The 71,555-nt window shown below is 33.9% G+C and overlaps 4 protein-coding genes and 2 pseudogenes across 9 annotated transcripts in view; 3 read left to right on the plus strand and 3 right to left on the minus strand.

Moving 5' to 3' along the window:
• Positions 1-15,864: 15,864 nt before the first annotated feature.
• Positions 15,865-19,140, minus strand: ABCI14 (trigalactosyldiacylglycerol 1). 2 transcript variants are annotated; one of them, XM_016335715.2, is made up of 3 exons: positions 18,670-19,140; positions 17,176-17,322; positions 15,865-17,063 (listed from the first exon to the last, which is right to left on the minus strand). In XM_016335715.2, the coding sequence occupies exons 2-3, from the start codon at positions 17,217-17,219 to the stop codon at positions 16,043-16,045; spliced, it is 1,065 nt and encodes a 354-aa protein (XP_016191201.1). In that variant the 5' UTR covers positions 17,220-17,322; positions 18,670-19,140; the 3' UTR covers positions 15,865-16,042. The 2 variants fall into 2 exon arrangements, with proteins under 2 accessions (XP_016191201.1, XP_088362950.1); XM_088506824.1 differs by having other exon boundaries at positions 17,176-17,253; positions 18,670-19,120.
• Positions 19,141-20,468: 1,328 nt separating this feature from the next.
• On the plus strand, positions 20,469-22,609 carry LOC148572721 (uncharacterized; annotated as a pseudogene).
• Positions 22,610-30,003: 7,394 nt separating this feature from the next.
• Positions 30,004-31,050, plus strand: LOC107634819 (putative transmembrane ascorbate ferrireductase 3). Its single transcript, XM_016338232.3, has 3 exons — positions 30,004-30,201; positions 30,279-30,327; positions 30,411-31,050. Exons 1-3 carry the CDS (start codon positions 30,070-30,072, stop codon positions 30,866-30,868), a joined length of 639 nt encoding a protein of 212 aa, XP_016193718.1. The 5' UTR covers positions 30,004-30,069; the 3' UTR covers positions 30,869-31,050.
• An 8,040-nt stretch (positions 31,051-39,090) lies between these two features.
• Positions 39,091-42,435, minus strand: TTA1 (class I heat shock protein, putative (DUF1423)). Its single transcript, XM_016335713.3, has 2 exons — positions 40,208-42,435; positions 39,091-39,818 (listed from the first exon to the last, which is right to left on the minus strand). Exons 1-2 carry the CDS (start codon positions 42,081-42,083, stop codon positions 39,232-39,234), a joined length of 2,463 nt encoding a protein of 820 aa, XP_016191199.1. The 5' UTR covers positions 42,084-42,435; the 3' UTR covers positions 39,091-39,231.
• Positions 42,436-60,975: 18,540 nt separating this feature from the next.
• On the plus strand, positions 60,976-61,703 carry LOC148572722 (uncharacterized; annotated as a pseudogene).
• Positions 61,704-70,092: 8,389 nt separating this feature from the next.
• Positions 70,093-71,555, minus strand: part of LOC107632077 (zinc finger protein 4) — a 3,467-nt gene continuing 2,004 nt past the window's right edge. For all 5 annotated transcript variants that reach the window (XM_016335712.3, XM_088508218.1, XM_088508221.1 and 2 more), the window contains one exon: positions 70,093-71,361. In XM_016335712.3, coding sequence (XP_016191198.1) covers positions 70,523-71,266 — 744 coding nt within the window. In that variant the 5' untranslated portion in view covers positions 71,267-71,361 and the 3' untranslated portion in view covers positions 70,093-70,522. The remainder of the gene's footprint in view (positions 71,362-71,555) is intronic.

Genomic DNA, 71,555 nt, shown 5'->3' on the forward strand with positions numbered 1-71,555 from the left:
CTAAGAGAGGAGATGGATCGACGAAAAGAGTTAGAGAAAAAACTCTTAAAGTTAGAATCCTCCCTCAGAGGTCGGAACTCCCGTGAAGATCGAGAAGAGTCGCCCCCGGGAGGAGAGGACCCTTTTAGTGAGGACATAATGAGGGCAAAAGTTCCAAAAAACTTTAAAAGCCCCGATATGGACCTCTATGACGGAACCACCGATCCAAAGCATCATCTAAGCAACTTTAAAAGTCGGATGTATCTGGCTGATGCTTCTGATGCAACGCGCTGCAAAGCTTTTCCGACCACCTTATCAAAAGCAGCGATGAAGTGGTTCGATAGTCTCCCTCCAAGGTCGGTCACCAGCTTCGAGGACATCTTGAGGAAGTTTCTGATGAGGTTCTCCATTCAGAAAGATAAAGTAAAGCATGCACCGAGCCTCTTGGGAATAAAGCAGGAGGTCGGAGAACCTCTACGAGATTATATGGAAAGGTTCAACAAAGCATGCTTAGAGATTCAAGACCTGCCCACCGAGGCAGTCATTATGGGGCTAGTAAATGGACTTAGAGAAGGCTCCTTCTCACAGTCCATATCAAAAAGGCACCCCACCTCCCTGAGTGATGTACAAGAAAGAGCTGAAAAGTACATCAACATGGAGGAAAATGCCAGGCTGAGAGAGTCGAGCTGGCGACCTGGGCACCTTCCCTCAATAAAAGAAAGAGAAAGGGAGCCCAAGAAGAAAGAAGACCTCGGTCCTGACAGACCCAGGAAATATCACTCTTATACTCCTCTAAAGGTTTCTATAGTGGACGTATACAGAGAAATTTGCAATACTGAAAGGCTGCCACCTCCCAGGCCCATTAAAAATAAAAAAGGGGGGAGTCGCAGCGACTACTGTGAGTACCATAAAATATATGGTCACTCAACAAATGACTGTTACAACCTTAAAAATGTGATAGAAAAGCTGGCCAGAGAAGGCCGACTTGACAGATATCTCATAGAAAGGTCGGACAATCATGGGAAGAGAAAGCGAGACGATGCGGATAGAAGAGACCCACCACCGTAGACTCCGGAGAGACATATACATATGATCTCAGGCGGATTCGCGGGAGGGGGACTCACCAAGTCCGCTCGTAAAAGACACCTCAAGCGAGTCTACCAGGTTGGAAATGAATCGTCCGACCTCCCCACCATCTCATTTACAAAGGAAGATGGGCAAGGAGTAATCCTTCGACACGACGATCCAGTTGTAATAACTATGATCCTAGCTAATGCCCATCTCCACAGAACCCTAGTGGATCAAGGAAGCTCGGAGGATATCCTTTTCAAGCCCGCGTTTGACAAATTGGGGCTGGATGAAAAGGAGTTGAGAGCCTACCCCGACACCTTGTATGGGCTAGGCGACACGCCAATAAAATCACTGAGATTTCTACCCCTCCACACTACCTTTGGAAAGGGGGAAAAGTCCAAAACTCTGAGCATAGACTTTATAGTCATCGACGTGGAGTCAGCATACAATGCCCTAATCGGCAGAACTACCCTGAATTGACTCAGAGCAGTGGTGTCTACCCCCCATCTTTGCATGAAATTTCCGACACCTGCGGGAATAGCAACAGTGGCGGGAGACCAGAAGTTGGCAAGAAAGTGCTACAATGAAAGCCTGAACCTGAGGGGAAAAGGCAAAGAGGTTCACACCATAGAGCTCGGTGGTGCAAGGGCCAAAGAAGAGCTACGACCACAGCCCGGAGGAAAAACTGAAGAAATACAGGTCGGCGAAGAGGAAGGGAAGAATACCAGCATATGAGCCAACCTAGGGGAAACCCTGAAGCAAGGGTTGACTAAGCTCCTAAGAAACAATTCCGACCTCTTTGCCTGGAAGGCTTCCGACATGCCCGGGATAGACCCCGAGCTCATGTCCCACAAGCTCTCGGTACATCTGGGATCCCGACCTGTACAACTGAGAAGGCGCAAGCTCGGCCCGGAACGAGCCCTGGTGGTGGAAGAGCAAGTTTAGGCACTCCTAGAAGCCGGCTTCATTAGAGAAGTTAAATATCCAACATGGCTAGCAAATGTAGTGCTAGTCAAGAAACAAAACGGCAAATGGAGGATGTGCGTTGACTACACCGACTTAAATAAGGCATGTCCCAAAGACCCTTATCCTTTCCCGAGTATTGATACCTTAGTAGACTCTAGCTCGGGATATCAATACTTGTCGTTCATGGATGCCTACTCGGGATATAACCAAATCCCAATGTATGAGCCAGACCAGGAGAAAACATCATTCATCACGCCCAGAGCAAATTTTTGCTACGTGGTCATGCCATTTGGATTAAAAAATGCAGGGGCCACATACCAAAGGCTGATGAACAAGGTGTTTGCTTCCCACCTTGGGGGCTTAATGGAAGTCTACGTAGACGACATGCTAGTAAAAATCAAGGAAGAAGCCGACCTCTTAGCCGACCTCGCGCAAGTATTCGACACCATAAGGTTACACGAGATGAGGCTAAATCCCGCAAAGTGTATCTTCGCGGTGGAGGCCGGAAAATTCCTAGGATTCATGCTAACACAGAGAGGGATTGAAGCAAATCCCGATAAGTGTAAAGCTATCCTGGAAATGAAGAGCCCGACTTGCTTAAGAGAGGTTCAGCAACTGAATGGCCGACTCGCAGCCCTCTCTAGATTTTCGGCAGGATCGGCACTAAAATCTCTTCCACTGTTTTTTTTATTAAGAAATGGATGCCAGTTCGAATGGACTCCAGAATGCGAAGGAGCGTTCCAGGAGTTCAAAAGATTCTTGAGCCAACCACCAATACTAACCCGACCTCTAGTCGGGGAGGACCTCGTCCTTTATTTGTCCGTAGCAGACAAAGCTGTCGCATCAGCCCTGATAAGGGAGGACGAGGTCGGACAGCATCCAGTTTACTTCATCAGCAAAGTTCTACAGGGCCCTGAGCTAAGGTACCATAAACTAGAGAAGTTTGCCTACTCCTTAGTAATAGCCTCACGAAGGCTACGGCCTTACTTTCAAGCACATACAATAAAAGTCCGGACAAACCAACCCATGAAGCAAATCCTCCAAAAGACGGATGTTGCGGGGAGAATGGTTCAATGGGCAATAGAGCTCTCCGAGTTCGACTTGAAATATGAAACTCGGACAGCAATCAAAGCCCAATGCCTCACCGACTTCATAGCAGAATACGCGGGAGATCAAGAGGAAAAGCCAACTACATGGGAACTTTATGTAGATGGATCCTCAAATAAGACAGGAAGCGGTGCAGGTATAATACTGGCCGACGAAAGGGGAACTCAAATAGAGGTATCCCTCAGATTTGAATTCCCAGCTTCAAATAATCAGGCAGAATATGAAGCTCTGATTGCAGGACTGAAGCTGGCCGAAGAAGTCGGTGCGACAAAAGTGATGATATACAGTGACTCTCAGGTGGTGACCTCCCAGATAAATGGAGAGTATCAGGCCAAAGACCCAAACATGAAGAGATACCTGGAAAAAACTCTGGAATACCTCAGGCGCTTTGCCGAAACCAAAGTTAAGCATATAACTTGGGATCTCAATAGCAGAGCAGACGCCCTCTCCAAGTTACCGAGTACTAAGCCAGGAGGGAATAATAGAAGCCTGATCCAGGAAACTCTCCAAGAGCCCTCTGTAGTAAAAGCAGAGGGCAAACAAGATGTCCTTGAGGTATCCGGGCTAAATCTCGGATGGATGAATCCTCTGGTCGAATACCTAAAATTCGACATCCTCCCCAAAGAGGAAAAAGAGGCCAAGAAAATTCGGAGGGAAGCACAATATTACACTCTGGTGAAAAATATCCTTTATAAAAGAGGAATATCAACGCCATTGTTGAAGTGCGTACCGACCTCAAGGACCATTGAAGTGCTAGAGGAGGTCCACAATGGGATCTGCGGAAACCATCTCGGAGCCAGGTCGCTAGCCAGAAAAGTAATCCGAGCTGGATTCTACTGGCCGACCTTGCAGAAAGATGCCACAGAATTTGTGAAAAAATGCCAACCTTGCCAAATGCATGCAAATTTCCACGTGGCTCCCCCCGAGGAGCTCATTAGTATAACTTCTCCATGGCCCTTCGCAAAATGGGGAATGGATTTGTTAGGTCCTTTTTCCCAGGCGCCAGGACAAGTCAAATACTTAATTGTGGGAATAGACTACTTCACAAAGTGGATAGAAGCAGAACCATTGGCCACCATCACCGCCCAGAGAAGTCGGAGGTTCCTCTACAAAAATATCATCACAAGGTATGGGATACCTCACTCTATTACCATAGATAATGGAACCCAGTTCACCGATTCCACCTTCAGAAGCCTAGTGGCCAGTATGAAAATCAAACACCAGTTCACCTCGGTGGAACACCCACAAGCAAATGGACAAGCCGAGGCAGCCAACAAAGTCATACTGGCAGGGCTAAAGAAAAGACTACAAGATGCAAAAGGAGCCTAGACAGAGGAGCTCCCCCAAGTGTTGTGGGCTTATCGGATGACACCCCAATCTGCAACTGGAGAAACACCCTTCCGACTTGTCTATGGGGTAGAAGCTATGATACCAGTGGAAATCAGTGAGCAAAGCCCAAGAGTGATTCTCCATGATAAAATCGAAAACATACAGGGGCACAAAGAGGAGCTCGAGTTGCTCCCCGAAGTTCGAGAACAAGCCTAGATAAGATAAGCAGCGCTGAAGCAAAGGATGGCTACCAGATACAACAAGAAAGTCATTCGAAGAAGTTTCGCACTAAGCGATCTGGTCTTAATCAGAAACGGCATAGGAGTCAACAAATCGGGGGAAGGAAAACTCGCTGCTAATTGGAAAGGACCCTACAAAGTTAGCGAGGTCTTAGGAAAAGGTTATTATAAGGTGACCGACCTAAGCGGCGCCGAGTTACCAAGATCGTGGCATGCTTGTAATATGAAAAGGTACTATAGTTAAAAGCGAACTCTACTCCCTGATGTACTCTTTTCCCAACTTCACGATTTTTTCCCAAACATTAAAGGGTTTTTTTTGAAGAAGGGTTTTTAATGAGGCATCATAGTAGAGGCTAAGGGGGAAAAGATTATTAAAAACCCTTAGTAGCAGTAAAGTACCTTCCCAAATTAATAAAGATCTTTTACAATATCTCTTATAAATTCCTTCTCGTTTATTTTTCTTCCTATGAAACGTGCCGACTTAAGCTCGACAAAACGTGAAAATCCCATGAACCGATCTAGATGGTCGTCAGGATAAAACGACGAGGTACAAGTCGGTGTAAAGAGGTTATAAAAGTTGATCGTGAGAAACTCGGAGACATTCCGACTCATAAGTCGAAATGAAAAACCGAGTAGAAAAGAAAACGCATCGCAAAAATAACCTAAGTCATCGAACTCAATAAAACAAAGTTGAGTATAAGGAATAACAAAAAAGAGATCGAAAAACCTAGGAAAAAGCTTAAAGGTTGTCCTAAAGTCCTTAAAGCGAAAAGGCTTAGAAAGATAGACAAGCAAAAGGTTTTCAGAAAAGATTAAAGGGACTTCGAAAAATCAAAATCAGAAAGCATGCGCACAAAAAGGTAGCTGAAACCCTTATACCAAAAAGGGTATTTTTGTTAAATAAAACCCTTATCCAAAAAAGGGCAATTATAAATATTTTTGTTTACGGCCATAAAAGGCCAAGGCAAATGTCAACATACCACCACCACAAATATAAAGAGTTTAAAAAAGAGGGGACCCACAGGCCGGGCCCCCATATAGCCAACAAATTCTTAAAGAGCATCACCACCAGGGCCAAAGGGAGTAGTCGGATCACCACCAGAGTCGGGAAGAGAAGTCGGAGCGCCATCAGGACCATGGAGAGAAGTGTCCATAGGAGTCGGAGAAGAGGTGCCGTGAGGTCTTGAGGAACTCGGAACATCCTTTTGACGAGGAGGGGACTCAATGATTCTCTGCCCCCGAGTCTTCAAATCTGACTCGGTGACGACCTCGGGAGCTGGGGGATAAACTATGGCACCATCAATAACGACCTTGTCAGGATCCAAAGGAGAGAGATCCAGGTCGGGAGCAAGAACTCCGACCTGCTCCTTAAAAATCCTCCATGCCTCCTCGTCCCCCTCAGTAATAGAGTCCTCCAACTCGGCATAGGCAGTCCAAGAGTTCAACAAGTCCCTCCTTACAACCACAAGGTCCTCAAATAAACTCTGATAACTCTCCTGCGCTTTCTTTCTCAAGCCCTCCTCCTTGTTACATAGGGCTTGTAACTTGCTCTCCTTCTCTCGAAGGCCATCTCTCTCCTCCTTCAATTTGGCAACCTCCTTCTTCAACTCCTTCTCATGTTCCTGATATATGAGAAGCCTTCCCTCCAACTCTTCAACCTTAGAGGTTGAACCCAGAGAGCTAAGAGGAGTCTTCTCAAAAATATCAAGGAACTTGGCACAAATCCCCGCCGCCCTGATGCTCTCCTCAGCCAGAATAGTGAGGTGGTTCCGAATAGAAACATCATCCATACCTATACGGGTATGGGGATAGATGAACTTTCGGATAAATGCAGGAGCATCCACCTTAGCCTCACCTTCAAAAGAAGAGCCAGACTCTAAAGCCTTGCGCTTCTTCTTCTCTGGCTTAGGAGAAGGTCGGGGAGGAGGGGACGGCTGAGAAGAAGCCGAAGCAGGGATAACAATGGGTTGAGAAGGAGTTCCCAAATTTCTGGAAGAAGGGGGAGGAAGAGGAAGAGGAGAGCTAGTTACCCTGGCACCACCAATTCTGGCGCGAGACCTCGCCTTGGCCTCCTGGACTCTCTGGTAAGACTCATTGGAATTCTTCCTCGCCATCTCTGTAAAAGAAAACAATTAGTAAAACAAGTCGGTAAAGTCGGTAGAAACAAGTCGGAAACAAAGTAGATAAAAGCTACCTAGTTGTGTCTGGACAAAAGACGACGACCCCTGGAGAAATTTTTTGGTATCCAGATATGGGGCCCTCCTCCATACTTCTCGAAGGAACCCTACAATGGCTGCCTCCACCTCATCCAGATCCTCCAAACCATATTTCTCACAGGGGGAAGCCTCTAACCAGTACAAGGGAAAGCGGGGGGAAGAATTCTCATCCAAGAAAAAGGGGTGGTGACCCTCTACGCCTTGAACTTTGAAAAAATAATTTTTGAAGTCATGAAAGGATTCATCAAAAAGAGTAAAAACTCTCCGACCTTGTATAGCTCGGAAAGACACCCATTGTTGCTTATTATTTTGCCCACTGAAGGGCTTGGTCATGTGGAAGAGATAAAAGAAAATTCTCAAAGAGGTCGGAAAGTCTAAAGTATGGCTGATGAACTGGTATATTTTCAGAAAACCCCAAGAGTTGGGGTGAAGCTGGGTAGGTGCAACACGGCAGTGACGTAAAACAGCAATTTCGAAATCAGAAAATGGAAGGAAAACACCCAAACGGGTAATCATGCTCTCATACATAAAGAAGAAATGAGGGGCTGTCTCAGTAGCCCTCCCGAAGCAAACCCGGTCTTCCGGACCCGGGGCAAGCAGTTCATACTTTGGCTCATCCTCATCAGAGGTGCAGAGCCGGTGACGAGTGCGAAGGTCAGTAATAAAATCAGTGTCAACCAGAGGTTCCTCTCCTAAGACTGTGACATCGACCCACTGAGCAAGAATTTCTACGGAAGACATTTCTTTTCCTAAAAAGGTGAGTGAAACCTACAAAGTAAAAAGAAAAGAAAATAAAAAACATGGTCTCTAAGGAGAATACGGAATCAGAGCCTACAAATCAACTTCTCTCTATCTAAAGAATAAAGACATGCAAACAGAAGCATTTCATAAAAGAGAAGAGGAGAAAAAGACTAACCTTTGCCTAGAAACAAGGTAGAGGAAGATGCAAGCCTTCAAACAAAGAATGCCCCACGTACAGAAGAGAAGAAAATTTGAAAAACGCAGAAACGAAACAACGAAAGAGAGGGAATGCATTTATAGGCACGTTAGGGGCATAATGGTAAAAATGAAAAGCGGTCATTAATGGGCGCACCGTTACCAAGGTAATTAAAACCTACGCAAACCTCTAACGGACGCGACGTTTGATTAGACGTAACTGTGAAAATCAAAAGTCACGAAAAGTCACGTCGGTTCCAAACCATCACGTCGGTCCTCCAACAAGTCGGCTACGACCCCGAGTAGAATACTCGAACCTAAGTCCTAAAAGAAATTGGGCTCGAGTAGGGGCACTATTCATACCCTGTCCCAATGATAAGGCCCAGGTCCAAACGAAAGGCCCAATCCAAAGGATTAAGCCTCGCTCTACACCGACCTTCACCCCACGAAGTCGGTTCCTACCACGATTTTCTCTAAAGAAGTCGGGACGAAGATTAGCTGGCATATAAGCACCCATTCAAATGAGTAACTGCCCCTAAAATCTCTCTACCCACTTCCTGGAGCCATATCTCAACCTCCCTAAGATAAAGGGACGGTTATTCCCCATGAATAACGGAACTACACCAACGGTGGTTATGGGTTCACTACTATAAATACACTGACACTTCTCAGGTATCTCAGAAGCCCAATACTCTCTAGACCTGTTTTGCTCCCTTTGCTGACTTTGGCATCGGAGTGTCTTTGCAGGTACCACCCCCCCATTCTCTCATACCGAAGTCGGACGGGGGCCTTGGAGCATCAATCCGCTTGGATACTCCCTCATTCCAACGATTGGACCAGCCAAACGAATCCAACCCAATAATCTCCGGTTACCCACCGTAACACAATTGTTGTTTTATTCTCGTATGAATACATTTGTCTATCTTTTATAGATATAAATAGTAATTTATTCCTCTAAATATATTTTGGGGTATACAACTGCATTGGAAGTTGGAACATTCATAACTTTATGGCTAAGCATCAAATTGTTATTATTCTTAGTATTTGATTATAGTAAGTAGCAAAATTACAGCTGAAGTAATGGGCAATCAACTTATATATAATAATTATTAACATTACGTAGATACCACATAAAGAAAAAAGAAACAGTATTGGTCGGTTTTATCTCGCTCTCTAATCATTTATGGGTAATATAAATATCTTTGGCTAAATCAAATATTAAGAAGAGAAATATTAAAAAATCAGTAAAATTTATTATTTTTAATTAAATAATATTTAAAAATATAGACTAAAAATATATTATTAAATTATTAAACTAAAAAAAATTAAATTAATAATTAAATTAAAAATATTTATAAAAAATAATAAATTTTACTAATTTTTTTTAAGTTTGATTACCTTCCACAATAAGCAACTAAACAAGAATAATAAGCCGAAGGATCCATGTGGTGCATCTTAGATAACGGCGAATAGTCTAAAACCTACACAAAATTGTGCCCTGTTTTCCCAACACCAAGATCCTAGACAACGTGGCACATACATTATTAAGCCTTATTACAATAAGTTATGTCTTTCCTATATAATTTGTATGTATAATTGCATTCGTCGATGATATTATTTGTTGCCATTCATTTAACCCCAAAATAGAATTATTGGTAGCATTCATCACCAAGAAGAACATGCTCCCTTCACCTACATGTATTTTCCAACAAGCTAATTAAGCGACTCAAACAAAAAGCATATATATAATAAAAATAGAGTATAATATATACACATACATGCATAAAGCTAATTAATTAAGCAGGATATAACATAATAAATTCAAATACTATTTGTCTTTGGTTAACGAGAATTCATTAAAAATTTTGATAATACTAAAAAAATAATATTTAAAATTATTTTATATAATATAATATCTATAATTTTATATACATAATATTTATCATTACATATTTATTATACTTAAATTTATATAATTAATTTAAAGGATAAGTATTGTTTTGGTCCCTAACGTTTAGGATCAAAATCGAAACCGTCTCCAATGTAATTTTTTATTTAGAATCTTCCTTAACGTTTTTTTTTGTATTAAAATTGTCTTTTTAACTTTTTTATGGACAAAAAAAAGTTAAAAACTATTCAAGAACACCAACAATAACACATTATTCAAATTCAACAATAAAATTAATAAAAAAATAATAGATCAAAATCAGAATCGGAAGCAGAATCAAAAACAAAAACAAATCAGAAACAAAACATAAGCAAAAACAGACACAGACGCAGAAGCAGAAGAAGAAGCAAATGCATCCGGCAGTCATCTCAAGCGGCAGCTCGGCCACCCATCACCAGCGGCGGCGACAGAGCGTGCGACGGCGGGATTGGCGGTGGTAGGAACCTAGCTCAGCCTGGGATCCCCTCTCTCTCCTTCGCGCGGCGCCCTCCTCGTGTCGGGCTCTCCTTCCCGGCGACGCACTCCATGGCAGCAGAAACATGCATGAACGGTGGCGACGTCTTCCTCTGTTCGCGGTTCTAGCGGCGGCTCATGGACGGACCGGCGACGATGCAGGTGTTGCGATGGTGGTGGCGGCGGCTATGGCAGCGGCCTCCTCCCCTCCACCAGCGTTCTCTCTCTTTCTCGGATCTTCTCTCTCGCTGGCTCATGTCCGGTGGCAAAGGACCCAAAGGTGGCGACAACACTGGAATTTACGACGATGGCCGCCGGGGCTCCCCCTTCCCCTTCCCTTTTCCTCCCCCGACCCCCGCGTCCTTTCCCCTTTCCTTTCTCCCCTCCCCTTCGGGTCCTTTTCTTTTTTTTTTTATTTTATTTTATAATTTTTTATTAGGATAGGAGTAATTTAATAATAAAATAAAAAAATTTATTAAAAATAATGATTTTAATACGAAAAAAAACGTTAAAAATAATTGTAAATAAAAAATTATATTGAGGATGGTTTTGATTATGACTCTAAACGTTAGGGACTAAAACAATACTTATCCTTTAATTTAATGATAATTAATAAATAAAATAATTTTAAACTATTTAAATTAATTTATTTTATTATTTTTCAAATATTATTGTAAAAATTTTTAGAAAGCAACTTTCGGGGCTGTAAAAATTGGTGTATATGAAGAAGTCAAAGATTGTGAGCTTTTATGCTGTACCCCGTGCTATTATGTTTTGTATGTATATGCGTATATACATTGGTATGTGCGACAAAATATATTTAAGAGGAATTGAAGTAATAGTTAATAAATATACCAGTTTGGAATATTGGAAAAGTCAAATATTTTATATATATAGTTGATTCACATGTTTATTCCAACTGCGGAGAATGTGTCTTTAAAATGTACAATGTATATGTTTCAATATTTAAGAAAAAAACTGAAAACCAGTATGAAAGCAATTAAGTTAAAGTAGAGGAAAATAAAAGAAAAAAGTATGATATGTATGTTAGAAAGGCAACATGCAAGTTCATAATGTATAGTATAGTTTAACATGTATACCTATATGTATATGATATGACACTCAATACATATGTGATTAGATTCAAGTATATATACTCGATGATCAAGAAAATCACATACCCAAAACGAGGCCAGAAAGGAGATAACAATGTCTCTAGAACGTGGTTCCATTCATGGTGGGGCTATAGTATTTCAGGAACGAGAATAATAATACTAATGTATGTAGGGCCTCATCACATCATTTATTCCCGACATGCCAAACACAAAACATAAAATAATTAAAAAAGAAATCGAAGATCCAACTCACCATCGAGGCCACCCCTTCTCTCTCTATCATGCATTTGTGGGTTTTGTAAATTGGCAAACGATTTCGCTAGACAAATAAGTTGTATTCTCGATCGGTTCATAGAAAAAAAAGGTCTATTATAAATTATCTTCTTAAAAATTTTATTTTTATCTTTTACATCTTAATCATCCACTTTATAATTCTTTTATCGTCGCATATTTTCTCACTAAATCTTCATTGTGCCGTGGTCCTTATCTCACTAGTCATTCTCAGCGCTGTCGAACTTTTTCTTTATAAAAAATGTCGGTTTAGAATGAGAATAACCATCCACATACATAATAAAATGAACATCCAGCAAATTTTATTGTATCTACTTAAATTCAATCCAAATTAAATAAACATCCACCTTAAAATAAAAATAACTATTCACATACCTAATAAAATAAACATCTAACAAATTTTATCGTATCTATTTAAATCAAATTTAGATATTTATTTTTCCTGCAAATGAAATGTTTGTTCTTAATGAGAATTATATTCAAAAAAAGAGAAAAAGAAGAGGAAGAGAAAGAATAGGAGGATGAGAACCACAACAGCGGAGGGACGATGGCGACGAGACAGTAACACCGCCGCCCAAGAACGCGCGCGCGACGAGATGAATGGATTGATGGCTCCATCGATGGTTCACTCTCTAGTGATTTTTACCGAAAATTACGGTGCCTCGAAACGACAAACTGGCACGACGCAACAGCAACTCCATGAGAAGGGGCGCAACACTGCAGCAACGCCGCCAAAAAAGAGTGATGCGAAAATAGTGACAGTAGTGGATGAGCGAGTGGATGGAAGGCGTGTTGGGTTGAGCACCAGAAGGAGAGACGCATCGGGCTGATCGGTAGAGATAGAGGCGTGTCGAGCAGAGCAGCAGAAGGGAGGACCGTCGGAATGAACGACAGTGTGAGAAGAGGAGGGGGAGGACGGTTTAGATGAAATGAAAACGTAATGTGATGGTATATTAAGAGGAGGTTACGTTGCCTAATCTTGATAATTTAAATTCAAAAATTGATTATTCTAATAAATTGAGAATCTGATTTTAATAATTAATTTAATTTTTTTTAAACTGTCGTTGTTCAATATTTACAATTTTAAATTATTTACCTACAAATTCTATTATTCTAGTAGCACTACTATTATTATATTATCAATGTATTACTATTAGTTACTTTTTTGTAAATTAAAAATAAATGATAATAATCATATTAATAAGAATAAAAAATAAAATTTGAGATTAACCAAGATGTTAAGTATGTTATACTAAATTTCAAGTGTCATGAGTTTAACTCTACTCTTTTTGTTTTAGATTATTATATATATTTAAAAAAATTGTACACATGCTCTTTTATAAGTCAATTATATATTATCAAAATGAAATTATCTTTCTCTTTATTTATAAAATATACACTCTTCTCTTTTATAAAATTAAAATAATATATACTTTAAACTTTTTTTTGCTTAACTAAAATATCCATATAAATAAATGAGAGTATCATTTAGATATCTCATTGGAGAGAAATGACATTTTCTCTACTATATTATAATATTCCTTGCTTATATCCCAAGTTTAATGATTGATTCTATCTATACACATCAATATGCACCAACAATAAGCCACCCAATGGCATCACATACACAATATTTAATTGATAATGGTAGTTTTTTTTTTTTTTTTTCTCTTCTCATTAAACATAAATGGAGACACATGGATGATGGATGGGGGCAGTTTCCACAAGAGGGCCTTTAATTGCTCCTACAAAGAAGAAGGTTGGATTTATGGTGGGGATATACGGAATTTCGTTTGAAGAATTGCGCAATATTGGTATGGTTGGGGAATTAAAGCATATATGTGGACCTTGATTGGGATACGCTAACATAGTATATGTTGTATGCCAATGTGGTTAATTATTAGGTTGGGTCCATTCTAGGGTCTTATCTGCTGAGTAGACATAATATATATGGTTTCCACACGTTGTTATATGGCGCTGGCAATGGTCACCCGAATCACCCCATCCCTGAACTTCAACTTCTACGTTTTCAATGTTTATAAACAATGTTTACGATGTTAAACTGCTCCGATCCGTCTCATGAGTTTTATTTTAATGCACTGCCTACATTATAAGATGTTTTATATTGCGTTTTTTTGAATCACTATTCAAGTGGTCATTATGAAAAAATGTATTTTACACTAAACATGCATTAAAATTAAATTCATATATACATATCAATTAATAAGATGTTTGAAAAACAGTTATTATTTACACATCACACGCTAAAAAGTAATAATAATTGAAATTTAAAGGGCATCATCTGAAAGAGTTGGCTCTTATTGCGATAGCCGAAAGTGATCCACATAACATTAATTGAAATTGAAATTGAATTGAATGGTGTGCAAATGAAGATACAGTGAGAGGATCAGATGTGAAGAACGTCATTTTCTTACACAACTGTCAGAGGCAAGTATTTGATAGTGAGATCAGAATGATCCAAAATAACCCTGGTGGCTCTTTTTTATGAACATGACAAAGAGGTTGATATGGTTACATAAATAAATAAGTGGCACCACCACAACACAAAATGCCTATACTCATGCGTCTGTTTCTTGATTTGTGACGTACTATATATGTATTCTCTACTATGTGGTTTCTGGGGTCTACAACTCTCATTCGCTATATAAATCTATCACCCACCTTTCTTATCCTCCAATTCTAATTAATTCGCGCACAGTCTCACATATATTATGCCTTAAATGGATGTTCACTAATTACATGCACATATACATATCACTATCATATTTTAATTTGCCATTTATAGCTTCAAGATATGTGGTAGTTAAACGGTTGTTGCTCACATGCTATGCTTTTACATTTCGCACAATATTGGGAATGGAAACTCTTAGTTTTATATTGTAAACGCTTATGAATTTCCAAAAGAATATGCAGTGTATCCATATTAAATATGACTACATAAACGTGCATCGCAAGTTTATGTAAAACCCCTTACATTGATATCCAAAAATAAACATGAGTTAACCTAGAAACAGATTTCTATGCCACTTAGACAACTAGATGGCCAATAGAATATGGCGCCAAGCCTGCAGATAATTACTTAGGAGTAATACAGAAGTAAGGTGATTGAAGCAAATGTCTCGATCTGAGTATTGTATAAAATATAAATCATAAGCACCCTATGTTTTTATTTGGCAATATCATGCACATAAAAAATTATTTTAAAAGAATCTAGTGATAATTACCAGGGACTTAAGAACTCAAACTAATTGCTGCTGATGTTAGTTATATGCATTCTCAATTTGGGAATCCCATCACTATTTTTGTCTCTATCTTGCGGTTGAAATTAAACTTTACACGACTTTACATTTTAAAATTTATTGGGTAAATATATTTATTTTAAAAAAATTAAAAAGCTTAGAGAATTAGAAAACAATGTAAAATACTAAAATAGATTTTGTCTTGGTTGCAAAATAATCAAACTCAGCTTTTGACTATTGTATATTTGTATTACTATCTATGGTTCATAATCAAAGGGGAATAGCAAATTTTGGCCCTTCTTTTGCCTTAAAATTTTGGCCTTATTTAGTTGCTCTTCAGTTTTTACCAATCGAATGATCTTAGGGTTCAGGGTATGTATTGTGTGTGTGTATATATATATATTTGAAGTTTTGGACAAAAAACAATATAGGCACTTTTACCTTTTTGGTTTTGGGAGCAATCTTTTTCCCTTTTTTTAGTCCGGGGGTTTTTGAGCAATCTAAAACGGACTAAACAGTAATTGGGCTTCACAAGTACCAGCCCATGTATCAAAGGGCCATTGAAAACCTTCCATGAGCTCCTTACTCCCTGAAAAAAGTATTGCCACTGGGATTTATTTATAAGAGTGTGTGTGGTTCAAATATTATTTTGTTACGCGGATTTCATTCCCATATGGGAATCAAATCAAATATATCCAGAGGAAGGTAAGAATTGAAATAATGGTATTTTGATTCTTTAGAATCAAACTGTTTGGAAATAGTTTTTCAAACTTTAAACCAAACATGGGAATATGATATTTCCATTTTAAAATTCCTAAGGATTATTTATAATTCCCCCAACCACACACACCCTAAAGCAACAAATCCAGAAATCCACTCTCATTTTCTAAGCAATAATGGAAGGTCAAGTCCATGCATGGAGCAGAAACAGACATGGGAGTTGTTAAAATGATCTTTGGCGGCTAAAGAAAAGAACATGATAACTTATGCAACTGAATAACTGATACAATTGTACAGATATTTTATTGCAGCTCTCAAAGAAAAGACATTGATCAGAGCATGCTAGCATATCAAGCAAATAGGCTATTCACATTTTACATATGAGCAAATCTGCAGACATACCATTAATTGTTTAAATGCAATTCTTCAGCTGATCTCCAGCTCCTTGAAAGAAACAATAAGAAAGAGCGAAATCAGCAACAAAGATCCCAACCAGAGAGATAACTACAGCTGAAGTTGTTGATTCTCCAACACCTTTAGCGCCTCCTAAAGTCGTGACTCCCCATGCGCAGCTCACTATAGATATGATAGAGCCGAAAACCTGAGACTTGATCATTGCACTAATAATATCCCATGGTCTAAGAGCTCGCTGAGCCGAATCCAAAATTATGTTAATGCTCACACCATAAACACTATCAGCAAGGAGGGCACTAGATGCCATCCCTATTGTAAAACACAATAAAGTCAAGAAGGGTAGGGCAACACAAGTGGCTATCACTCTTGGTGTTACAAGATAATCAACAGGGTCTGAACCAAGAACTCTCAATGTATCAGTTTGCTCAGAAACCTGCATTGTTCCTAACTCTGCTGCAAACGCACTTCCAATGCGTCCAGCAACCACAATTGATGTAACCACAGGACTTAGCTCCCTTGAGAAAGCCAGAGCCAAAACTCCACCCACGGATCTATTCAATCCTAACCTAGTGAACTCTCTAACAAATTGAATTGTGAAGGCCATGCCGACAAATGCCGCAGTTAAGAGACATACCCCAACTGATCTTGGACCAACTCTCTCCAATTGTTGAAGAGTATTCCTCCAATGAACCTTTCCCTTTAAAGTCTTCATTATTACCTGTCCTGCCAAGATTAAAACTGACAAGCCCCTCCACAGGTACCTTGGAGGTGACCAATTGCTGAGAAACGTTGGGGACGTGCCACTAGGAGCATGGTTTGTGTTCATTCCATCATCTACAGTAGAAGCAGAAGGGTGGCCATCATTTGTGTTCGGAAGCACATACAATCTGCTTGGTTTTCTATTAATGGGAAAGTTATGAATATGAGGTCCCAAATTTAGTTCAAACTTCCGATCAAGCTGAGAGGGATGTAGTGCATGTAATTTCACCAAACTTGTCTGTGCATTTATTCTTAAGTTTCTGTTATACAATTATATACTATTTTAGAATCAATCTAACATAATTTGCACAAAGCACTAAGCAGACACTGTTTCAAGCTGCATAAAACCAGGGAATAAGAGTAAGTTCGAACCTGTGAGAGAAACAGAATACAGAACCGTAAGTTGCTGCTTGCATGGTGAGATCCTTGAGTTACAAACACCGTTTGAATCTGAGGTTAATCCAATCATACATCAGAGAAACAAATTAAGCCCCAATGATAGTGTGAAAGCTCTAAGATCTGTATCACACAGTTTAAGATCTTGATGAGAACTTATAATAAGATTCAATGGACAATAATAATGCATCAGCAAGATTGTAAATCTGTCTGCCATCAGGAGGATGGATTATGGCAGCTTGAAGGTATTTCCTATTTAATATGTAGAGAGACTTGAGAGCCGAGATTTAATTAATAAAACATCTTTTCCATCTTAACCAGTGGAGCATAGATTGAACATATGAAGAACAAAACTGGCGCCTATGTAGACTTTAGTTTATTTGCTAGAACCAAATTGGTCAAGTGACAAGTTCAATGGTCCAACCAAGGTCGAACCGTAATTGAACCGGTTTAATCAAATATACAATAAAATCATTAAAAATTCAATATACAATTTGAAATATTCAAATTCAATGTTTCTTAAACTAATAAAATTCAAAGTTTTACCATTTTACATAATAACTTGGTCATATTTTATCACTAATAATTCACAAAATAAAAAATTTCTTATTAACTTCTAAGTTCTAATCAAGTAATCGGCAACAATACTCATCACATCAGCAACAAAAATGTAGAATAAAAAAAATTCAACAATAACTACTAATAATCACTCGGCAACAATGGAAAAAACAAACTTACACAAGAACTCAAACCATCAGCAACAAAGAATTCAGAATCACAAAAAATTTAACAAAGACTTCTAGTTGTAGAAGATCAAGCTCAATTGCTTGACAATCAAGATAAGCACTCCAAGATAATCAGAACAGAATGGTGATGAGCAGAAGAAAGAAGAGAGGAATTCTTGTGATATAAGAAACAAAGAAATGAATTCAAAGACTTAAAATTGAGAACAGAATTATTGAGAATCAATACACACGAATCATATTAGTTTGAACTAAAAACTGAATCACACTTCCAAATACAAAGTCTGCACTATATATATGGAAGCTATTGACCTGAAACAGAATAACTAACTAATCAAGAGTCTAACTACTCTTCTTTCACTCTTTCTTGAACTGAATCTTATTCTACATTTGCATCCTCAATACTAATCAAGTTTTCACCAAAAACTCAGAATCCAAAAACTTCTCAGCATCCAAAGCCAGAAAATCCAAAAACAGATAAACTAAGCAAAGAATCCAAACTAAATTCAGAATCACATCAGCAACAATCCCAACTCAGAACACAAAATTATTTCAGAAAAACAGCAACTCAGAATAACAAAATTATTTCAGAAAATTTAACAAAACACCATCAACTATCATCCCTCAAAATTTAACAAAATAAGCAAAAATTAAAAAAAAAGAAAAGAAAAACAGCAACTCAGAATTCATAAAATTAACAAACATAAACTGAAGCAGCTGTGCTTACCGGCGGCGAGGGAGGAACGGAAGTGACGGCGATGGAGGAACGGAAGTGACAGCGAGGGAGGAAGTGAAGTGAGCTCGGACACAGAGAGAGAGAGAGAGCGGGAGAGAGAGAGGGGGCTCGAAGACAGGCTTCACGACGAAGATAGAGACGACGAGTTCAGGGCGACGACGACGACGACGGCGACGGAGACTGGCTTGACGCGAGGACAGAGACGGCGACGCCAACAGCTCCAAATCGACCTTTTAGCGACGTCGAGGAGAAGCGGATCCAAGAGAAGAGATCCGAGCAGACCTTCGAGAAGCGACGACGGTAACCGCTGGCTGTCACCGCCGGCGGCGATAGTGGTGGCCTTCCGAAGTTTGAATGTGGCTGCAACTCTGAGCTTCTGATAGGGTTTGCGTAGGGTTTCGTTTCATCGTTTGTTTAGAGAGGGGGAAGAGAAAAAGAGGGTGGTTCTGAAAATTTTTTTTCTTTTAATTGAAAACCATAAATCTTAACAAAAAACGCCATTCATTTTGGTTTCTGATCCTGTATTCCGTCTGCCAACACAGTTTTTCTGTTACTTTTATGACAAAAACTCGACGAAAATTGCTAATGTGTGTAGACGAGTGGATGACATAGATAGTTTGGATGGTTAGGTAGAAGATGGAAACTCACGTGGCTAGGTGAAATGGACAAGGTCCTTTCTGTCCTCGTCCACAACACAAAAAAGCCATCGTTTTGAGGTTTTCAGGCGTCGTTTGGTTTCGCGCCTTATATATTATCCCCCAAAGACCCTTGACCCTCTAACACAATTACATTCTAAACCCTAGCAGACAACTCTCTTTTCCATCAAGGCAGGGGTGAGTGGTGAAAAGCTTGGTGACAAGGTTGCTGACGAAACTTCTGACGGAGACGTAGACGGTTGTTAGACGGCGCTGTTGAAGGAACTTGGATGGTTCGGCACACAGCACTGATTGCTGAGGTTGGTGTCATTACTGTCCCTTTCACTATTTTGCTTGTGTGTGGTCCTCATTCTACAATTGTTGTTTGCATTCAGCTGTGGTGGGGGTAGAGAGAGGTTAAAATATTGTTTCTGTTGTCATATCTTTGGAGATTTATGTATTTAAATAAGATGAAAGTGTAAAGATGTGTTAAAAAATTATTGAAAGTTGAAACAGATTATTAGGATTGGCTGTTTAGATTGATGTAAGATTGAAGAAACTGTGTTGCATGTTTAAATTTTTTAATTAGGAGTTAACAAATTTTTTTGCACTTTTTCAGATGTCTGAATGTCTGATAATCCATGTGTTTCACCATGTGGGAATTTCAAGAAGGACAGTGAAGGAATTCTTAGCTACATGCATGAAAAAGTTCATAGGTGACTACCAATGGATGTTGACCTGATTAATTACTTTGATTTGGTTGCTTTATTTAAAGAGTTAGGTTACATGGAGTTTAAGGCAATGTACTGGTGTGATATGACTGCCTCTGATATGGAATCTGAACTTCATGCCATTCACGGGGATAAAGAAATTAATGAACTGAGGGAGGGTATTAATAAGAACAAGGAGACAGATGAATTTTATATATACTTTGATCATCCTGTGGACTTGCCAGAGGTAGTTGGTGATGGGGTTGGGGCGGAAGTTGTGATTTCCAGTGACGGCATTTCCCTTAAGTCGTCATCATCATCTTCCTCGAATGATGGATACGAAAGCGCTGAGAATGAGGCTTATAAGCCGCCTCCTCTTGGTTATGAGTCTGATGACAGTTTGAATAAGAAGAAGAACAAGCAGAAGACTTGAGTTAAGGAGAGGATGTCACCTAAAGGAAGAAATAAAACTGGTGTGGCTAAGAAGAAAGGGCCTAAGTCAGCAGAGGATAGATGTCCCCTAAAACAGCTAAGAAAAGGGCTAGTAGAAAATACTCTAGTGCTAGGAGAAAACATGTGCTAAAGGAGGGGCTTGGTAAGCAAGGTATATAGAGGGAGAACAGCGGACATAGGCCAGAGCTTAGAGGCCCAAGAAGCTCTAGAGAAAATGGGTCTGCTGGAGGGGATGCAACAAATGCTGCTGATGGAGCTGAAGATCATGTACCAGACGCAGCTGCAGCAGAGCTGGATAGTGAATATGAGAAACCTTATGAGTATGAAAGTGAGGTGTTCAACAATTCAGTTTCATCTGGAGATGAGGGTAAAACAGCCTATGACACTTTTGATGAGGACACTGAATATGGTGAGGTCCAATTTAAGGTTGGACATTTGTTCCCCACTATGGAATCATTCAAGAAAGCCCTGAAAGATTATTTTGTGCACGAAGGTAAAGATGTTTTACACATTAAGAATGAGAAGTTGAGGGTGAGGGCAACTTGTGCAGGTGAAGAATGTCTTTGGCTAATTTTTTACTTCTTGGAACCGTTCAAAAGGTTGCTTTCAGATCAAGACTCTTTATAATGAACACAATTGTAGACGAAATTTTGGTAGCAGCTTGGCTGGCAGAGCATGGGTGACTGATAAGTTAGTTAAGAACCCTTCACATAGCCTGACCTGAAGCTAAGTGTAGCCAGGAATTACATGATAGATGAATGCAATGTGAAATCAATCCCAAAATGGTAGATAGAGCATTGAAGGTTGCGAGAGAGGTTGTCATTGGGAGTGAAAAGACATAGTATGGAAAGATACGTGATTACCTTATGAAATTGCATAGAAGTAACCCAGGATCAACTGCCTTGATGGAAGTAATTTTCAACCTGAATCCCTACCACTATTTGATAGGTTATAAATTAGTTTGGATGCCTGCAAGAAGGGGTTTAAGGAGGGATGTAGGCCACTAATAGAGTTGGATGGCTGCTTCTTGAAGGGCCGTTACGGTGGGCAGCTTCTAAGTGTGGTAGGACAAGGCGCAAATAACCACTTCTATGTCATTGCATATGCAGTGGTCCTGAATGAATGCAAGGACACATGGAAGTGGTTTTTAACATTCTTGAAAGAAGACTTGGGTGAAGTTCCACAACATGGGTGGAACTTTATTTCTGACCAACAAAAAGTAAGTTTCTTCAGTTTAGAACTACACTTTCTTATTTTAACTTAATTACATATTCTATCAAATGTTACATAATTTTTGTGGTGTTTGTAGCTAGAAGTTGAGTTTACTTTTTATTTAATTAAACACAATGCTATTGTTTACGAATCTGTCATAGGGTTTGGAGCTGGCAATGAAGGAAGTGAACTCTACTGCCCATCACCAAAACTGCGTTCTTCATATTTGGAAGAACTTTATAAAACATTTGAAGGATAAACAAACAAAGCAGATGGTATGGGAGTGCTCTCGTTGTATAACATTTCAAGAATTCAGCAGTGCCATGGAGAAATTAAAGAAACTGAATGAGGGAGCTTGGGAGTATTTGCAGAGGTTTGACTCGGGTGTGTGGTGCAAGGCCTATTTCAGCCATGGGCTCAAGGTTGACAACATAACGAACAATATGTGTGAGGTGTGGAATGCCAAGATTGTTGAATACAAGAAGAAGCCAAATTTGTCAATGTGTGAAGACTTGAGGTGTTACATCATGAGAAAAAGGGCTATGCACAAGAAGAGATTGGAGAACCACACTGGTATCTTGGCCCCTATACAGCAGAAGAGACTTGATCAGTTTATCAAGCCCAAGAGTACCAAGTGGAGCGCAATCTGAGATGGTGATTCTGATAGTGTACTGTTTGAAGTTCATATGCAACGGCACAAGGTTGGAGTAAACTTACAAAGCAGGATATGTACCTGCAATGTGTGGCTGCTAACTAGTATACAATTCATCTTCTTATATGGATGGTCTATTTAGTACATGTAAAGTCTTTAAATACTTGATATTTTTTTTACATAATTTGTGTGCAGGCATGCCTTGCAAATATGCAGTTGCAGCCATGGCTAAGATGGGGTTGAAGCCAGAGGACTTTGTGCATAAATGACTCACAATGGATGCTATCAGATCAGCCTACTCACACTGCATTAGTCCAGTTAACAGTGAAGAATACTGGACTCCAACTAATTCACTACAGTCACTACCTCCCCCAATTAAGAAAGCTGCTCATCATCCAAAAATGAAGAGAAAAGTCGATTATGTGGAGACGGAGATGCATTCCCACAAGGCCAAGAAGAAATTCGAGGTGACTTGTAACAAGTGTGGCCAAACAGGTCATTACTACAAAACATGCTCCAATCCACCCAAAGGTCCTAATTGAAAGCCTATGACCAAGAAAGAAAGGAGGGCTTTAAAGAAGTCTGCTCTAGCAGTGGACTCTGCTAGTACCACACAGGTATGGCTTCTTTAGGGTTCGAATTGTCATATAATCATAATGGTTAATGATTTAAGTGTCACATGATAGATTGGTCAGGGTTTTAATTGTCATTGTAAAAATTGATGAAGCATTTAATTGCCATCTCTGTATAATAACCCACACAGAACCATGTTGGTGAGGAAAACAATCTGAATGCTAGTGTTGAAGGAACTTCTCTAGATCCTGTGGTAAGTAGTTTGTAGGGTTACTTAGTTTAAATATGTTCATGAGTTTTATTGTTGACTATAGATTGAGATGTATACTATTTATGAATGTAGATAAAGGCAAAAAAAAAAAAAAAAAAAGCTACCTAAATCAACACCAAAAGAAGGTACAACAGTGGGACAAGGAGATAAAATTCCTTTTTCACAGTCTGCTCCCCAACTAGAGGTTATAAGTGACATAATTCACAATTGCATTATAAATAGAAATGTCTTAATCTTATCTTTTGTTTCACATAATGCAATACTGTTGGTTTACAGGGAGCATCTGAGACCCCCAACTTGAATAACCCACCTACACAAAGGATGAAGCAATCAATTGTTAGGCCACCAATTTCCTCCACCTTTGTTCAAGTTTCTATGGTGAATCAGAGTCCTCCAATCATTGGACCTCACTTCAGGCCTCCCACTCTTACTAGCACACAACATGGACTTAGTGCTGAGACAATGACCGCAGCAACTTCCAGGAATGCATCAAGACTATTCAAGTTCATTGCCACTCCTGGATTTAGGCCTCTTAGGAAGAACTAGAAGGTTTATATTCTAACAAGTAGATGCTGTCTTTTTGATAAATTAGTTTACATACAGGCACAACAAACAGTCTTTTGCTTTCTGTTTTGATAGCCTGTGTGAATTAAGGATTTATAATACTCTATTTATCTTTGTGTTGCTTATGTTGGTATAGGGCTATATGTTGCCCACTTTTAGAGTCACCTTGTGCACAAGATGTTGACATTTGGTTACTATATGAAGTTGTTAATGTTACATATTATTGTTAGTTATTATTGAATTGCTTTTCATGGAATGAAAGAATTCGAGTATAACACATTCTATTTTTTGACACAGTCAATCTTTTCCAAACAACAAATACAACTATTTCATTTAATAAATTCGGATTTACACTATTAAGTGATACAACTATTTCAGCAACAGACAGTTCCAAATAAAAAATAACATCATAGACTTACTATCTGCTATCCAGTTTAACGGAGATAATTTGCAAATACAACTCCAAATACAAACACAACAGCCATCAATGAATAACTAAAACCCCTATTACACTTAACGTGCCTAGAATTTTTCATCTGCAACTCTAACCCAGAAACTCTGTCCTCTAGCTTAGTCACTTTCTCCTCCATTGAAACGACTGCATCCAACAAATGATTTTGCTTTGGATTCCGACCATAAAGATTGTCATCCTTTATTTGCTCCTCTTCAAATAGTGAAACATATTTATCCAGCCATAGAAAATATTTGCAATGAGATTCTGCAGTCTGCAGAGTAAAAAAAGGAAAAACTAGTATTGCAATGAAGAGATGCTTGCTACAGATCTTGGTAGGAATATGAACATAACTAATTATTTCATACCTTGAAATTTGGGCATCCAAAGAATAGCATATTAGGGTTCGACTGTGTTGACGACATGAATAGAATTGCATGAATCCCATAATTACATTTCGGGGCAACGAATCTTTTCTTCTTCCTCGCTCCAGCACTGCCAACGGAACTCACAGAAATACTCCTACCCTCATCGTTCGACACATCTCTTCCACTCCCACGATCTCTGCTATTGCTCATGGTGGTATCGGTTCCATACACGAAACAGGGGAGATAGACGACCAGACTCGTCTAATAAAGACGCCTGGAAACCTCAAAACGATGGTGTTTTTGTGTTGTGGACGAGGACAGAAAGGACCTTGTCCATTTCACCTAGCCACGTGGGCTTCCATCTTCCACGTAACCACCCAAGCCATCCATGTCATCCACTCGCCTACACACATTAGCAATTTCCGTTGAGTTTTCGCCGTGAAAGTGACAGAAGGACCACGTTGGCAGATGGAGCACAGAGGTCAGGGACCGAAATGGATTGCGTTTTTTGTTAAGGGTCGCGTTGTCATTCAAAAAAATGGATAGGGACCGGGTTAGTACTTTACTCCCAGTTCATCAGTAATTGCCACTTCGACCAATTTTTTTATAGATTTTTTGCCAGGTGATTTTTTTATTCAACCAATTAGCCAGGGTTTAATAATTTAATTTAATAATTCAATTTAGAAAAATGGATAAAAGTACACATAAATTTTCACATAATGAACAGATATATACTCTATTTTTTAATAAGTCATATGTACACACCGATATCAAATTCATTGATCATTGTTACCTTTTTATTACCAGAGTAACTTTTTCGGACGTAGTTGTTACCAGATGACACCTTATTTGCCATTATAGCACTGTACATTATGTGACGTAACTTTTTTAATGACACAGTAAAAAATAATTGTCAAATTTTTAAATTTGTTAAATTAGAATAAAAAATAAAAAAAATTACAAATTACAACGTCTCTTCATTCTCTTTCTTTTCCTCTCAACTTCATACACACTGAATCTAATTTTTAATACTCTTCAATTCTTCATTAATTCCATCAATTGTCTGCTACATCTTCTTCATCTCTTCTTTCACTTTCCATTTACTTTCTCTACAGATTTTCATTTGCTTTTTTCACTCTGCTCCTGAATCCCTTTTTTTTAACATCAACAACTTCATCAAACCAAATGAAATAATCACACCTTAATTCAACCTTCTACATTCATGAATCCAAGGACAATTTCAGCCTTTTTCATATAAGATGCATAGCATTTATCATCATAAACATAACAAGAAATCACATACCTCCTATAACGGACAATGAAAAAATAATCTTTTTGGGTTCACTCTGTTACAGACCCAAGCACCACTGCATTAAGTCCATGCAGACACTTGTCGTTGTTGTAGTCAAATTTCTTCTTTCTATCCTTCAGCGCAGAAGAGGAGCACCACAACCACTCACACAAACATGAGGTATGTTCTTCCTTCGTTGAGATTGTGACATTTTGATACTTTAGGGTTTACAATCCCTATTATGAGAGCCGCGAAGAAGGTTTAGAGAGATGATTTCCTTTTAATCTCATAGAACGAAGATCACGAAGGAAGAGAATGAAGGATTTCTTGTTCACTCTCTACTCTACTAGGACTCTGTTCGAAGTTGAGTGGGACGGGAAGAAAATGAAAAGACGTTGTAACTTGTAAATTTTTTTATTTTAATTTAACAAATTCAATAATTTGACAATTATTTTTCATTGCGTCATCAAAAGGGCCACGTCACATAATGCACAATGTCATCATGGCAAATAAGGTGTCATCTGGAGGCAACAACTATACGAAAAATTCCTCAGGCAACAAAATAGTAGAAATGACTAACGAACTTGATATTGGTGTATGCCCATAACCCATTAAAAAATAGAGTGTATATTTGTCCACCGTGTGAAAATTTATGCGTATTTTTGTCTATCTTTTATTTAATTTTGATGCACTAAGTAAAACCGTTTTATACGTACATCCAATCACACAATGTCACATTAACAAAAATAATTACCTTTTATATTAACAGCATGAATGATCATCTAAAAGAACGGTTGTGATTGTACACTGTGTAAAACATCAAAATTGAACTCTTAATTTAAACCAAAGCATCAACTGATTCCGATCTTAAAATAGTTTATTCAATTCATTGGGTTCCTTTTATCCAATTAAACCGAGCTAGGTTGAATTGGTTTGATAGTTCAATTTCAAAGAATCATATTCAAAACTACAAAATTGATCAAAAAATTTCTCTTTGTGAGACAGAAAAAACCTTGCAAAAATAACAAAACACAATAGAACCAATCTCCTTTCGTACAAAAAAAAAAAAAAATACATACCTTAATATGATCAGCCAGTTGCTCCTCGTTAGAAGCCCGATCAAACTGGCTAGGTCGTCGTTGCTAGTCTGCCTTGTTTGACGCTTAACCCCTGCCTGTCCCTAACATTGTTCTTCATTATATGTAGTCAGTGTGTTTTTTTATCTTTTTTTAGGAGTAAACACTCAGTCCAGTCTTTGTCCATTTTCACAAAAGACAAGGCATCTTCTGTCCAAAAAAAGGCACACTTCGACCCTCAATTTTTTATTTTAGAACAATACGATTCTTTTATTACAAAATTCGTTAAATAATAACAAAAATTAATTTTGTAGGGGATTTTATTTGTAATTTATGGGGTTTTAAACTCTCACAAACTATTAATAAAATTATTTTTGAAAAATTTCTTTACCAGTGGTGTTTACGTGGAGAAAGACCATTGTTTGAAATGATGTCGCTAGAAAAAATAATTGCAGTATGAAGACTTTTTAAAGGAAAAAATAGCATCGAATAAGAAATGAAAGATGATAACATATTGGTGATGATGATAGTAGAAGAGATAATAATGATGATAAAGTATGATTACACAATACAAATAGTAGAAGTAGAAGTGATAATGATGAAGATGAAAAAGGTAGTGGTACCGAAGTAGTAGTAGTCATAACTTTATGAGGGTTTAAAATTCTCACAAATTACAAATAAAACTCCTACAAAATCAATTTTCGTTACTATTTAATAAATTTTTTAACAGAAAAAATCGTATTGTCCTAAAATTAAAAAGTTAAAGACTAAAATGTTCCTTTTTTAGATAAAAAAAATATCTTATTCTTCGTAAAAATGGACAAAAATCGAATTAAATCTTTACTTTTTTTTTTTTTTGTTGTTTCTTAGGAATACTTTTGTCGCTTCATCTTTTTTTAGTTTGCGCATTATTATTATTATTATTATTATTATTATTATTATTATTATTATTATTATTATTATTATTATTATTATTATTATTATTACCTGATTTATTAAGGTTTTTTTTAGTTAATACGATAACATGTCCACTTGTTTAATTTTATATTTTTTTCTTAATATATATATAATTAGTGTAAAAAACTAAAAATAGTATGTTTTTGTTGAACAGTGTAGAAATAGTATGAACGAGCATGTGCTATTAATTATTATTATAAAAAATTCAAAATATTTTATATAATTAAAAATAAAATTTATATTTGATAAAAATATCAAAATATTATTATATTTTATCTAAAAAATTCTATATATTTTATATACTTACTTTTTCTAATATATTATTGCATAATTAATTTATTTTACACCATTTTATTTATGAAATAATCGTATATTTAACTTATCTAATATATAGTTAAAGTTTAGATCAGAATAATTTTTTAATACATTCATTCAATATATTTTAAAATTATTTAAGTATTTATTATTAATTTTATAATTTCATGAAAGATAAAATAATATAATATTTAATTATTTAAAATTTAATTCAAACATTATACCTGTCAAATAAAATATATAAAAAATTTATTTCATATGTTAAATATATGAGTTTAATTTTAATACACTAATAGCGTAAAATATTCTATACAGTTGTAGAATTACAGTTATTTTTTTTATGACTATTCACGTAATCAATGTAAAAGGTAGTTATTTTTTCTAATTAATTTTATGTAATTCGATGCATGTATAAAATAGTTAACCTCGATGGTTCTTTTCTGTCTCAAGCTGATAGTGCTGCGTGAGTAGGAGTGTTCCGTAATCACTTTGGCCAATTTGTTAAAAGTTTCACCTGTAACTTGATCAGTTGCTCTATTATGCATGCCGAACTTTGGGGGATAATCTGTGGGCTTCAAATTTCCTTAGCAAACAACTTCACTAATTTAATGGTTAAGTCTGACTCTTTAGCAGCTATCAATTTTATTAAGAAAGGCTGTCCTACTACACACCCGTGCGCCCCCTTGTTGCTGACATTGGCATCCTTGCTAGACGTATTCATAATGTCCAACGGTCACATACCTTACGTGAAACTAACTCTCTGACAATCTCGCAAAGAAAAGGCATAACCTCCCCTTTGGACTTCACGTTCTTGAAGCTGCACCTTCTGATATAGTTAATTTTCTTATGTTAGATGCTGCAAGTGTTTCCCTCTCAAGAAGGTTCTCTTAGTTTTTTTTTTTTTTTTGGAGTCCTTGACTTTTTTCTCATAAAAAAAATTATTTTATACTGATAATGTATTAAAATTAAATTCTAAATATATATACAATTAAATTTATTACCTGATAATATACAAGAAATTGTAATTTATCTCTAATTTTTGAACTATACTAATGTAGTTGTGTATTTTATATATAAAAAATGTTATTTATATAAAAAATTAGTTATTATATATTTGTATATAAATATATATTAATTAAATTATTTTTAATATATATTTTATATTTTAATATATATTTTATATTAGTGACTGATTTTAATGTATAAATAACATAATTATTTATATATATATATAGGGTGGGGTGCTAATAAAAATTTGAAACTGAAAAAAAACCCTAAGTTACTTATACCGCAATTACTGTGGGCTGAAAATCTGGTAAAAGTTGTATCTCGGATCCCCATTCCTTTCTTGACCAACATAGCTACCCTTCTCTTTTCCTTTCCTTCATATTTCTCACATCTCTAGTTGTTAAGCAATCGATCGTTTTTGTGAGTTACTTTTTTCTTTGATGGAAGGTAAAAATTAATAATTTGAAGCAATAAATGTATCTGCAACTCATCATCAATACTACTACTAATCCCTATGTAAAATTTACTTTCCAGAATTGTTTAGAAGAATACGGCTAATCGACCAATGAATAATATGAAATAAACATAAAGACAAAATGGAATGATCTGACAGAAGAATATGCTTTACACGTTACTAGAATTGGCTTTAGAAGAAGAAGATGCTTAGCTAAAGCACAAAGTTTTCGAAATTCCAAAACCAGAGATCAAGCAATTCCCTCTTTTATTGATTAATGAACTTTATCAAAAGGAAGACTCTATAATAAGACTGAACCACAGCAGAAGCAGCAGCATAACATTGTTTATGAAAAAGCTCATTGTTTCTGAAATATCAATTCTCCATCATCTTCCAACACGATGCGTTCTAGCAGTACCTTGGCTTTAGCACAGTTGTTTGGCTTCCTTGCCCTCATCCTCTTGCTTGTTTGGTTGCTGCATTACCGCGGCGGGATCGAGTATGATTCTGAAGATCCGGATCGCGTCTTCAATGTAATGGTTTTTATTAAGATTGTGAAAAGGTTAATAATCACATTCCATTTCATACTTAATGTAACTCTGCCCTGCAGGTTCACCCTTTTCTGATGTACTTTGGGTTCATTTTCCTTGTTGGCCAAGGTATCTAACTCTCTTTCTTTCTCATCTCCCTTTTGCTCTTTTGTGTTGATTCTTGGCTGATTTTGGTAACTAAATGTGAGCAGCGATAATGACACACCACATGGTAACAATAGAATGGACAACACGAAAGACGATTCATGCAATGCTTCATTTGATTGCTATAGTACTTGGAATTGTTGGTATATGTGCAGTCTTCAAGTACCATGATATGGTCAACTTGGTTGATGTATACAGCCTCCACTCATGGATTGGCCTTGGTACCTTCTGCTTGTTCGGCTTGCAGTGGCTTGGTGGACTAATGTTCATGTTCGGAGCTCGAGAATCAAGAGTTTCAATGTCTCCATGGCACATAGCTGGCGGTAGAGCACTGTTGTACATGGCAATATGTGCTGCAATGACGGGTTTCATGAATAGGTATGCAATGTTGAAACTATTACCGCACCAGAGAGAGACTCATTTGATCAACTTCACCGCCCTTGCAATTCTCTTGTTTGGTGTCTTTGTCGATATCTCAGTTGGTTTGGCTCATTATGGCCATTGACATTTATTTCCATTTTCTCTTCATTTCTTTTTTCGGATATACCCGAAATGCCTTCTATCATTTGTTTTTTATTTGGACTATTGATTGAGGTTCCTTTCTTAAACTTTAAGAATCAAGGTTGTACTCTCTATTTGCTCCCACAAAAATATTACTTATAAACCAAAGTGAGTTATTAAAATTAACTAATTTATATTTATATATGAATATATATACTGTTTAATTCATTTTTAATAAAAATTTTATAGTTTAACATAAATTTTATATTAAAAAATATTAAAAAATCAGTAAAATTTATTATTTTTTGTCAAGAATTAATCATCAATATTTAAAAGTATAAGTTAGAAGTATATTATTAGATTATTAGATTAAAAAAATTAGGTTAATATTTGATAGTTAAAAATAATAACAAAAAATAATAAATTTTAATGATACTTGTTGAGTATTTCTCTTTTATATTAGTAGCTGATTTTGTTGTACACCTAACATAACCAATTTACGAATGTTATAATTATTTGTGCACTAAAAAATAAACGATCATTATATACTTGTGTATATTAATATTTATAAATATTAATTAATATATTTTTTAGTTAAATAATAATATATTAGAATAACCAAATTTTCATAATAGAATAATTAAATTTGTTTAAAAACTTTTATGATATGTTAAATAAGTATTTCTATACGCGATGGAGTGATTTTAAAAAACTTTTTTTTTAAAGAAAAAAAAAATCCTCTAAAGTAAGAAAAACTGTAAAAGGATAAAATAAAAGATAATCATGATTAAATTTGTAATTTGAATTATATGTATTTTTTTTTTGTACACCATTATACGTGACTTTTACTCCCTTATAGTTAGATTTTTTTTTGGGTAAACTAACAGGCCTAAGTCCAAAAACGAAAACTAACTTATGGGAGTTATATTCCATTTGACCTTGCTACAGTCAGTGAGATAATCTATTAGGAAAGAAATTAAGTTACTCTAGTGGTTAATTTATTAATTTATTTAAGTAAGTATTAAAAATTTAAATTTTATTTTATATATGTAACAATTTATTGACTAATGACAAATCTTTAAATAAAGTTTTAATTCGTAACGGTGGAGAGTCTGAAAGATTGAAAGATACCAAAAAAGAAAAATAGCCATGGAGTGTCTGAAAATTAAGGGTGTCATGGGTCGGGTGAAACTGGGTTGGATGTGATCCAAATTCACCCCGAAATATATATTAGGCTTATTTGTTAAACTTGAATCTGGCTTTAAATCTGATGAAACCTAAACACTTTCGGGCCATGATTATACCGGATAAAATCGGATGAAAACCGAGTCATTAACATTACATTACTTTGATATCTTCTTGTAAGCTAGCATGTAAAAAAATCCAAATTTTCAAGACTCCAACCATTATTTGACATGGTAAAATTTACTTAGAAAAATATAACAAAAACCAACCATTCTCTAAAATTAAAGAATAACCATAATCAATACTAATATTGTCTAATAACACCAAATATTTAAATCAATATAAATAACACAATATTATGTATTAGTCTAAAGTCTTATGTATTTTAAACATAAAACATTAACTTATAGTCTTATAATGACTAATAACACAAAATATTAAGGTTTACAATACTTAAATTCTACATAAGAATAGCCATCATCTATCACTAATAATACAAAATATTAATTGTGTATGATGACCGGACCATCGAGCCGGATTCGGGTGACCCGAACTATATCTCAGACCCGACCTGAAATAATGATCGGGTCTATTTTTGAATCCCTTACCTGACTTTAGACCCAATAAAATCACACCAAATTAGTCCCTAAAATATTTAGAACCGGATCGAATCTTCGGATCGGGTGGAACCATACACACCCCTACTGAAAACTGCATCCCATGTTGGCTCTTAAGGCTTTATTTAGCTATCCAATCTGTACAAGAATTATCTTCTTTTAACGTATGCTGGAATTTTAGAGGCCAGGGCCTCTTCTTAAGTTCTACAATGTCTCTTAGGAGAGTATCATGAATTTGGGACTCTTGCTGACTTTTTGTGATCTCATTAACTTCCAAGGAATGCACTAATATCACCATTCTCCTCATGCCTACCTCGTACGCCACTTTGAGGCCATAAAAAATGCCCCAAAGCTCCGCATTTTTTCCATTACTTTTTTATATTTTGTGAGCTTAAGGGTATGGCCTAACAAAGGAGTCCTGAGGGCAATTCTGAAGAAAAAAACCCACACCAAACACGGCCCAAGCATGATCGTTACAATTCACACATAATATGTTTAGCCGAATCAAAATCTTCCTCAAAGAGGTTCACCAAAAAAAAAAAAAAAAACTTCTTCAAAGAGAATTTTTTTCTTTTTCTAAAACAGATTTAATTTGTAGATACAGCAGTATTATTTGATAAGAACATTTAATTATGTATTATCAAATTAATAAAATGTTTGAATTAATTTATTATCATATAATTTTTTTTTTAAAATACAAATAATTTTTTTTATATACAAAATACAAATAATCTGATAAGATAATAAGTCAGATACATAATAGTTAAATTCGTCAAATAAACAAAACTATGTGGATTTTTTTTATTTTTAATTGGGCTTATAATATATTCTTTTCTTTTGTTGGTGGAACTGCCCCTGCCCCACTTCCAATTCCATTACCTAGAAAGTGGTCCCCACCGATTATTTTTACATTGAAAGCAAACTCATTCACATTCTGCGGAAATCTCAACTCACCAACTTCTCGATTTCATATATTTGGCCTCGATTACATTATGAATACACTAAAATTAATTATTATTATAAAATATATATTAAAATATAAATATATATTAATAATTAATTTTAATATACAAATAATATTTTTAATTTTGCATTCTTCGCATACAATACAGTTACATTATTTGGATTTGGATGCCTACTCCCACTTCCTGATTTCTCAATACACCTGTAACAATATCATCCCTTCCTTGCTTACTTTTTCCTTCCTCCATATTCTGATTCTATTTGTAGCTCCAATCACCATAAGCAATGCTAGCTGCTGCCGCCACTGCTACTAACAGCATACACACTAAATTCAGTCATGATGCGTTCACAACTTGAAAAAAAATGTCAAATAAGAATAAAATTATTCTATTTTTTAGTGACTTTTAAATATGTAATTGACCTATAAATTAATTTAAGTCTTATTCTTTCTTTTAGCTCTAATTTTTTCTCACCAATTCCAAACACTTGGAGAGGGTTGAGAATCACCATGACACAACTAGCTTAGTGTTAGTGATCATTGGCAAATAAAAAGATAACGAAATTTTTGTTAGAATAAAATATAGTTTTTGTTAATAACGTTTGGGATAACATAAGTTTATTCTTAACATTTTTAAAATCGTCTCAATATTATATGCGGTTAATAATCTGTTAACAGAATTTAGTAGGACAATATTAAAATGATTTAAATAAGATAAAAACATTAGGAACAGGATAATATATTAGAAGAATTATCTGGCCTTTTTTTTTTTGCATAAATTTATGTACTAATCATTCTACAAGTATTTTATGATGATTAATTTATTTAGATATGATTAAAAAATTATTGAATAATTATATACTGAAAAAATTGATATTATTAAAGAATAAAATTAAAATTTATTTAAATTAAATATTAAAAAAGTATTATATATATGCATCATGCTTTTTTTTCTTTTCCAAAAGTTTATCTGGTAGTCGTTCTATTAATATTCTATGATAAGTAAAAATTTTGAATTTTTAATGCAATTCATTCCATTAAAATTTACTTTTATTTTTCTTGATTTGATCATTTCTCTAAGAATAATGTATCGTTTTTGTCCCCAACATTTGATCCTATTTAAGTCGCTAATATTTTCAAATTAGGCTTAAGCCTTATTTGAATTATATTGGTTGTTAATACTCAAATATTTATATAAAAAAATAGTGGATAATTAGTTTTTATTTTTGAAAGCCATTTGAAAATAGTGAGAATCTTAATCATTAGAATCATTACGAGTTGAAAAATATAAGTGAATCTAGTGATACTAAATCAGAAGATACTATAAAGACAAAAATAATGACAAACTTTACTCATATCAAATAATCATATAAAAAAAATTAAACAGCATGGCTATAATTGTAGCCACTCAATAAAGATCAAACAGGACATATAAAAAATTCTAACTCTCTCACCTTGCATAACTATGACTAAAATAATCGCTTATCTTCCATTCTTAGTATGAATTTGAGCAAGTACTTGATCTTCCATATCTATGTCCTTGATATTCAGTTCCTAGTTATCTTACAATATATTGGTCTTTTTAACTCAATCAAGTAGCGTATTGCTCTTAAAGATTTACTGGGAGAGGGGTAAGAAACAAAATTTTTTTAATAGTTTATCTATATGGTTTCATTGTATCCATCCTAGCCACTTCAAGTTTTAAAAATAAAAATAATGAAGATGCAATGTTGTTCTATTATTATTTTCAAAAGTTCTTGTTACTGGAAGTTGTGTAATTTTTAGATATTTTTCATTTACTTATGCTACTTATGTGACTCAGGATTGAAATGCCTATGTTAAATCATACAAAAAATTTTATTTGGTTTCTCTTGACATTCTCCTAATTTCTCCTTATTTGAACGGAAAAGAATCTCTTGTTGATATAAACTCTAATGCAACAACGCATGAAAATGATCTTATTTTTCTTAAACATTCTTTTGATATTACTTTAATTTTGGAGGATATTGAACTCAAACAATGTATAAAATTTATGGGAGCTCCTTTCTTTTACTGAAAATTTTTATCTCAAGAGCTTGTTGATCATCTTCCCTTATTGAAGAATTACTTCGATTATCCTGCCTTTAGGACTGTGTTTGTTTACAGAGACAGGACACTGAGACAGAGACACAGAGACATAGAGACACAAAATCGTGTTTGACGGAGGAGATATGGACAGAGACAATGTGTCAAGGGACACTAAATTAGTGTATTTTGTGTCCATCCTGACAGGAAGGACACAGAGACACTAACAAAGAACATAACTTATTTTTTATTTTTTCTTTCATTATTTTTGTTAATTTTTTATAATTATATTTTTTATTATTATATTTTTCGTCTCAAATTTTTTGAATAAAAAAATGAGAATAAATTAGATTTTTATAATTTGTTCTAATTTATCATCAAACAGGATATAAGAACACAAAATTTTGTATCTCTATCATTTATGTCTTGTTCTTAGTGTCTTGTCTTGTCCTATTCTTAGAAACAAACGCACCCTAGGATCCTTTAACGAATGATCATTTTCTGAGTTTTTTAATACACATAAGATGGTTATTATAATGCTTAATGTGGATGTAATAAAAAGACATTATATCATGACATGCAATGATAGTATTTATATTTTAAGAAACATTTAAGATATGACACATATAAAAAAATAGTTTAAAATCCCTATTTACAGTAAAATTCGTAGAAATCCTACATATTTTTCAATGTAAATTAAATAGACATAATTTATTAACAAAGAGAAATTTGTTCTATGGCCATATTTTGTGTGTGTTTTGATGTAGGTATAATTTTTTGGTTAAGAGATATATTTCATTCTTCTAAATACATACATGAGATTAAGATTAAGAATGATTAGAATTTGGTTAGAAGCTGATAGATCATAAACTATTAATAAAAACATACGAGGAACAAATAAATGATGAGTTATGATGATAAAAACATCTTACTTGATCAATAAATTCAATATAAATATCGAGACCGCAGAAGATATGAATCCTATGTAAATATCTGAGTCTATGTTGGCTTTATTGTAGAAAGGAATTTTCTATATTCCTAGTCTCCATAGTTGGTACAGTTCATAGAGCATACCTTCTCAAATAATATATGAATAGAATTTGTAAATAGTTTGGCGAAAAATTTAGAATGAGAGTAAGAAAATGAGAAAAGATAAGGATTTTTTTTTTTATAATAAAATGGAGAAAGTATGCGAATGACAATCTGTAGAGATAAATACTTAGCATTTTTATATAGAAAATGAGAATAAAATGAGAAAGAAAGGATTCAAATAGCTTTTAGGTATGTGTTTATTATGTTATGAAAATCTAACTCACATTTAGATGAAATCTTCAATCTGAATTGTCATTTTGTAAGTCCTATAAATTTTTCTACATTTGGAATCTGGAAATACTTATTAGATAAAAATTTATAGAGAATTGAGTTACCTTTAAAAAGAACTTTAAAAAAGTCAATCGGATAATAGTAGCTTGAGATATATTTATGAAATACTGTTAGTATGTCAGTTTGGTTGATTATAGTGCAATTTTCTACTATAAACTTATAGCAGATTTATCTACCTAATTGAATTTAAATTTGATTTTATACTAAACTCAAAGAATAAAGCCATTTTTTTATCTTTTTATATAGCCAAAAATTATTTAAATCTAATAAATATGGAATTAATTATGATTATATGTCTATATCTAACAAGTTTGTTATTTTTAGTTAAAAATTCACTAAAATTGATTTTTTTAAATTTTAAATTAGATATGTTAATTTTTTAAGTATTCTTTTTTAGTTTTTATTATGAAATTAAAATTAAAATTATTATAAATTTAATTAATTAATTATTAATAATAAACATAATTAAAAAATTGAGATGTTACGCTGTTAACATATTATTAACCGTATAATTTTAAAACGTTAAAAATTTAAATAGATAAATTTAAAATTAGGAACAACTTTAGAATTCATCATAAATAGGGTAAAGTATTAAATTGGTCCCATATGTTTGGGCGTATTTCTGTTTTGGTTTTTAAGATTTAAAATGTTCTATTTGAATCCAAAAAAGTTTCATTTAGCATCAATTTAGTCCCACAATGAAGTCAAAATTAAATAATTAACAAAATGTCCTACATAACAATAGTATAAGAACAAAATCGAAGAACAAGTACAAGCTCTAGAAGCACAAAATCAACCGTTGATACATCAATACATTTATTTATTATTTTCTTTAGTTCTATAGAAAATATTTTATTTATATTATAAAAAATAATAAATAAATGTATTACTACATCTACGGTTGATTTTGTGCCTCTAGAACTTGTACTTGTTCTCTAGATTATCGATTTTGTTCTTGTGCTATTGTTATGTAGGGCATTCCGTTAATTATTTAACTTTGATCTCATTGTGGACTAAATTGATGCTAAATAAAACTTTTTTAAATTCAAATAGAGCACTTTAAACTTTAAGGATCAAAACAGAAATACGCTCAAACATAAATGACCAATTTAGTACTTTACCCTCATAAATATTAAGAAAAAAAACAATAGTTTATTCAATGTTGTTATTATGGTGGAGCATTATTTTAATCACATCGGGAATACCACTAATATTTAAGTACTACAATTCAATGAGAATATTCAATGTTATAAAATGATTATGTTAGATATATATTAAAATTAGTCACCATTAAAAAATATATAAAAAATATAAAATATATATTAAAAATAAATTAAATTATATATATTTATAGTCAGATACATAATTATTGATTTTAACGAGGGATGTTAATGAATAAATAGTATTTTTTATAAAACAAATACTTATGTAAGATTTATTGTCAAAATCAAGAATAAAAGCCATATGAAATACAATCTGATTTGATAGGTCAAATGCCACACCCACACAGTACTGATATGATTGCAACCAAGAAAGTATTCAGATTCTCTTTCATTATCTACTTTTGTGAACATGTTCCAATGCTGCAAGTGCAAAAACACTGCTTAATCTTGTTAATTAATTAAGGTGGTGGTGCAGAAGCCACAATCATCGGTAAGCAAAGAAATATTAATATGTAGGCCAAAGTGGCTGCTTAGCATTATCCTCCTTTATGCTCCATCCACCAACACTGGTAATAAAATAATACTAATCATGTCAAACAGCTTTCTTCTCTGCAGCTTCGTCACAGTATATTTGTTTCTTTAAGTGCACAAAAGTAGATTATGACAACTCAACTTCTTTAAAGGAAATAGATTATGTACATTTCTCCTCCACATACCCTCATCATTAACACTAATGGTGTTGAAGACCAAAAGACAGAGCAGGGGAAGCACAGAATTTGTTCAGCTTCAGATTTATGCAGTTATGCCCCCTCTCAGTTTATGATTAAAAAAATAAATAAAAAAACCAACACACCAAAAACTTAAAAGAGTTTAGCTTATCAATTGAAAATAATTCATTCTGGGAATAACCAGAATACCATAGCAGCAGACCAATAAATTACACACATTTTTAGGAGTATTCTGAACTAAGAAAAAATATAAGACAAAACAAAAATTAAACCCATTGCTGCTTTGTTGCTTCCATTCTCTCCAATAAACCATCTATCTCATCTTGCATTCTCTTCTTCATCTTATAGTAATCATAATGGGAACCTTCCAAGACTTTGAGTTCTTCTAGTTTCTTCCTCCTCATTTCCTCAGTCTCATGCAAACACAGTTTGGCTAGCTTTTCGGCATACTCTTCTTCCATCTGCGCGGTCTTTGTCCTGATCATCTTCTGGAACCCTTCTGCCTCCCTCCTTGCTTCATCCGCCTTCGTCTGAAACATTTTCGCTTCCGCCTCCTTTATCCGAACAATGCTCTCCAAGCTGTCAAGTCCACCTTTCCTTAGCAAAGCCCCCAGTTGGAAATCAGCCTCAGTTTTTAGTTCGCTTAATATGGAAGCTTTGAAGTCCTTTTGATGAAGATCATTTGGCAAGGCACCAGAATGTGGCCTAGAATAGCTCATGTCATAAGCATATTTAGGCATTAGGGAACTAGTTTTTGGAAGAGATGGTGTGTCTTTCGTAATGTTGGATTGAGATGATGCCATATCCTTTGCAGATATGGCAGAAAGGGGAAAGTCTGGCAAGTTATCTGCATCTGTTTGTCAGCAAAATCATCGTTAGATGGTTTAGATATGCGTATGAACATACATAAGAGTGATGATTAAGTAACAGAAAAGCTAAGCAATAACCAAGTTAAATTTGATTTGTGTATAGGCATTTCAATAATACCAATAGAACATTCCTCTTCGAATGTCAGGAGTATATGTTACCACCAATGACACACTTAAAAAATGACAGCCTAGGATGAAAATAAATATCCAACATGAATACTTATAATTAATTTCGATGCAGGAAAACAAGAATCTTTTTATTCAAGTCAAGTGATTGTAACACAAGCAAACATGGTAAGGAACACAGGCAAAACAAATTCCGAGAAGAACAAGCAAATTGGATAGAACCAAACACCATAGTTCAGACACTTACAGTTGAAAAATTGTGTGATATAATTGCAGGCATCTGAAGGAGAAGCCATTTTAGTTTGAAGCTTTAACAGCATGTCATCAGTTTTGACATGCAATTCTTTCCCTTTACGGTCTTCACTTCCCCTAAAAATCTTCCTCACACAGTCGAGCTCCTTCATCAAGGTTTCAAGTCCCCAATCCTTTGCACAACACATGAACACATCCTTAACAAACCCAAACATTTCAGAAGCATGTCCACAGCCAATACAATGAAACTGCATTTCTGAGGTCCCCGCAGGTCCCTTCAAGCTCGGACCGGGCTTGATGAGGTTCCTCTGAATGCCACAGACAGCATGGCACCAATGGGAACAAACATCACAACCAACCCAACTACAAGTATTGCTTGCGCAATCGAAGTTCAAACAAATAGGACACATACACGAACTACAAAATCCCTTATTCCCTGAGCAAATCTTGCAGTCACAGTCATCAACAGGAAGCAGACTCTTGCAGTTAACATTCCTACATCTCCTATATAAGAAAACCTCTACCATCTCAGATAATTGAATTTTACCATATAAGAAGCTTGCAAGCCCCATCTTGACAGAAACCAGAATCTCCAACTGCACCTTATGGCACTTGGAAAGAGTCTCTTTGGAGAGGTCAGATCTTCTTTCAAGCCTGCTTTGTAGGCTGACCAATTCATCTTTCTTGTCAGGCTTCTCAATGAGATTCTTCAGGTATTCCTTGGTTGAAGCTATGACTTCATCAGCAAGCTCCTGAATCATCAGTGCTGCGGCGGGAACAGACTCAGAAACAACTTCCCTCAGGATCCTCTCAGGCCTTGAGAGCTTCTTCATCTTCCCCCCACCATCTAACCCTTCCAAGATTCTCACATTCTCGGAATTCCTACCCCTCGAGTCCCCAGATTGAGCTTCAAATCTTGGTCTGGCAGGCAATTCAGAAGGGAAAAAGGAATGATTATCCGAACTAGTAGTCTTAAACTGGCTATTTCCCTGCATAAAGGAGCTAATACCACCACCATGATTGGAAAACCCAACCCCATCTCCAATTGGCTTGAACCTACTGTGAACAGAACCGTTAGTCCCCTCCCCACAATTCCAAATTTGGTCATCCTTACTCACAGAGTAGTCAAAATTATCAGTTGAATTGCGGGTAAGCGAGCAACTTGGGTTGTGTGAGAAAGGGTGAGAGTAAGAGTAAGACAAAGAAGCTGTTGCTGTGCAATCATTATTAGACCATGTTGTAGTTGAGGGCCTGGTAGGTTTAGGCCGAAGCGGTTGTGGTTGTTGCTGATCAGCACCGTTTTGTAAGGCGTTTGAAGCGGTGAGAGAGAGTGAGACATCAGGCAAAGCAAGAGAGAGATTCAGTGTCTCAAGCCTTGGCTTCTTCTCCCTATTACTCTCTTGCTCCTCTTCTTCTTCCTCAACCGATCGCTTTGAGGAGTTATTCTCTCTGGTATCACTCAGGCTCAAGAAATCTCTTTCAACAAATTTACCACCATCAACATGATTTGAATTCTCGGAAACAAGAATCTCTTTGCCCTTGTGGCTAACAACTTTTTCTAAACAATGATTATTCAGCAAGAAGCTCTTACCAGGAATAGGAATATCCTTATCAGCAGCAAGACCCAGCCCTTGTGCATCGCAGAGGTAGCTCAGGGTGAGTTCTTGCAATCCTGAGCTGGCACCACCAACCATGCTGCTGCTTGTGGCCTTTGAGTGAACACCACCCATCTCTGAATCTCTCAGAAATTCAACACCTTTCTTATCCGGGTACTCCCTGCTGGGCTCAAAATTCGGCCTTGTCAGCTTGCTTCTTGAGCTTTCATCCGCAGAGTCAACACCACCATTACCAAGTTCCTTACCTCCAATCATGGTCACGGGCAGAGGAAGAAGAGAAGAGAGAGAAATAGAGAGGGAGAAAAAATAAACAAGAGACTAAATCAAAGGTTAAGAGAGCAGCGAGGAGGGGCAATTCTGAAAATAAAAGAAGAATCCAAGGGCTTTTGTATAATAAGAATTGGTCTCACGCAATGCAAGCAACGGGTGGATTTCGATTTCATTTTTCAAGCATTCACACACGGAAATAAAACGGCTATGCTTTCCGGCATGTATGCACGATTACAGTCTTAGCCCTTCTAAATGGACATAATTACCCCTCAAGTGGTGGACCTGTTGTTTTTTGACTCAATCTCCTTTTGTGTTTTTGCACCATCCATCAAGATTCAAGAGGGACTAGTTCTTTTTTTAGTTTTTACACACCCATCCCCTTCCCTTCCTTCTTTCCACTTTGCATCATATTTTTTTTTTCTTTTTTCCTTTATATGTTTAGGCCTAATTAACGTTCGAATTCTTTTTGCAAAGGTCTTTGCGAGGGACAAGATTCATGGTCAAAGTTGGTAAAAAGTTCACTTACTTGTATAATTTTTGTTTTGGATTAAAAACCCAGTACTACAGTCATACAGTGACAGTCTACAATGCACTGTACATTTTGCCACATTAATTACTATCATATCTGTACATATTGCTGATAAGCATAAAAACGTGACTAGTCCTCTGTTAGCAAAGGAAAACGTTTTCAGGCAACTATATTACCACATTTTATTTGCTTTTCCGTGTAAAATATTTATAGTTTTATTATAAATTAATTAATTATTATACTTAGTTGCATTTGACTTTTTAGTTATTTATAATAGGAATTAAATATTTTTATGATATATTTGTATTTAATTGTGTCAATAATGAAATAGTTATTTATAAAATGAATTAAATGTTTTCTGATATATTTAGATTTAGTTGTGTTAATGATGACCATTTTATGGTTTGACATCATTCTAGAAATATATTTTGTATTGTGTGCGTAAATACATTCTTATTTAACTTTCTACACATTATTATTTTATAAGTTTAACTTAAAAGTATAAAAAAAAATATTAATAATTATGCACATTTAAATCTTTTTGGTAACTAAATCTAATTAAGTTGGTCCAAACTCAACAAAAATCAGTTTCATTAGTGAAACTTAAATATACGCTCTAACTACGTGAAACAGTTCCCACATTTCTTTCATTCTCTTTCTTCTTCGCGTTTTTTCTCCTTCTTCTTCGGATTTCTTCTTCTTCGTGTGTTTCCTTCTCATCGTTGTTCTTTTATTATTGTTGCTGCGTTTTTTTCTTTTCTTCCTCCTCTTCCTAGTATTTTGCATCATTATGTGTTTCTTTTTATTCTTTGTTTGATTTTTTCTTGTTTTTATTCTTGTTAATAGAGTAAATGAAAATGTAAAATAAGAATAAAAAAATGAACAAGAGAAGAAAGAAGAGGAGGAGTTTTTTTTTTCTTGGTGACTTAAGATTAGGAGTTTTTTTTTTCTTGGTAACGTTTGGAAGAGAGACAGAGACTGAAAGACTGAGATTGAGAGATAGAGACTGAGAGACAAAAACTGAAATAAGTCTCAATATTGTGTTTGGTGTAAAGTGAAAGACAAAGATTGAAATAAGAATGAAGTCCTAATTTAATTTACACAAAGGGTAAAGTTGGAATTAATTAATTGAAATGAAAATATTTTAGGGTATAAAATGTTATTAAAGTTTCAGTCTCTATCCCCAAAATTCAGTCTCCTATGCCTCTACATTTTGGAGGTACTGAAATACTAAAATTTTGGCGACAGAGACCGACATTTTAGTACCAATATTTAAGCCAACAAACATAATACTGAGTCATAGTCTCCCAGTCTCTGTCCCAGTACATTAAAACAAACGCTAACTAAGTAATTTTAGTGCATTCTGGATTTAAATAAGGTGAATTTTTTGTCTATGCTTGTTCTGAATTGAGTTTGTTTGTGTGTTATCATCATTAAGTAATTTCGGTGCATTCTAGATTTAAATAAGGTGCACTTTTGGTTTGAACTTGTTTTGAACTGAATTTGTTTGTGTGTCGTCATCATTAGGTAATTGCGGTGCATTCTGGATTTAAATAAGGTGTACTTGTAGTCTGAACTTGTTTTATCTGAGTTTGTTTGTGTGTCGTCATCGTTAAGGAATTTCAATAAATTATGGATTTGAATTGTTATACATATAAAAAGAAGACAACGATGATGACAATAACTATAATGAAAGAGAAAAATGAGGAAAAAGCAGAAGGAGAAGAAAAAGCGGCAGCAACTTCTTCTTCAAGTGTGTTAAAAGTTATTCCAATCTTTGGGACAAACAGAAAAAATACCGAAAACTTATAAGCACGACATCGAAAACAATTCTATATTACACCAAATTGTGTTTTAAAATGCACCGAAACTACCATTAAATGTAACATAAATAGATTCAGCAAAAAAATAATTCAAAACTCCAACATTCCATTCAAAATCAAACCTTCAACCATGAATACTGACGAAATTATTCAACTCATAGACAAAACAACTACACCAGCATCAACCATTAACGAACTACATTAACCAGGTTTGAACCAAACTTCATCCACTTGATTTGTTTCAAAACAATGATTCAATTCGCTCTGGTTCAACTAACAGTGTGAATTTGTATTATTCATTGTCTTCGAAAACGAAATATCTGTTCAAACTTGATTTCACAGCTTTTTTAAAAAAAATGATCCAAATCTTCAAATCAGATCAAAGAGCATTGATCGTGAACAAATGCAGAGAACAAAAAGAATACAGAAAAAAAAGAATGCAGAGAAATAAGGCTGCGATTGTTTTCAGGGACAGGACACTGAGACAGGGACACAGAGACACAAAATCGTGTTTGACAGATGAGACATGGACAGAAACATTGTGTCCAGGGACACTGAATTAGTGTATTTTATGTTCATCCTGACAGAAAGAATACAGAAACACTAACAAGGGACACAACTTATTTTTTATTTTTTCTTTTATTATTTTTTTAATTTTTTATAATTATATTTTTCTTCTCAAATTTTTTAAATAAAAAAGATGAGAATAAATTGAATTTTCATAATTTATTCTATTTTATCACCAAATAGAATATAAGAATACAAAATTTTATGTATCTGTCCTTTATGTCTTATTCTCAATGTCTTGTCTTGTTCTCTTTTTAAAAACAAACGCAGAACACAGAACACAGATAACACAGAAAACGTGACCGTCTACAATGCACTATACATTTTGCAACATTAATTAGTATCATTTCCGTACTTATTGCTGATAATATAAGCATAAAAACGTGACTAGTCCTCTGTTAGCAAAGGAAAACGTTTTTAGGCAACTATATTACCACATTTTATTTGCTTTTCGGTGTAAAATATTTATAGTTTATTATAAATAAATTATTTATTATACCTTAGTTGCATTTGACTTTTTAGTTATTTATAATAGGAATTAAATATTTTTATGACATTTGTATTTAATTCATTAATTGTGTCTATAATGAAATAGTTATTTATAAAATGCATTAAATGTTTTCTGATATATTTAGATTTAATTGTGTTAATGATGACCATTTTAGGTTTGACATCATTATAGAAATATATTTTGTATTGTGTGTGTGCGTAAATACATTCTTATTTAACTGTCTACACATTATTATTTAATAAGTTTAACTTAGAAGTATAAGGAAAAATAATATTAACAATTATGTTATACATTTAAGTTTTTTTAGTAATCAAGTCTAATTATGTTAGTCCAAATTCAACAAAAATAAATTTCATTAGTAGAGCGTGAATAGACGCTCCAACTATGTGAAACGATTTCGCATACCTCTTATTCTCTTTCATCTTCTTTTCCTTATTCGCATTTCTCCTCTTTCTTCTTCGTATTCTTCCCCTTTCTTCTTCTTCGTGTGTTTCCTTCCCATCGTCATTCTTTTATTGTTGTTGCTACATGTTTTTCTTTTCTTCCTCCTCTTCCTAGTATTTTGCATCATTATACGTTTTTTTTTTTTTTAATTTTTTCTTGTTTTTATTCTTGTTAAAAGAGCAAATAAGTAGGGAAAACAAGAAGAAAAAATTGAACAAAAAAAAGAAGATGATAATGATGATAAAGAAGAAGAAGGAGGAAAAGGAGGAGTTTTTTTTTTGGTGACTTAAGAGGAGGAGTTTTGAGTTATCATTAAGTAATTTTGGTGCATTCTAGATTTAAATAAGGTGAATTTTTTTGTCTGTGCTTGTTCTGAATTGAGTTTTTTGTGTGTCGTCTCATTAGGTAATTTCGGTGCATTTTGGATTTAAATAAGGTACATTTTTTGTCTAAACTCGTTTTGGACTGAGTTTGTTTGTGTGTCGTCATCATTAGGTAATTGCAGTGCATTTTGCATTTGAATAAGGTGTACTTGTAGTCTGAACTGGTTTTAAACTGAGTTTGTTTGTGTGTCGTCATCATTAAGGAATTTTGATAAATTATGGATTTGAATTGTTATACATATAAAAAGAAGATAACGATGATGACAATAACTATAATGAAAGAGAAAAATGAGAAAAAAGGAGAGGGAGAAGAAAAAGCAGCAGCAACTTCTTCTTAAAGTGTGTCCCAACCTTTGAGACAAACGGACACAAAAAACACCAAAAACTTATAAGCACAACACCGAAACCAATTCTATATTACATCAAATTGTGTTTCAAAATACACCGAAACTACCATTAAACGTAACATAAATAGATTCATTGAAAAAACAATTCAAAACTCCAACATTCTATTCAAATTCAAACCTTCAACCATGAACACTGATTTTTACAAAGAAAAACGAAAATATTCAACTCATAGACAAAACAACTACACCAGCATCAACTACTAACGAACTACATTAACGATGTTCGAACCAAACCTCATCCACTTGATTCGTTTTAAAACTATAATCCAATTCAACCTAGTTCAACTACCAGTGTGAACTTGTATAATTCATTGTCTTCGAAAATGAAATACATATTCAAACCCGATTTCACATTTTGATTTCAAAAAAATTTGATCTAAATCTTCAAATTAGATGAAAGAGCATTGATCGTGAATGAACGCAGAGAACGAAGAGAATGCAAAGAAGAAAGAAAATGTAGAGAACGCAGAGAAGGAAGAGAACATAGATAACATAGAAAATGTTGAGAAAATTTGAAAAAAAAAAATCCGCATAAAAAAAGACAGTTATATATACTCGTGTGTTAAGTTAAAAGGTTGTTAGAGATAGTGGCGCATGGAGCTGAATTAAGTTATAGCAACTTAGTTGGATTTGGTTAGTTAAATGACTTGGATGTAGAGCTTTATTGTAATATTAAAGTGAATATTATCTTGTGTTTTATGCTTTATTTATTTATGCTAAGTTTAACTTAAAAGTTTAAAGAGAGATAATATTAAACTCAATATTATCTTGTGTTTTATGTTTTGTTTATGTTTATGTTTAGTGTTGGTTTTGGCTTTGTAGTATTTGCTTTGTAGTTTTTTTTTTTTTTGGGTTAAGAAAACGGGAATTAACGCCCAAGAAAAAGAAAAAAAAATCTACATCATAGACACTATTAGGGATGTAACTTCCTTTTACAATCATCAAATAGAAGAGGAACTAATTTAGTAGGAGGATGATCTACAAAGTGAAATTTTAATGTTGTTTTCTGCTCCCTTCTTGGCTAGCATGTCTACACTGAGAAATGTTTTGAAGCGCTGTGCGTGATGAAAGTAAGAAAGAGAAATATAAAAAAGATGAAAGAGAGCAAGAAGATGAGAGAGAGGGGGAGAGAGAGTTGGTGAATTTTGGTTAGTAAGTAAATGGCAAAAATCATTAATGAGGTGTTATTACGGCTACATATACAATTACCGCAACAAACTAAATAAAACAACAACAACTACACTTTATTAGTGTTTAATTGCCTAGAACGACCTATACTAATTAAGTTAACTCTACTAGTAACTATTCAAAATAGTCAAGTGATACCCTCCCTCAAGCTGCGAGGGTAGAGATTCAAAAGTCTCAGCTTGCTACGACATGCAGCGAAGGGCGCTGGAGACAAGGCTTTCATAAGAATGTCTACAATTTTCTGGGTAGTCTTAATTGGCAGTAACTTCACCATCCCTTCTTGGGATCTGTCCCTAACCAAATGGTAGTCCACCTCCAAATATTTTGTTCTCTCATAAAAAACAGGATTTGCGGCTATGTGTAAAGCGGACTGGTTATCATAGAAGAGAGTAAAAGGTGTTTTGTGTTCCACCTGAAGTTCCGTAAGAAGATAAATTAACCATTGTCCTTCTCTGGTTGCTTGGCTCATTGCTCGATATTCGACTTCGGATGAAGAACATGACACTGTAGTTTGTTTCTTGCTATGCCAGCACACTAAAGTCTTGCCCAAGAAGAAGCAATAGCCGGTCACAAATCTTCTTTTGTTTGGGCATGTAGCCCAGTTTGAGTCAACATATCCCTTAGGCTTCAATGAAGTATCTTTGGGAAAGAATAAGCTAGAGCTAGGATCACTCTTCAAGTACCTGAGAATATGAAGACTTGCTTGGAAGTATTGATGAGTGGGACAATCCAAAAATTAACTCAGACATCCAATAGCAAAAGAGATGTCAGGTCGAGTGTTAGTGAGATAGAACAATCTCCCAACCAGTTGTCTATACCTCAAGGAATCATTTAATTTGGTGCCTGAATTTTTGGAAAGGGTTGTCGAGTATTGCATGGGTGTGCTTGTCAGCTTGGCTACTAACATGCCAAACTCTTCCAAAAGATCCAGAGTATATTTGTGTTGGAAAATGGCTAGTCCCTTCGAATTGTGAGTAAATTTCATCCCTAAAAAGTACTTCAATCGTTTGATATCTTTAATTTTGAATTTTACATCCAAGACTCTCTTGACAGTGTTAATTTCATCCATATCATTTTCAGAGAGAAAGAGATCATCCACGTATACCAAGATGGCTGTGAATCCCTTGGTTGTGGTTTTAGTTAACAAAGAGTAATCGTGCTTCGATTGAATGAAACCTTCTTGTTGTAAAACTCCTCTGAGCTTTAAATTTCACATTCTACTCGCCTCTTTTAACTCATATAAGGATTGCTCCAGCTTGCAAACCTTTCCCTCTGGAGCATTGAGACCTAGAGGTGCCCGCATGTAGACTTCTTCAGGCAAGTCCCCATGTAAAAATGTTGTGTTGAAGTCGAGTTGATGCAGAAACCAATTCCTATTAGTCGCAACAGCTAGCAGCATGCGCAAGGTGGTCATTCCTACCACCAGGCTAAAAGTGTCAAGAAAGTCAAATCCAAGTCTTTGAGTGTAACCTCGTGCAACCAATTGAGCTTTATGGCATTTTACTGTGCCATCCAAGTTATACTTGGTCTTGAATGCCCACTTGCACCCAATTGGCCTCTTTCCAGTTGGTAGATCGATCAGATTCTAAGTGCCATTGTTCTCAAGTGCCAATAACTCTTTTTGAATGGCTTTAATTTTCTCCAACATTTTTGCATCATAGTCTCTTGATATGATTTGTGTTCAGGGTTAGAAGATAGATGTAACACAAAACGTTTGTGATTTTGTGAAAGAGCACCATAGTATATTGCTTCAGAGAGAGGATACCTTTGTGTGGTTGGTATTTGAGCTTTAGTGGAGGTGGTAGACATTAACATGCAGCGGTCGTGTGTTCGTTCCATACTCACCGCACCATGAGAAATGCTTTTAAGCTCTACGCGTGATGGAAGTAAGAAAGAGAAACGAAAAGAAGACGAGTGAGAGCAAGAAGATGAGAGAGAGAGATAGAGAGATAGAGAGAGAGAGAGAGAGAGAGAGAGAGAGATTGTTGGTGACTTTTGATTAGTAAGTGAATGTCAAAAATCACTTAATGAAGTGTCATTACAACTACATATATAATTACCATAACGAACAAAAAAATCCAACAATAACTACACTTTATCAGTCTTTAATTGCCTATAACAACCTATGCTAATTAAGTTAACTCTACTACTAACTATCCAAAGCAGTCAGGTGATATGCACTTTTATTAGTTTCCTTGTATGTGAAGATAAAGTGAACTTCCCCTGATCTCCTTCTAAATTTAGCAATTTTGTTGATCACAGGATTTGGGCTTGTTGCTTGTTGCTTGATTACCCTCTTCATTAATGCAATTTATAGCTTCTTTAGAATCACATTCCACTATCATCTTCTTCATGCCTAGCTCCCAAGCCATCCTTAAGCCGTGTAGAATTCCCCATAGTTCCACTTTCACTTTCACTTCCTAACTGATAAACTCTTGTTTGCTATTTTGGAGTTGTTGATTAGTTAGTCCTTGGTGTTTTTGAATGTTCTTGATGTTTTTGTAGTTCTTATTTTACTAGTTGATCTCACTTCCATTTTGGAAACTTGTGAGTGCTTTTCGTATAAATTAAACAATGTACGAGTTAAGCCTCAAAGTGGTCTCTAAAATTGCACTCGAGTCTCAAAGTAGTCTCTAAAGTTAATAGTTACCCAATTATATCCTCTAATTTGCATTCCGGAACTCATAGTAGTGCCTCAAACAATTTTTGTTCATCGCTTATCATCGAAAAGATAAGATGACTGATTCATACCATGCTGGCACTGAAACAACATCGTTTTATATTTATTAAAAAAAACTGCCTTCTAGGCCCCTACCTAACCCTACTATCTCACTCACAGCACTAACCACACGGCAAAGCAGAGCTTTCCTCAACCTTCTCTGTCACCACCTCTCGCCGGCCTCCATCTCGGCGCCACACTACTCGCCCCCTCCCTAACCTAGTCTCTCACACTCACATTACTCAAAGACGACAAAGGCAGAGCACAAAGCCTCAACCATCTGTGTCGTCGCCTCTCACGGGCCTCCATCTCGTCGTCGGACCCTCTGCATCATCGTGTCATCTCGTTTCTCACCCTCACTGCTCGTTGCTGCCTCGCTCTCTACTTGTCGCGCTCACATCCCATCACTCACTGTAGCCTCCCTTTCTACTCTGCCTCCCTCTTCTCTCCTTCTGCATGCGACCAAGGTGAGTTTTTTTTAATTTTTTTTTAGTTATTCAATCATTGTTGTTAATGTTCTGGGTGATTGTTGCTGCTGATTGTTTTCTCTCATCTGGCTCGATTCTCTCCCTCTTCTGATTATTGCTATTTATTTTTGTGATTGCTGCTGTTTAGGTTGTTATGTCTCTAATCTCCAAATTGATTTTACTATCTTCAGAAGAACCAATAAAAGCTTCTAGCTCTAACTCTCTCTTCAACGACCATGTCTTCCCAATTTGTGTATTGTAATTGTAATTGTGGATTTTATATAACTTTTTTTATTTGGGTAATTAAATTTTTTATCAGTGTGGTTGGGAAATTTACTGAGTAATTTGTATGCTTTTCTCTAAGGAGCCATTTCCTGTGTTCTTAGATTTTGTTGGATTCTCCCCTGATGAAGTGCTCATACAGATGTCCAAAGTTGGGGTGTGATTTCTTTGTTCTTGTTTATTCTCTGCTTCTATTTTCTAGAAATCTTACCTTTCTTTTAAGGAAGGAGGATTGATGGGTGGATGAAATTGAGACATACCACACATACTGATATTCAGCCACTAATTTTTGTTTATTCAGGGGTGCTACATCAGATGCTATTGTATGGATGTATACTCATTCATTGAGCTATCAGTATAAGCATTAAGACAATTCTAGATTATAGGTTTCTTGACTGAAATGTTTTAATTTGTTGTCAGAAGAGATGGTGACAAATGAGGAGGAATTATGGTGATCAATACTGCAAGCTTGTAAAATTTCTGTGAAGATAGAGAGGAGAAGGTCTGCAGCACAGCTGCGACGAGAAGGAAAGAGAAGAGGAGGACTGCAGTTATTGAATCAAATTTAGGAATTAGGGTTTTTTAAATTGATTTAGGGACCAAATTACCACAACAAACTTTTCTCTTCTACATCAAATAGCTGTTAGGCTTGTCAGCGTGTCAGGACCGATGCCACATGTGCTTTTTGATAGGGCCTAATGGACGAAAATTGTCTGAGGAACTACTATAAGTCTTGGAGTGCAAGTTCGACGACATAATTGGGTAACTATTAACTTTAAATACCACTTTAAACCTCAAGTACAACTTCAAAGACCACTTTAAGACTTGACTCACAATGTACATAATATAAAATTTGGTTAAAAAGACATAAAAATAATAAAAAGATAGTTATTAATTGAGTTATAAAGGATAGATTAAACTTAAAAATATTGTACAATATCATATGGAAAATATTAGGTAAGTAATGTTTTTCCTTATATTAATCTTACATTCAAACATTAACCTACTCTTGTTTTTTCGCTAAAAATATTGTCCTAGATAGCATTTCTTATATTATATTGTGGTTTCATCTGAATTAAGATAAAACATTGATCTCAACTTTAAAGTAATGTCACAAAGATAAAAGTAATTGTGCAATATTTTACAAGTGAATTATATTGGCAATGTCAATATGTGGAGTTATGAAAATGAAAGTGAACGTAAGAGGAAGCAGCGAAGGAAGCCGGCAAAATCACGAGTCAAAGGGAAAGTGAGACGAAGATGGCACGCAACTTCCTTGTCTCCCTTGGTTTCAAACTTGAAGAAGTCAACAATCGATTCTGCCCAACGCTTTGTATCGCTTTCAGTTTGCAAACCTCAGGTGCATAATGCATTATTCATAATTAAATACTTAATAAAGACAACTATTTTTTGTCATCCATAAATACGCGACATGACGATTTATATTTATTGTACCACGAACAAAAAGTCAATCTTTTGCAGATATTTCCGTATCACATTCTTCCTTTTGTTTTTGTTTTTGTTTTTTTTTTTTGTTTTTTAAATGAAAATAGTATATGACTATATTGAATTATTGATGTAGCCTATTGGAAGAGGATAGGTTATTGGAATCACTTAAATAAAAATATTTAAAACGTCTTTTTTTTTTAGTATTTTTTATAATTAAAATTTAACATATATAATCGATTAAATCATGTTATTTTTGTCAAAATTATGTTAGATAAATTGATTTAACCAAAAAAATGGTAAATCAAATTTTGAATTGATCTAAATTAATATTATTTTTTATAAAAAATGACTACAATACCCTTATTATAAAGAATGATTAAAATATTATTATTATTATTATTATTATTATTATTATTTTAAAAATTCTAAATCCTAACTCTACCATAGAAAAATAAAGGACTAAAATTTAGAATTCTCAAAATTAATATATATAATAGAAGTATTTTAGTCATTTTCTATAAAAATAATATTAATTTAGAGCAGTTCAAGATTTGATTCATCATATTTCGATTAGATCAATTTATCTAACCTAATTTTGACAAAAATAATACGATTTAATTGATTATATATGTTAAATTTTAATTATTAAAAAATATCTTTATAAAAAACGTTTTCAGCGTCTTTATCTAAATAGCTCTCGTAGTTATTAGTTAGACTTATTTTTTACGGTGTACATTGATCTGTATATTTATTAGCATAACAATAATTTACTCTTAATGAAATTGATTAAAAGTCAATCCAGTCAATACTCAATATTGAGTAACCTAACTGTCTTCTACGATGACATTTATTTACACGTTAGTCTTTGTTATTCTTTGTCTAACACAATTAATTTTTTTTATTTGCAAAAAAAAAAAAAATATTAGTTTATTATTGTAATATTAGTATTATAATCTTCTTAATTACAACAATAAGTCAACAACTCAATATTGGTAATTTATGATTATATTTCCAATTTTTATTATGTCATTTAAGTCTATATTAAATACTAATTTAAAAATTTAATAACTAATTATTTTTAATCATAAAAAATTTAAATGTGGACAAAAGTCACAAAACTAACTATATAAAAATAAAATTAACAATATATCTATAAAAGATATGTTTTATATGATAAAAATATCTAATAATTAAATCTTTCATTGACTACACAAAAATAATATGTTAAATTCCTAAATTATATTGTCTTCTATCATCTCCTTCAACTTTTTGAACCCTAACTTTCTCTAACAACCTCAAAAAAATAAAAAATATTTCTTAAGACCGTAGATTTCGGAACAAGCTGTTGTTTTTCTTCAATCCTATGCTAATTCTATTGGTTTTACATAATTCTCAATTTTTTAATATTTACATATGGCATGTTGATTTAGTACCCAAGTCGCAGAGTGAGTTTACATGTAGCTCCACCAAATATGCCAACGAGAAGTTCCTGAATTGTTGATCCAAAGGGATAGTTTTTGTTTCATAGCAGTTGAAATCTGTAGCCCCAATCTCATTCTCTGTATAATTTCCGATTCCTTACCCTTTGCATTGCTCACAAATGTGGGCATCTCGTTTTAAATTTCATGCATGCGGTGGCTGAAAGTTTTTTATTTTGGGATGTGAGTGGTGGTTGGGCTGACAGGGTTTTGAACTTTTGAAGTAGGAAGAAGAAAGTCAGGGTTGAAAAAGTTTGGTAATATTGATGAAAGAGGTTGAAGGATTGAGATGGACTAAAGAATTAAGAGATTGAAGATGATAGAAGGATAATTTAAAAATTTAAAAAAAAAATTAAAGTAGTCAACAAAAATTTAGTGATGTAATATTTTTGTTAAATATTTTTTTTGGGTATATTATTAGTTTTGATATTTTATAATTAGTTTTATCAGTATTTAAATTTTTAATTATTAAAAATAATTATTTATTCTTAATATAATTGATTGAAACTTAAAAGTCAATCTAATTATGATCAATTAACCTGTGTTTTTGAGGTTGAGGTTTAATGTGCTCAGTTAGGGTTTAGCAAAGAAATTCTATTATCTATAATTTTTCTGTGATTAATCGATTTATTCGAGTAATTTAGCGTCATTGTGTCAACTTGATCACCATGGTAGCAAATGTTGATACCACTGCTAGCAATTCAAGACTGCAACCTGAAGAAGAAAACACAATAATCAATTTTGACGAGAAAGATATGTAGGTTAGGACTGAACGTTGTGCAAAAAGTTTAGTTGGGAGACTTTTGACGGATAAACCATTTTCAAGCAGTACTGTGGAGGCAGCTATGTACTCTATATGGAGACAACCGGAGGATTTTAAAGTGGTAGATCATGGAGAAAATATATTTCAATTCTTTTTTGGAGATGAGAAAGATATGCTTCGTTTTGAGAGGGGTGCCCCTTGGCTATTCAAAAACTATATCCAGAATCTTAGGAGATGGAAGGAGGATGAGAATAATGCAAAAATATATTTTGTCCACGTGCTAATATGGATACAAATTAGGGGTTTGCTAGAACAATTCAAGACTAAAGAATCAGGAAGGAAGATAGGAGGCTCATTTGGAGAGGTGCTAGATGTTGATCTCTTCCACGTTCGAGGCGAGGAGCATAGCATTGTTAAAATCCAGGTAAACTTGGATGTAACAAAATCTCTCAGAAGATACAGCAAGCTTGCTGGCCTCAAAAACCAACAACTTGAAGTTGCACTAAAGTATGAACGGATCGGCACTTTTTGCAATTATTGTGGATTCATTGGACATGAGACAAGAGCTTGCAATTTTCAAATTGAAGATTCGTTGAAGGGAGAGGTGGAAGAAGAAAAGTGGGGAGGATTGGTTGAAAGCCGACCAGACGGGAAGAAGAAAGAGTGCTACGAACGATAATCCTAACACTAATCTGTCTAAAGGGGAAGACAACTCACACAACATGGTCAAAAAGCCAACTCTAATAAACTTAATTAAGGGACTGGCCAATCTATCAATGCAGTCTCAGGAAAGAGATGAGAGTAGTGAGGAAAAAGAAGTTATGAGCAATGCTATCGTTCAAAAGAAGACACAAGCAGTAAACTATTTTTCACAAATCAGTACCGACTCAGAAATACAAAGAAACAATGCTGAAGAAAGAGACGAAAAGAAATATGCGAAGGGGATTAAAGCAACAACATGCTTTGTGTTTGGAGAACAAGGGCAACAACTTACACAATCTACCAATAAGAGACAAAAGTTAAAGCAACTAACGAGGAAAATTATCACAGTGTCAGGAGTTAAGAGGAGTTCACAAAGAGAAAGGGTCCCACTCAATAAGAAGAAATTATGCTCAGAGGAAAAGGTGCAAGCGAAAGAGAGAGAGGGTGCCACCCCACACTGGACACCCAGTGACCCATGAAGATGATGATGTGAAACTGTCAGGATATAGAGAATCCCCTGATAGTTCACAACATACAAGGGATCTCTAGATCTCATTCTTCCGAGGTAATGTTTTTATGTGAAACTAAGAATATTACCACAAATGTTACAAATCAATGCAACAAAGCAGGTTTTCAGCAAGCATATTGTGTGGATCCTAGGGATCAATCTAGTGGGTTAGTGTTGGCATGGAAGGATAATGCAGCTGTCTCAATTCTTTCTAGCGATGAATTCTTTATTTTCTTTGAGTGGACAGACCCTACCAGACAAAGGAAATGGAAAGTAGTTGCTGTTTATTTACATTGTGATGACAACATTCGGTTTAATCAATACCAAAGAATTATTGAGCTCAAAATGATAGCCAGCCCTTATTTTCTTGTGATAGGTGACTTTAATGCCATCTCCACATATCATGAGAAAGAGAGTGGAAGAATGAAGTCGGCCTTATCAATAGAGACTTTTAATAACTTCATTAGTGATGGTGATTTGGTGGGCTTGGGTTTCGAAGGGAAAAAATTCACTTGGTGCAATAGACAATACGGTGACAAGCTAATTATGAAATGACTGGATAGATACCTTTCTACACATTATTTCAGAGCAAATTACCCACAAGCAACAATCCTACATTTAGACGATACAGGCTCGAACCATTGTCCTTTGATGCTACTAGCGGACAGGGAGGAACACAAGGCAAAAAGAAGATTCCGATTTCAAGAAAGATGGTGTGACAATGAGAAAGTTCTTAATATGGTGAAAGAAACATGGAGGACTGAATTTAATGGCTCTTCAATGTTCAAGCTGTTCTCTAAACTAAAAAATGTAGGCATGTTTTGGCAGAATGGCAGAAGTTCGGCTCTAGCAATTTGCAAAAACTAATCTCTAATATGAAAAATCAATTGGAGCTGGAAAAATAAAAGGGGACAGAAGTAACAAGATCAATTATTTTACAGCTGGAGGATGAATTAGCTTAAGCCTACTTACAGGAGGAGAGGTATTGGAAGGAAAAAGCTAGAATTCAATGGTTGAAATAGGGTGACCAAAACACAAAATTCTTTCATGCTAAATTCCAAAGTAGAAATCGAAAAAATAAGATTTTCAGACTACAAGACAGCTCGGGTAATTTTAGCACAGATCCTGGAGGCATTGCTCAAATTGCCACTGAGTACTTTAAGGAGTTGTTCACTTCCTCTAACCCCTGTACTGCTTCGGCAGAATTGCAATCTTTGGAGAGGAAAATTGATGATATTAATCGAATACTTACTAGAAGCATTTCGAAGGAAGAGATCAAGAAAGCTACATTCTCCATTAATCCTTTCTCAGCCCCAGGAGATGATGGATTCACTGCAAAGTTTTATCAACATTACTGGGAGATTGTTAAAGGTGATCTATGTAGTCCTATTAAGAGCATTTTCTCTGGATGTCGGATGTTAAGGGAATTCAATCACACTCATATTTGCCTAATCCCGAAGATGCAAGGCACATAAACCATGAGCCAGGTCCGCCCCATTAGCCTCATCACGGTCCTCTATAAGATTATATCTAAGATTCTTGTCCACAGAATGCAGGGTATTTTGGATAAAATCATAAATGCTAACCAGAGTGCATTTATTAAAGGTTATCTGATCAGTAATAATATACTAATATCTCATAAGTTTATGCATTCTTTTAAAAACAAGAACCATGGTGATCATGAGATGGAAATGAAGCTTGACATGAGCAAGGCTCACGATTGGATTGAATGGTGTTTTGTTTGGGAAATCATGGAGAAGTTGGGCTTTTGCTCTAAATGGATTGACTGGATCAAGGAATGTGTTACCACGGTGTCCTACTCTGTTACTGTGGATGGTCAACCTCATGGTTACTTTAAACCATGCAGGGGATTGAGGCAAGGCGATCCTCTTTTTTCCTATCTTTTCATTCTTTGTGCAGAAGAATTTTCCTATCTACTCCACAGAGAAGAACAGAGGAGAGAGATCTTAGGTCTATGACTCAATGGTAGATGTCCTACGATTAGTCATTTATTCTTTGCATACGACTAAATCCTGTTTTGCAAAACTAATGAGCAGGAATGCCAGAGATTGCTAAAGATTTTGGAAGACTATAAAAAAGTTAGTGGGCAACTTATTAACTTCTCGAAGTCTTCAGTATTCTTTAGCAAAAACACCCCAACACAGATTAGAGATGCCCTAGCCAAATCTCTACAAATTTCACATGTGGGCAGACAGAATAACTACCTGGGACTTCCAGCAGTTGTACATAGATCTAAGAGGCAGACTTTCAATTTCATTAAAGGAAAGGTGGAAAGGAAGCTACAAACATGGAAGAGATCTCTCCTATCTGTTAGTGGCAGAGAAGTTTTGGTGAAGACGGTAGCTACTGCAGTGCCTATTTATACATTGAGCTGCGTTAAGCTCCCTGACTCATTGCTTGAGAAAATACAAAAGAAAATTCTGAGTTTCTGGTAGGGTCAGAGAGGCTAAAAAAGGAGGCTACAGTGGGTGAGATAGGATATAATTTATAGAGAGAAGAAGTATAGGGACTAGGTTTTAAGGATCTTAAAGCGTTCAATTTAGCTATGTTAGTCAAGCAAAGCTGGAGGATTCTTACCAAACCTGAGTCCCTAATAAGCAATATCTACAAAAGCAGATATTTCAAATATTTCTCTTTTCTACAAGCCCCAACAAGTCAGCAGTCATCATGGGCCTGGAGAAGTCTACTAGACGGAAGAAGAATCCTGGAGGAAGGAATCGAATGGAAGGTGGGAAGAGACAATCAGATTAGGATATTTGAAGACCCATGGCTAAGGAAGTTTAATCCTATTTCAGACTACCAGCAAAACAATCACAATCCAAACATAATATGGGTAAACCAACTCATCAACAACTCCAGACACTGGCAAGAAGAATTAGTCAAAATCATATTCAAAACCGATATTGCTACTGAGATCCTACAAACATCTATTTCAGAAGATGGGGAAGATAGCATTACCTAGAAGTGGGAACGAAACGGACACTACTCGGTGGCTTTTGGGTACCATACTGCTTTTAGATTTTCTCACCCTCTAATTCAACATCTCTCGGAAGTGTACAGAGAGAAGAGAGTTTGTAATAGCTTGTGGGAACTGCGGTGTCCACCAAAGGTCAAAGTCTTCCTCTGGAAAGCTCTCCACGATGGTCTGCCTGTCCGACACTGATTACACAATAGATTGCTGACGATCGAGGATGTCTGTCCGATGTGCTAGAAACTAGGGGAAACAGTAAATCATTGCATATTGGACTGCAAGCTTGCAAGAGAAATTTGGAGAAAAGCTAAATTTGAAAATTTCCTCACCTTCAACAGCTCTGAAAATTTCTGGAGGCGCTGAATGAAGCTTATAGAGGCGCTGAAGAGAAGATCCGATTGAAAGACGAACACTGCTCTTGCTGTAATTTTCTCTTAGAAGAACTGGATAGCACGAAACCTTAAAATCTTTGAAGCCAAGGACTCTTCTATTGATGTGCTCTATTCATCTGCCGTGGAACTCCTAGAAGAATTTGAGAAGAGAAATGAAAGGTAGTGGCTACAGTAAATAAATTCAGGTTGTCATATTTTAATATTTGTAATGGGTTAATAGTATAATGAGTTAATAAACAACCTTTTTATTTCATTGGCTGTCCAGATAGGACTCTTATATTTTGTATATTCATTTTACAAATATAAATGAATATATAATTAACTTTAAAAAAAAAAAATACTCAATATTGAATAACTCAACTGTCTTCGACGGTAGTATTTTCCTTAGTTCTTACTATTTTGTCTAACATAATTAAATTTGTTCATTTGCAAAAGAATCGTTAGCTTATTATTGCAATATTAGTATTACATTTTTCTTAATTACAATAATAACTCAATATTGGATCATTTATGATTATATTTTTAATATTTTATTGTGTTATTTAAGTCTATATTAAATACTAATTTAAAAATAAAATAAAATAAAATAATATGTCTTCTCAAATTTAAAGACAATAGAAACGTATGTGACCGTTTTTAATTAGCCATTAAAATTTATATGGAGAACACAATTTTTACCGAAACTGATGATGATGATTTAGAAAAAAAAAAATAACTATTAAATCTTTTTTAATGTATGAATTTTATATTTTATCATATAATATTTTTTTCTTTGCACATTAATGGTTCTGTGTTATTTTTTCACAAATTTTCTTTTTCTGTGATTTTGTTATTGATATTTTTCCCACTTATTTTGTATAGTTCACATTTTACTTTTTTCAAAGTTAATCAACATTAGTGTTTCATAGCATAAGAAAAATTGTTTTCTACAAGGCATATAATTAAGATTCAACGCTTTCTTTATTTTTTTTTTTCAAAACTTAAAAAACTAGAAACAGAAAACCTTAAAGAGCCAAAACGGTATTATTATTTTTTTGTTATTGGTTTGTGGACTTTTTTTTTTAATTAGAGTACTATTTGTTGAGCTAGAAATAATAGTATTAGTATTTAGACATATAAAATTTGTTTTATCTTTTTGTTAATATTAAATTAAGAACATAAAAAAATCTAAATGATTTGAATTTATTACTGCAGAGAGCCAGAGGCAAATAATAAATAATTCGATTGCAAATGAAATTAGTGAGTAGAATCTTGAAGTGAATAATATTTTTTTAATGAGATGATAGAAGAGGCAGTTGGTCAGTTGATACAGAACAATTTTAAAAAATGTATCAAGATAAAATTGAGCAGAAAATTGTAAATTCTGATGTTCATGGGAGCAAGAATTTTAAACAATGTTTAATGAAAATGAATTTTCATATCAGGTGAATTAAGTATATCAAATAAATAATATTAAAAGTATTATCATGGCTGAATTTTTAAATATATATTTTTGAGAGATGGAATATTTTTATTTTCTTCATCTTTAAATAGCATTTGATTTCTACAATGATAATGCAAAGTTTGCTGGTTTTGGTGCTAAAAAATATAATACTTAAAAAAATAATAAAAGAGAATATATATGTGAAACAATTATTTATATGTTTTCGTGAGAAATTTAGAACAAAAAAATATTATAATATGAAAAATAAGAAAAGGGAGCTAAAATCTAAGACTTGTTGTGGTTGCCAAACATAAAAATAAAAGATGGCATGTGCTTTTGTTGTTCGTTTTGTGGTTTACACTGGAAGATGGCATATACTTTTGTTTGTTGAATCGCACAATCATAATTGTTTTGATCTTAGGTTAATTGATTTTCTTCTTACACAGAAAAATGACAAAAGTTGATGCTGATAAAACAAACAATAGAAAAAAAAAGCAGACATTAGCACACCTTATATATATATATATATATATATATATATATATATATATATATATATATATATATATATATATTAGCTAATCAAATAGGTGGTTATGAAAATTAATAATGGATCCAGAAAATTATAATAGTAAAAACAAAATAATATATAAAAATAATAAAAAGTAATATCAATATATTTAGATATTTAAATTTGGGAATATGTTAGTTAATCAAATTTTTAATAAATATAATTAACACATTAAAAAAAAGATTAATTTATATTAAAAGTATTTTTTTTCATTTCAATGTTTTGGTATTATTGCGTGATATGTTTATTATTAATATCAGTGCCTTGTTAAGTATTTTATATTCGTCAAATTATATTTTTATTGATTTTTTTTATCTAATACAAAAAAAATATAATTCAATAATTAAAGAATCTATTAGGAATATAACTCGAATTAACTAATTTTAATTTTTATGAAAATTGTGAGAGACAAAAAATTGTGAGAAAAATAAAAATTTAAATCAAATAACCACATTTTTTTTATATATAAGTATAGATAAGATAATGTCTCTTTTTATATTATACAAATATTCAAATAATTTATTAGCATTTAATTGCAAAATTGATATTTTTTAATACTTATGATAAAAAATTTTCGACAAAAATAATTATTATATGTAAGACCAAAACTAAATTAAATAAAATAATAAAAAATATATAAGTAATTAATATATATATAAACTATTAAATACCAATAATCTCATTTATATTTAAAAAGCTATATTTGATTTTAAGTAATTAGCTAATTGAATTATTATTATTTTTGTTATTATTTGTTTTAAATATATATGATATAATAATTCTTATCATTGTATTAATATTTAATAACAATTTTTTTTTTACATTTTTTTAAAGTACGGAAGGCAAATGAATTATAACGATGAGGGCAATTATCTATATACATATATATTTATTATTTTTTTTTTATAAATTAATAAGGATAATTATTCCCACATAAATTAACGTGAGTCCGTCTCTGATGAGAATGTTAATTATACCTTAAGAGATATGTATAATAAAATTGTTAGGTGAAGGCATCATCTCCTAAGTGATATTAGAGCAGTATTGCAATACTTCAAAAACCAGAAAATTGAAAATCCTTACCTCTATTATGAGCACATGATTGATGTTAAAGGGGTGTTGCAAACTCAATTTTAATGTGATGGAAGAAGCCCGTTAGAATATGAAGTATTTGAGATGTGCTAGCTTTTAATGCAACATACAATAAGAACAAATACTTGTATCCGATAGTAGTATTTTTCAGTGAAAATCATCACAACTGAACAATGGTATTTGAAAGTGCTTTAGTCACTAATGAGAATAAAGATGTCCATGTGTGGTTATTATAATAATTATTGACAGCTATAAAAGAAAAATACATGTATCTATGATTACAGATGGTGCTCCATTATTGAAATTTCTCATTGAGATGGTATTTTCAAATGCCCATTATATATTATGTGTCTGACACTTCACTCGAAATGCCACAAGTAATGTTGGAAACTCAAATTTCATATTTATGTTTAAAAAGTGCATGCTAGGCGATTACAGGATTAATGTCTTCGAGCAGAAGTAGTTTAAAATGGTTGAGAAATTTTGTGTAGCTAAAAGAAATTGGATTATTGGCATATATGAGAAAAGGTATATATGGTATATATGGACTACTGCACATATTCGAGGCAAATTTTTTTTGCAGAATTTAAGACAAATTTTTGATATAAAGGTTCGCACTCTATTATTGCGAAGTATGTTAAATCGCAATATAATTTGGTTGATTTCATAAAGTATTTTAAGAAGTATCTTATCTATCTACGATATAACGAGGTTGAAGCCGACTATGTTTTTATATCTAATCTTCCATTACTTAAAATAAATAGCATTGGAACTTTTGAAAAGATTTGCATCATATATAAATTCAACTAACATATATAGAAAAGACTTTACTCTACTATAAAATATAAAATTACTTTAATACATTTATTCTCACAAGTTTAGCTAAGTTATAAGTTTGATTTATTGAAACTGCATTTGTGAACTAGTTTAAACTCAACTCATTAATAGTTTAAAAAGTTAGGCTCATGTAAGTAGAACTTGAATAAAAATAGATTCAATTCGTTTGGCTCATAAATTGACTTAATATGTGTGTATATTTCTTCTTCTTCTTTACACCTTTATTGTTATTTCTTCTTCTCGTTTTTCTTTATCTTTCTTTTTCGTTATCCTCCTCCTCCCCCTCCTCCTCCTCCTCCTCATCATCATCATCATCATCATCATCATCGTTATCGTTATCGTCATCATCGTCTTATTTTTATATGTATTGTCGTTATCGTTGTCGTTCTCATTCTCATTTATGTTATTGTCAAATTTTTGCACTTGTTCTGATTAATTTTACTACGTTATTTACAGATTTTTTCACTTATTTTTCTATCAAAATTTGTAAATCTGCAACTCAAGTCTTCATGAAATAAATTTTTAATTCCATCACATTATTTAGTTAAAAATTTTGGTGTTAGAGTGAATACATTTCGATGTTATTTTTATTTCTGGCAAGAGTTCAATTTAATAACTGTGAACCTACATTCATTCAATTAAATAAGATTGCAATAGAGTACAAATATGTTCATTCATGTCTAATAAGAGAAATAATGCTCCTAAAAAAAGAAGTAAAATAGAGTAACACAAAAGAAAGAAAGAATAATAATAAGCAAAAAAAAAAAAAAACAAACAATACTAAAGAAGAGATTTTTGTATATTTATAGCAAAATTTTAGTGTCAAAATTAAATTTTTTTTGTGTTGTTTTATATATCATGAAAAAAGGCTTATATGGGCCACTGCACATATTCGAGGCAAGTTTTTTTTTTTCAGGATTTAGGATAAATTCTCGATGTGAAGGTTTGCACTCTATTATTGCAAAATATGCTAAATTGTAATATAATTTGGTTGATTTCACAAAGCATTTGAAGCAGTATCTTATCTATCTGCGATATAACGAGTTTGAAGTCGACTATATTTTCATATTTGATCTTCCGTTACTTAAAAACAGCATTGGAACCTTTGGAGAGATTTGCATCATATATAAATTCAACTAACATACATAGAAAAGACTTTACTCTACTATAAAATATAAAATTACTTTAACACTTTTATTCTCACGAGTTTAGCTATGTTGATTTATTGAAACTGCATTTATGAACTAGTTTCAACTCAACTCATTAATAGTTAAAAAGTTAGGCTCATATACTAATAAGTAGAACTTGAATAAAAATAGATTCAATTTGTTAACTCATAAATTGACTTAATGTGTGTACATTTCTTCTTCTTCCTTAGACCCTTGTTGCTATTTCTTTTTCTCCTTGTTTTTCTTCATCTTTCTTTTTTGTTATCGTCCTCCTTCTCCTCCTCCTTCATCATCATCGTTATCGTCATCGTCATCTTATTCTTATACGTATCGTCATTATCGTTGTCGTTCTCATTCTCATTTATCGTTATTGTCAAATTTTTGCACTTGTTCTGGTTAATTTTGCTACGTTATTTACAAATTTTTTCACTTAGTTTTTCTATCAAAATTTATAAATCAGCAACTCAAGTCTTTATGAAATAAATTCTTAATTTCATCACATCATTTAGTTAGAAATTTTGGTGTTAGAGTGAACACATTTAAGTACTATTTTTGTTTCTGTCAAGAATTCAATCTAATAAGTGTGAACCTATATTCATTCAACTAAATAAGATTGCAATAGAGTACAAACATATTTATTCATGTCTAATAAGAGAAGTAATGCTTCTAAAAGAAGAAGACAGAGAAACAGAAAAGAAAAAAAAAAGAAAAAATAATAATAAGAAGCAAAAAAAGAAATACAACATTAAAGAAGATATTTTTGTGTATTTATAAAAAAATTTGGTGTTAAAATTAAGAAATTTTTATGTTGTTTTATATATCAGATACATCGTCTTCTTATATGTAAATATCACTGTTCATTTTCTTTTGAATTTTTGTACTTGTTCTACTTAATTTCACTACATTATATACAATTTTGTTCACTTATTCTCTTTTCTATTAGAATTTGTGAATCTACAACTCAAATCTTCATGAAATAAGTTCTTAATTCTATCACATTATTTAGTTAGAAATTTCGATGTTAGAGTGAGGATATTTCAGTGTTATTTTTTAGAAATTTATGTGTTGTTTTATATTTGAGATAAGCATTCAACTCATTGAATGTATAATTTATTTAGAAAGATTTAATATTTTTTTGTGTCAATTTTAAGTAATTTTGGCGCTATCTTATTTTATTTTATAGAGCCAATGTAATATTTTAGTATGCGATTTATTTTCTACCTTTTCTATCATTGAGATTGTAAGGTCCCACATCAATTGGGAAGGAGAACGAAGCATGCCTTATAAGGGTGTGGATACCTCTCCCTAGCATGACGCGTTTTGGCTTAAATTCTAGCGTCACTTTAATAAATTTTGATCTTATTTTTATTTCTAGCAAGAATTCAATTCAATAAGTATAAACTTACATTCATTTAACTAACTAATAAGAAGATACCTTTGTGCTTTTATAGCAAAATTTTGGTGTAAAAACTAAGAAATTTTATGTGTTATTTTTAAGAAATTTCGGTGTTATTTTTTTGATAAAGTCTATACAATTAAAAACTTTTCCTCCTCTTCCTCATCTTCTTCATTTACTTCTCATAGTTTTTCTTGTTTCACTCTCGTAAAAAAAACAAAACAAAAAAAAAAGAAAAAATTAAACAAAATTAAAGAACTGCAATACTACATGAGAAAAAGAAACAAAAAAGAAATAAAAATAAAATGTAGCAACAACAATATTAATAAAAAAAGGAGAAGAAGGTGCACAAAAAAATACAGAAAATAGAGCAATGTAATTTTATGTAAATATTGTGTGATTTTATTGAATTTGAACTAACTTAATTAAACTTTGTTATAAAAGAAAAAACTTAAATGTATAACGAAACTAAAATATTAAATAATAATAAATATTTTATAAAATTAAATTTATAAATATGTATTTAATTTTATATCGTTAGATTTAATAATAAAATAATTAAATTAAAAATAATATTAAAAAATTAATATTAGTCCCAAAGAGAGTTACCAACAAATGGACCACCGTCTTGGACTAGGAAAATAAAATGGATAAAAAATTGTATTAATAGCTTCTAATGAATACTTTGATTTTCTTCAAAGTCAAGCGAATGTTCTTTTTATATGATTGGTTATTTAATTTCATTAATTAGATATATTGTAACTTTGACTTCTTTCAATTACTAGTATAAAAAAGACAATATCAGTAATTCAATATATTATTAGTAAAAAAAAAAAAACTATAGTAATTTTATGTCATTAATATGCTGCTGACTTGATCATAAATATAAAAAGAAAATTATACGTGCATTTACAGAAAGCTTTATGGACTTAGACTAGTCACTACTCACTAGGGTGGTCCAAAATCCAAATGCCGTACATGATGAGGAGTGGCCATTCCCCAATCCACTAAAACTGCCCCACCCGATATCAAAACGTAAGGGGAGGGGCCAATTTCCCCTTAAGTCTAATGGTGTGGAAAATAATTTTAGACTTAGTTTTGTGTTGCTAACTTGCTATTTGAAAAACATGTAAGAATACGTCATGTACAATCTTTTAAATTTAAGTTCCCGTAGTTATTTATGATCATTAGGCAAAGAATTCGATGTTTTTAAATTTTTCAATAACAGCTAAATAGTCTGTTTTTAATTTTAATTACAAATTAATTTTATATATTTTATTTAATTATAAAATTTTTTTTATTTTATAAATTATTATTTTATTATTCATCTATTATGTTTATTAATAATCAAAAACAAAAATAATAACGAATTAAATCTTCCATTGATCGTAATAATTTTTTGGCAATCCCAATCGATTAAAAGTTTATCTTTGATCTATTACATCCGTCGAAGATTTTGAAATCGTATTTCTTAGAAAATCAATCGATTGGATTAACAAAACAATCGATTGAATTTCAGGTTTTCCATAACTCAATCGATTGGACTTCAGCGTTACCACAAAACAATCGATTGAAAGTTGCAAAGCAGTATGGTTTTCACAAAAATCAATCGATTGTTCATATTACCCAATCGATTGAACGATGACTAGAATGTGGGTTTTTTATAATTCAATCGATTGTTTATATTACCCAATCGATTGAAGGCCGCTATTAAAATGATATATGAAGGTCTAATCGATTGGTATGATAATACAATCGATTGAATTTTGTACGTGACTAATGGTATATTTCAATTCAATCGATTGGTATGATCATTCAATCGATTGAAATGTGACGTAAATAAGTTTTTTTTTTTTTTCTGCATTCAATCGATTGGTAGTATAATTCAATCGATTGAGTTATGAAAACCTAAAATTTAATCGATTGTTTTGTTAATCCAATCAATTGATTTTCTAAGAAACACGATTTCAAAATTCTCGACGGATGTAATGGATCAAAGATAAATTTTTAATCGATTGGAATTGCTAAAAAGTTATTACGATCAATGGAAGATCTAATTCGTTATTGTTTTTGTTTTTTATTATTAATAAATATAATAGATGAATGATAAAATAATAATTTATAAAATAAAAAATAATTTTGATAATTAAATAAAATATATGAGATTAATTTGTAATTAAAATTAGAAACGGACTATAAAAACTTAAAAAATATGTTTTATTATGAGACCATTTTATGGTCCAAACATCTGGACCATCAAATCCGGTGTCTGATCATTACGAGGACTCCTTATAAATTTATTTGGAAAAACTTTTAGGGACAGTAATTTTTAATATTTTTAGCTATTATTTAGTCAGTATAAATATTAAATTATCAATAATAAATAAATTTTACGATTTATGTATGCAAACTTTAAAAAATGTGAGTACAAATTATATTGATTCATGTGTACAAAATTTTAATAAATATACAGATAAATTATATATTTTTTGTGTACAAAATATATTAAATATAAGTATAAATTATTACTAACTAAAATAATAATATTTATTAGCTATTGTTCATTTATTTACGATGAAAAAACCTTTTTTTTTAAATACCAATCTTACGAACAAATATCGTAAGAATACGTTTTGAGGATAATATAATAAGAAATTTGAATAGAAAATATAAAATTTTTAAATTTATAAGTCCAAATTTTCTATTTTAACTAATATCTTTAAAGATGCTCTTTACCTAGTTCCTTGTTCCTTTTTATATATTGATGTATTGATCAGAAAGTTGTACGTGTTTTTTTTTTTTTTTTTTTTGGTTTCGAAAGCTGTACAATTTTCATGAAGCATTCATCGTGGCTAATCTAGGCTTTGAGCCATGCGCATATATAGTTACTATTCAACCATCAAGGCCCATCACATTTAAAATCCTTTAATTTTTCAGTATCCACCAGTCCAAAAATATAAAATAATAGAACTTTCCACTTTCCAGTACCAAACCCATTGGTGAGAAACATTACGGAGATGATGAAGAGGCCATGGAAATTGGTATATAAGCATACCTTAAGAGAAGGGAATTTTTGTGCCGATTGGCATGCAAGAAGTATAACACAGCAACACGGGTGCCAGTTTATTGATAATCCCCTACAAGAGCTAAACGCTATGATTGCAAAAGATAGACAAGGGATTTTAACCCTTGGTAGAGAGTAGATTCTTTTTTTTTTCTTTTGGGCCTAGACCCGATGTATCACCAAAAATACTTGACAAAATGACACAAAAAGTTCTCGTGATTTTGTCCCTATATGCTGCAAGTTGTTCTTTGCTCTGTTCTTTGAAAATGCCTTTTGTCCTTACTCCCTAGAATCTGATTGATATGTCCCTTTAAGTCTTCAAGAGTCGGTCCAATTCAATTCAAATATGCATGTCGAGGTGAAATAAGAATCTTGGTTTTGTATACAATATTGGCATCTTCTTGCTTCTAATAACAATAATCCCCCTTTCCCATGAATTATGAAAGAATCAACACATAAAATTGCAAGTTGGATTCTTAAGAAATTCTTCTCATCAAAATAATGTGTCGTTACTATAGGCATAAACAACACAAAATCTTATTCAATTAGATGGAATGGACTACACGAATCAAACGACACAATTACGTGCAGTAAAATTGTTGACACGTAAATCTCCTTTGACCACCTTGACCTCGTGTAGTTACTATAGGTATCTTCCATGAAAATTTAAGCAGAGAAAGCAGCACAGTAATAAGCCTATATAGCATTAGAATATATGGAATATAATAAGATAAAGTGAAGTTGGAGTGCAATCCTACGCTGGACTCCACAAACTAGCACTTCCTTCGAGTGAGGAACCTGTTTAGTCACACATTCTATCAGATTATCACAACAAACATTGTAGAAATATATAGAACATTTATTTAGTTTGTCTTCCTAAACTTACACAGCAATAATAGCTACAACATCAACAATGAAGTGAAATCCAAATGGGAGCATACAATTAATAATAATGAGAAATTCAAATAAGCTAACACCGCCATTGGATAATACATATCTCACTGTACAATGCACGCGCGCTATTTAACTAATCATAATTTTCCATGTCTCTAGAGAATCAAATCAAGATGAAATATCTTTCATGCAAGATGATGATGATACACACGCCATTCAAAACCATCATAAACCCATAAACAGAACAATGATCGGCCCAGAAACTACGGTTAGGATTGAAGATGATGAATGAGGAACTTCCCCAGCCACTTATTTTTGGTGGTGCCAGGCTTTGTGTGAGGTTTCACCAGTGCATGTATCATCTCTCAAAAATTCTAAAGCTTCAGGGTGAGATCCGGAGATGTTGATGCTTTTGGTTGAGCAGGTGCCATGGGAGAATAATTAGTATTGGATGTTTGAGCATGTACCATGTTAACACCGGCTTGCTGCCCGACCTGTCGGAAACTGCCTGGCCAAAATAGTCCAACATCTTCATCTTCCATGAATATTGGTGATCCGAAATGGTTCCTCTCAAATTTTGCACCAGCTCTCAAATCAGGAGCCCTCAATTGTGGCGTGGGTCTTTGGTGCATTGCAGAATGAGCTTCAATGCCAAGAGACCGGAAAGGTGAACCATGAAGAGGCAGAGATGCTAAGCTTGTATACCTCTCGGTGAACATGCCCATTCGCATTGCCCGCTTTGCCATTGTCCTCTCCCTTTTGTGAGCATTCTGGTGACCCCCAAGAGCCTGTGAGCTAAAGAACTTCCTCCTGCAGTAATTACAAGAGAACACCCTGGGAGTTGCTGACCCTGAAGCAAAAGCTTCCGGTCCCACTTCACTGCTAGCATCACTAGTACCCTTTAACTCGCCATCACTCGCATTGAAGTTGAGTGTCAAGTCAAGGGTAACGGAGCCGGGATCACCTTCGGCCTTTGTAAGATTTGTAAGACAGGAGGAAGCAGTGGTGCTTTCCTTGTTGAGTTCAGGGGATGTTTCTTGGAGCGATACGCTCGAAGCTACTTGGCTGCTGCCTTCTGAGTAATTTTCAGGTTCCAAGTTCAAATTTGGAGTCATCATGGTTATACTAACACCTAACTTCTTTCGGGGAAAGCAATTAAACAGAGTAAATTCCTCACCGAATCACTGTGGTTGTCTTACCATAATACTATCACCTGCAAATATGATGATAACTTGTATTATTTGCTACTCAAGGTAGATAATTCTGTTTATGGCTGTAAAATGGAACATAACATGAAATAATAAGTTAAGGAAACCACGTTCAGTCCAATCATTTACACACAAGCAACCAGTGCAAGGAGAAAATTGAGAAGTAATAAAATTGAAAAATCAGGACTAGATATGTGAT

This window comes from Arachis ipaensis, chromosome B3 (genome assembly GCF_059453495.1).
Source record: "Arachis ipaensis isolate K30076 ecotype BB chromosome B3, ASM5945349v1, whole genome shotgun sequence".
Lineage (NCBI taxonomy): Eukaryota > Viridiplantae > Streptophyta > Magnoliopsida > Fabales > Fabaceae > Arachis > Arachis ipaensis.

Bases quoted from the DNA above. Each gene is read 5' to 3' on its own strand.
- ABCI14 (XM_016335715.2), bottom strand. From the start codon at position 17,219: ATGCAAGCAGCAACTTACGGTTCTGTATTCTGTTTCTCTCACAG. The intron at 17,064-17,175 runs GTTCGAACTTAC...ATTGTATAACAG, and splicing joins GTATTCTGTTTCTCTCACAG to AAACTTAAGAATAAATGCAC.
- LOC107634819 (XM_016338232.3), top strand. From the start codon at position 30,070: ATGCGTTCTAGCAGTACCTTGGCTTTAGCACAGTTGTTTGGCTTCCTT. The intron at 30,202-30,278 runs GTAATGGTTTTT...TCTGCCCTGCAG, and splicing joins ATCCGGATCGCGTCTTCAAT to GTTCACCCTTTTCTGATGTA. The intron at 30,328-30,410 runs GTATCTAACTCT...AAATGTGAGCAG, and splicing joins CATTTTCCTTGTTGGCCAAG to CGATAATGACACACCACATG.
- TTA1 (XM_016335713.3), bottom strand. From the start codon at position 42,083: ATGATTGGAGGTAAGGAACTTGGTAATGGTGGTGTTGACTCTGCGGAT. The intron at 39,819-40,207 runs GTAAGTGTCTGA...GCTGACAAACAG, and splicing joins TATCACACAATTTTTCAACT to ATGCAGATAACTTGCCAGAC.